Source organism: Triturus cristatus, chromosome 3_2 (assembly GCF_964204655.1).
Source record: "Triturus cristatus chromosome 3_2, aTriCri1.1, whole genome shotgun sequence".
In the NCBI taxonomy this organism is placed as follows: Eukaryota; Metazoa; Chordata; class Amphibia; order Caudata; family Salamandridae; genus Triturus; species Triturus cristatus.
The window spans coordinates 370,523,399-370,595,487 of record NC_140584.1 but is presented as its reverse complement, the minus strand read 5'-3'; the positions used below and the strand labels follow the sequence as shown (position 1 = coordinate 370,595,487).

The 72,089-nt window shown below is 42.9% G+C and overlaps 1 protein-coding gene across 1 annotated transcript; it reads left to right on the top strand.

The window, feature by feature from the left end:
- Window positions 1-31,561: 31,561 nt before the first annotated feature.
- On the top strand, window positions 31,562-60,011 carry LOC146857403 (gastricsin-like). Its single transcript, XM_085647894.1, has 9 exons — window positions 31,562-31,714; window positions 43,673-43,811; window positions 47,439-47,556; window positions 48,293-48,411; window positions 48,652-48,848; window positions 50,101-50,223; window positions 57,620-57,767; window positions 58,002-58,100; window positions 59,713-60,011. The coding sequence occupies exons 1-9, from the start codon at window positions 31,659-31,661 to the stop codon at window positions 59,869-59,871; spliced, it is 1,158 nt and encodes a 385-aa protein (XP_085504020.1). The 5' UTR covers window positions 31,562-31,658; the 3' UTR covers window positions 59,872-60,011.
- The last annotated feature ends 12,078 nt before the right edge of the window (window positions 60,012-72,089 follow it).

The window sequence follows — 72,089 nt, the reverse complement described above, 5'->3', positions numbered from 1 at the left end:
ATCCAGTCATCCCGGTTTTTTATCTAATTCCCAAAATCCACAAAGATGCAACCACACCCCCAGGCAGGCCAATTATTTCGGCCAGAGACAGCATTATGGAGAAAACTTCACTGCACATTGATTATTTTCTACAGGAACATGTGAAGCTGTTGCCTTCCTACCTACAGGATACGGGGGATTTTTTGAGGAAAATTGAGAATATAAAATGGCAGGAAGATTACTTATTGATTACTCTTGACGTTACAGCCCTGTACACAAGTATACATCATCTGGATGGGATGAAAGCAGTTGGACATTTTTTAAGAACAAAACCGCTTTGCATGATGAACCATAGTAAAATGATTCTGGAGATAATTTCTACCTGCCTAAACAATAACTATTTCTTGTTTCAGAAACAAATATTTCAACAGATGAGGGGTGTGGCTATGGGGGCTTGCTTTTCCCTAAGCTATGCTTGTTTGCATATGGGAATGTGGGAAGAGCAAGTCCTCAGCACCAAATTCAAGCAAGTCATGTCTGAGAATATTATTGTTTGGTATCGTTATATTGAAGATTTATTCCTCATTTGGAAGGGTTCAGAATCAGCAGCAGTGAATTTCATTCAGGAAATCAATGTCAATCAACTGAATTTGCAGTTCACAGCCCAGTCAAGTCAGAAATCAGTTAATTTCCTAGATGTAGAAGTCTTTGTTATGAATGGTAGACTTGAGACCAAACTGCATCGTAAAGTGACAGCCGGGAACACGGTGCTTCATGTCACCAGCCACCATCCCGAACATCTCATCCGCAGTATACCCTACGGAGAGATGCTGCGCATCAGGCGCATTTGCAGTGTGGATGACGATTACTGGTTAGCCCAAGGTGAAAGTAAGAGGAGGTTTTTAGCTAGGGGTTACACATCAGCAGTGATTGACAAGGCAATTTTGAAAACCAGGTCCATACCTAGACCCAAAGTCCTGTGTCAAAGTGCTGGTATTAATATAGACAACACTTTCCCCATCACCACAACAGATCCCCCGAGACTAATAATCACATTTAGTCGCCAATATGGAGTCTTGCGGAAAATCTTCAAGAAAAACTGGGCACTGGTACGCAACAACCCAGTGATAGGTGAGTCAATGACAGAGGCCCCCAAAATCACCTTTCGGAAAGCTCGCTCCATGAGTGACATGCTTGTGAACAGTAGTCCAGAAATTAGCACCAAAAGCAATTGGCTGCAAACCGCTAAAGGATTTATTAAGTGTTCCACCTGCAAAGCCTGTAAAATAGGAAAAAGTACTACGACATACAGGTCTCCGTTTTCTGAAGTACCCCAAACAATAACTGAGAAGTTAACCTGCAAAACTGATTTTGCAGTCTATGTGCTGAAGTGTACGTGTGGCCTGCAATACATTGGTAGCACCAAGTTGCAGGCACACAAACGTATAATCCAGCACATGAGGGCCATCAGCAATAAAGATGCTTCTTACCCAGTAGCCAGGCACTTTAAAGACATTCACGACAGTAGCTTGGAACACCTCAGCTACTTTGTCGTTGACACCATCCCACCACTTAGACGTGGTGGGGATCGGGAAGCACTTTTGAGGAAATTAGAGACACAATATATTCTTAAGCTTGATTCCAAGATGCCCAACGGGCTGAATTCAAGCGAAGATTTTTATATGTGTCTGTGAGTTACGTTCCAAGCACTATACAGTAATAGCTTCAGTGCATATACCATTAAAATAAGTCAAACCAGCTGTTCTGCCTCCTTTAGGCATGCACAGAACATTTTTTATCAAGTAATTTTACCAACACAGTGTTTTTATTACGCACAATACCAGTTTATTTGTTAGCACGAGCACTTTTGCAGGCAGTAGTCTTAGAATTAACACATTGAGAAGAAGGGTCATGATATAAGAATCAGTGATGATGCCATGGAAATTAACCCATCAAAGATGTGATTTGATTTTAAATATTTATGCTGTAATAAGTAGCTAAGGGATTTAGATTTCTAAATCACTAATTTTTAAAGGGATTTTTTATGATTTTTTTACATTTATGAGGTTATTAAATAAATGTTTCAGTACAATTTTAGGCAAATATCATACACATTAGGTTTAGTCAATGTCTGACCTTTCTGAGCATTGTCTCTAGTAGTTTAATGATTTAATGAACATGACATTTTTTGTCCAAACTTTGCCTAGGTCACCATCCATCAAATCATTCCCATTCTTTTGCGCTTTTGTTGTGATCCTGGTTGGCCAAGGCAATATAGAAATGCATTAAGGCAGCATATACACATAAAAATTCTCCCTAGATGTTAATATCAATTACGTAAACACCAAGGGACTATTGGAATAATCAACCTAGTGATGAATATCACGGGAAAATGTTTAAGGTGCAGAACATAGTGACACAGGTAGATTCTCACCTGGTCAAGTAGGGTTTGTTTCTTGTGATACCGGAGACACACTAGGGTTTTATCAGGCATTTCGGTACATAGGCACCACAAGTAAAAAGGACGCCCCCTATGAACAACATCTAAACACTAATTGTCTTTATAAGGTAACGACTTACTTTCACATGATACATGTGGGCAGATCTAATCAATATCAGTCAATGTTATGCAGTACATATTGATTGCATAGTTGCACATATTAATGCTGCTACCTGTTTAAAGTCCTACACAAAGCTCATTGGTGTTCATTTCCTCTTTTTCCCTTGTTGTAACCCACTGTATATGTAATTCATGATATTTCAGCTCAATGGTATTTATACAAGACTTGGTTTTTCAAGGCGGAGGCTCCAAATATAAACCTATGTATATATATTTATATTTATAGATTTTTGTGGTATTTTATGGGCATGCTCCTTTTAATCCTGATGTACTTCATACAGGCATTTTTTACAGCTATTTATGTAAATATGCTACTATTACTGGCCACCATATTTTGATAATGTTTAGTGTTTTAATTTTGCATTATGCCGTTAAAACAACTGTTTGGTAAACACTATGTTCCAATGTGTTTTCTATGTCTGCTCGCCTTCACAGGCATGTGATACTGCACTAGCACTTTAAATTTCAGGCTTCCCCGAACAGTGTCATGTGATCAAGGCCTCTAGTAGGCCGAAACGTGTCATGGCGGAGGTGCGTTACTGTTGGATTGAATAAAGTATTGCACTAATTTGATGGGTCCGTGTTCGTCTTTGCAAGAGGAACTAGCAAGTTGGAGACAAAGTCCTTATATATATATATATATATATATATATGCATCAAAAATTGTCCAAAAGGAACGAGGCTGCACACTACAGAAGGTATCTCAATCCAGAGTTTTATTGCGTGAAGCTGGCATGTCGTCCGGTATATTTCATAATGCCTGACGCGTTTCGGGCCGCATCAGCCCTTGTTCACAGGCTGCGAAAGGAACCTTGCATCCGCTTCCCAAGTCTCCTCCATGACTGCATGAGCTCTAATTTTCAAACCCCGCGGTGAGGCCTCCCAGGTGAGTCCGTTTCTATTGGCATGCTGGGACATGTAGTGTCTTGGAAACAAACGAAAACATTTCATTTAAACCCTCCAGTGGGTATGCAAGATTCATTCCGAAATTAAAGTAATTTATTTACATTATTTAAATGAAATGTTTTCGGTTGTTTCCAAGACACTAATATTATATAAGTCAGTTATATAATTTAGATATACATATATAAAAATTATTTATTTTTCAGAAAGACACACATTCACTGGATGACGTCATCAGTGATGTCATCAGTGATGTCATGAGTGATGTCACTGACCATTTCATGAGTGATGTAATATGTGACGTCATCAGCAGTGGATTGCGGGCGCGCGAGTTATAGTTAGCTGAACTAACTATAACAGGGGAATTTCAATGGTTTTGTACGAGTGAAATGTCCAGCTAACTATAACATGTGCGAAACCTATGGTTTTTTCAGTGAATTTGCAAGGTTTTTTAAATGCTAATTCCCAACTATAACATGTATGAAACCTATGGTTTTTTCAGTGAATATATATATATCTCCACTTCGAAATTCGCGCAGAAACCCCCAGCCACTTGCAGCGGCGGGCCCAGACAGGGTCGCGACTCCCAAAATCCAAACAAATCGTATCCAAGTTTCAAGAAACGATGTCCAGGCCACAAAATAGTTGTCAGCGCGTTTTATTAATCTCAAACGCCCAGTCACTCGACGCGTTTCGGAGGGAAACCTCCTTGTTCACGAGTACGAGTGTATGTGTTTACACAAAGTTTATACAAATCATGTAACACCTTCTTGTGATAGTAATAGAAAACAGACTCAGTGCTAGTGCATACCTTTCTGGGGCTAGAAAACAGACTACATTATACTGTGTCATTTACATTTTTAGACCCGCGAGCGTTGTCATATTGTTGCGGCATTGGTTTTAACATGCAACTAAATTATTTTTTAATTTTTCAAACAAATCAGCCAGTTAGCACAGTAACTCACATTTTTCAGTATGCAGTTCCAATGTATTTCATTTTGATATGCCTGTGCATATCGTAGTATTACAATTAAAATTAAACAGATATATACCAACTGCTCACATTTTTTAAACTGATATTGACAGTGACGGCTTCAAGATTTTGCTATTGCACCTCTCATTATATTTACAGCAATAAATCGCTTTAAATCCAATTTATAAGTCCAATGCCTATAGGCAAAAATATCAGTTCAACCCCAGTGGGTATACTTCCACGTTCCACATTGTGCAATCCACTCACTCATATCTCCGTCTTATGTATTTCAATTTTGTAGTCTTGTCTTAAATTCTCCTTAAAGTACTCAACACTGGCCTGTAAGAGTGAAATCAAAAATAAAAAAGGTTAAAAAATATATTTGTGACTATTTACATACACTATTGCAATAAAAAAGTAGAAAAGAGTTGTACATGCATACAATATATTACGTCTACTTAATTCAGAACGGGACAACACATCCCATAGCAATGGTCATGGACACACAACTTCAGGGAGACTATATTAACCCAAATGTACTGCAAGCGCCTCATCACAATTGTGTCCCTCTGGTTGCATAGTGTGATATTTAATGATTAATCTGGACTCCAGTCGTCTTAGTTCTTGGATTCTATCACCCCTTCGTACTCTTACTGGAACACTGTCCAGGACACAAAAAGAGATGAGGCTGTTATTGCTCTTATGGTGAGCGGCAAAATGTCTCGCCACCGGATATTGACTGTCAAGATTCTTTATAGCGGGGGAGGAGCCTAGCGCTTGACCAAGATGGCCGCGTGAGCTTTGAGCTCCCGAGACCCTCGTGCCCTCCGTCGTCTATCCTGTATATAATCCTGTTTGTATGCATGGCATCGTGTAGATGACTTGTCAGGGAGGCGATCGATGCCACCCGGGGTCGAATCGCCCACCGGGAACCGGAGTTATGCATGGCGGAAGATTGAGGCCCATCTCCGAGGGATGCCAGGGGCTCGAGTTGGCAGGATGCCCGACCTCTAATTGAACAACAGCGGCCAGGCGAGGTGTGAACTGCCGGACGGAGGTCCCTATCCTTTCACTTTCACATTCTCGCCCTTTTGTCTGCCCAGCCCAGGGAGTGCTCGCGTCTGCTTTATTATCATTTGGACGCTCTGCATGCCACACTGGCGACCCATCGTAGGACGGAGCACTCCTGATCTCTCTCGCTGAGAGAGGGCAGTCCAGTTTGAACCAACTTGCTTGGGCCCACCATGTCGGGCAAAGCAGAGGTGGACCGGCCGAAGCCCAAGGCCACCAGGCGGGGAGCCTACACTCAAGCCAATAACATGGACCGCTATGCCCAGCAGAAGGGGTCACCGGGTGCACCGAGCCAGTCCCCGGACACACAGAAGACTGCCTCACCCTTGGCCCCGGAGCTCTCACTGCAGGATGTCATGGGTGCACTCGACGGGCTGCAGACTTCGATTGGGAGACAGTTTGATGCCCTGGCGCACAAAGTGGATACCATCTTGGTGGATGTTAATCTGATCCGCGCAGATTTGGGCAAAACAAATGAACGGGTCAAATCCCTGGACATCAAGACCACGGGCCTCGCCGATGATGTCTCGGACCTGCAGACCGAGGTCCGTAAGTTGCGGACCGAGAGTGATCTCGCCGCCCGTCGGCTGGAGGACTTCGAGAGCCGGGCCAGGCGCAACAACGTGCGCGTTATCGGGGTCCCGGAGTCCTCGGACGAGACTTCAGTGGACCTGCTTGTGGAGGACTTGGTGCTCAATCATCTGCAGCCTAAGGGTCTAGGGAAGTTCTTCGCAGTTGAGCGGGCCCATAGAGTGCCGGGTGGGCGGCCCAAGGTGGGAGCCACACCGAGGCCGATCGTCGCCCGGCTCTTTCATTTTCGTGACCGGGACGCTATCCTGCAGGCCTCGAGGGTAACGGGCCCGGTCCCCTTCCAGAACGCGTCGGTGAATTTCTATCCTGACTTCACCCAGCAGGTGCAGAGGCAGCGGCAGGGCTTCCTGGGGGTGAAGAGGAGGCTTCGGGAGAGGGAACTGAAATACGCCATGCTCTTCCCTGCCAGACTACGTGTGGTGTTTGACGACCGAACATTCTTCTTTGAGTCACCTGCCATGGCGGATGAATGGCTGGACGCTCTGCCTCAACGACGCACGGAAGAGGACACTGCCGTAGACGGGGACAGTGGCCGGGATGAACAAGGTTGATGTCTTCGGAACCGGACTGACTCGGACTGACTTTAGATAATGACTTGCAGTAAATACGGAGGTTGTGGGAGGACGAGGGGAGCTCTTTCCTCCCTTAGGGTACTTTTTGTAGATTTTGGGTTTGGTAGGGCGACAGGCACACTGCAAGTTGGGGGGGCTTTGTAAGCTGCAGCAGGGGTGCAGGGTGGGGGGGGTTTCCAGGATTTTGGGTTTGTTGTTGGGGGGTTTGTTTCCGCAAGGCATAGTGATTATTTCCAGGACTGTTCCATGGTGGCTCTTCGGGTGTGGGGTGGGCCTCTTTACGTTTGGGGATGGGGGGTAGGGGTTTAAGTGTTATAAGCTGGAATGTTAATGGTTTGGGGGATCGCATTAAGCGTGGGATTGTTTTGCAATTCTTGAAACGGTCATTGCCGGATGTTGCCCTGCTGCAGGAGACGCATCTTATAGGTAATACGTGCTATGCCCTGAATAGGAAGGGTTATAAATTCATAGCTCATTCGGGATTCTCCTCTGGGTCCAGGGGTGTGGGCATCCTAGTCAGAGCCTCGCTACCATTTGAGGTGGACTCCACCATTGTTGATGATAGGGGGAGGTTTGTGGCGGTGGCGGGGCGGTGGGAAGGAAGAACTTTGGTTTTAGTTTCGGTTTATGTCCCGCCGGCCCTGCAGGCCTCCACGTTCACAGATCTGGGTAGGGCCCTGCTGGATCTCCTGGGGGGTATGCTTGTAGTGGGAGGTGATTTCAACGCTGTTGGCTCCGGCCTGCTGGATAGATACCCGCCCAGAGACACTGGGGGGGCTCAGAAGTGGCTTCCAGACTTTCTAGATACGCTTGGCCTGATAGACTGCTGGAGGCTCCGGCACCCCACACAGAGCCAATACACTTTCTACTCCGGGGCGCATGGTAGCCTTTCCAGGATTGACTACCTACTCACTCTGGCTGCGCATGCCTCATTGGTGTCTGAGGCCAGGCACATGTCGCGTGGTATATCTGACCATTCGCCGGTGTGGGTCAGGCTGGATCTGGGTCGAGAGGGAGGGGGACGGGTGGCCCCTATCAACCCTTGGTATTTCCGAGACCCCAAGATGCGCAGCGCGCTGGTAAAGACAGTAGATAATTTTTTCAAGGACAATCAGGGATCCGTGGACTCGGCAGTGTCACTGTGGGAAGCATTTAAGACCGTGCTGCGAGGGGAAGCCCTCTCCCTTGTAGTGGCTGCCAAGCGGCGGAGAGATGGCGAGGTTTTGCAGGTTGAGGAGGAGATCGCGGCTTTGGAGGGAGCGCTGGAGGAGGAGGTTACAGAGGCCTCACTGCATGAGCTGTGCTTGAAGCAATCCGAGTATAAGGACCTGGTGATGAATGCCGCTAAGACCCTCGGTAGAGAACAGCAGGGCCGTCTGTATGATGTTGGTGACAAGGCCGGGAAACTCCTGGCTTGGCTGGACAAAAAAGAACGGGTCAATAGAGTAGTGCCGGAGTTGACGGGAGAGGGGGGAGAGGTGATTGTGGAACCTGAGAGGATTGTGCAGTGTTTCTCGGACTATTTCCGTATGGTTTATGCCTCAGTGTCGGACAGGCCGCCCGAGGACTCGCGTGACCTCCTGCGTGATATCGCATTGCCCTGTCTCTCTGATATAGATAGGGACGATCTAGATGGTGACATAACGGTCGATGAGGTGGCGGGGGCTATCCGCGCGTTGAACTCGGGCAAGGCCTCGGGTCCGAACGGCTTGCCGGTCGACCTGTACAAGCTGTTTCCGGATAGGGTTGCCCCTCACCTGCGCGCCATGTTCGTGGAGGCGCGGGGGAGTGGGGCCCTCCCGTTGGATCAGCGACTGGCGACGATTGTGGTTATACACAAAGAGGGCAAACCCCGAGATAAGTGCGCCTCATATAGGCCTATCTCACTCCTTAACGCAGAGCCGAAAATTCTGGCTAAATTCCTGGCGGCCCAGTTGATTAGGGTACTCGGTGACTTGGTCCACCCGGATCAATCCGGATTCATCCCGCACCGTAACACAGTGTTAAATCTTCGGCGCCTTCATGGTGTAATCGCCAGGGCGGGCACGCTGCGTGAACCAGCTATTGTGGCGTCTCTCGATGCCACGATGGCCTTTGACACGGTGGAATGGGCATATTTGTGGGCCGTGTTGACCAAGTTCGGCTTTGGCCACGGTTTTGTGAGCTGGGTGAGGTTGCTGTATGAGGGCCCTCTTGCGAGTGTGGTGGTAAATGGCCGGGCGTCGACTCCGTTTCAGCTTGGGAGGGGTACTCGGCAAGGTTGTCCCCTGTCGCCAATGTTGTTTGCCCTCGCCCTTGAGCCGCTGGCTGCGTGGATACGCTGGCACCCGGATATACGGGGACTTAGATGGTCGCCTGAACACGAGGACCGTATATCGCTCTATGCTGATGACATCCTGTTGTATCTTGCCTCACCCAAGAAATCACTTATAGTGGTCTGTGACGTACTCACATCTTTCGGTAGGAACTCGGGTCTCGTTATCAACTGGAGTAAATCGTATTTATATGTTCTTAGTGGCGAGGTTCCACCGATCCCTCGAACTTGTTCGATCCAGGTTGCTCAGCAGAGCTTCGTGTATCTGGGGATCTTTATCTCCATGGACTCTGCCGTGCGATATGAGAGGAACCTGCTCCCCCCCCTAGCGCGCCTGAGGCGGGATGTGGAGGGCTGGCGGAGGCTGCCGCTCTCCCTCGTTGGGCGCGCGGCCTTGTTCAAAATGATGTCCCTTCCCCGGTTCCTCTACGCACTGCAGAATACTTTGGATTGGGTACCGGCCAACTACTTTCGGGAGGTCGAAGGCCTCCAACGAACGTTGCTGTGGGACGGGCGGCCGCGAATAGCTATTGCAAAGTTGACGCTTCCATGGTACGACGGGGGTATTGCGCTTCCAGACATCCGACGGTACTATTGGGCCACCCAGCTGAGTGCGATTAATCATGGGTTTTATGGCCCTGCCCTCAGCCCTGGGTATGCCATGGACAGGTGGTTGCTGCGTGGTGGTAACTATTACAGGGCGTTGTATTCACGGTCCCTGGACTCGTCCCTCACGGGGCCCACTGGTGTGGCGGTGCGTGTGTGGAAGATGGCAACTGACTCGCTGGGCTGGAAGGATAGGCTCACCCTCGCTACCCCGCTGTTTGAATCTGAGAGACTGGGTAGGCTTTGGCACACAAAAGGCTTTGACAAATGGGACTTGATCGGCATCTCCAGGGTCGGAGATGTCCTGATTAAGGGGAGGGTGAAGTCCTTTGAAGAGTTGCAGAAGGAGTATGAGCTGGGGCCATCAGAGTTTTTCCGCTACATTCAGGTGCGTCACGCCCTCCGATCAGTCCTCATAGAGGGTGAGAAGGTGCCTGAGTCCTCTCCTTTGGAGGACCGGGTCCTTGATGGCCATATGCCCGAGAGCACGATCTCGCTCATCTATAAGAAACTGATCAACGTCCGGGCGGATATGCTTCTGGGGTTGAGGGACCAGTGGTCTAGGGATGGCCTCGAGTTGGATGACGAGGATTGGCAGTCTGCTGTTTCCTCTCCTAAGGAGGTTGCGATCCCGTCGCGTCTGAGGCTGGTGCAGCTTAAAATACTGCATCGAGTGTATGTGACGGGGCCAAGGCTGGTTCACATGGGATTCTCGGAGGACGGCCTATGCAGGAGGGGATGTGGTATGGTGGGTACTTTCCTGCATATCATTTGGGAATGTGGTGTCATCACGGAATTCTGGAGGAGAGTCCATGCAGTGATGGGGGAGGTGACGGGCATTGCTATGCAGCCGGAAGCGCGGTGCTGTCTCCTGAATGTCTGGGGGCCCACTGATCATAATGCGGCACAGACCCAATGGGTGACTCTGGGTAACATGGTCGCTAAGAGAGATATAGCGCGATTGTGGGGATCCGTGGGGCCCCCCACATTGACCGCGTGGAAAGAAAATATGGACTGGAGTATGCTAAGGGAGAAGACGGTATATTGCTTTGGAGGCCGCCCTCGGAAGTGGCACGCCATCTGGGGGCGGTGGAATCAATACAGGGGGGGAATTTGTCTTGCCCCTGATTTGGATCCCCCCGAGGAACAGCTTTCCTCCTAACCTTCTTTCCAGCTCAGTATGGTTTATGGACTTCTTTGGCCTCTGCTGTCCCCCTTCTTCCTCTTTTCACAGTACTGTAAATGGTAGATGATTGGGGTCCTGCCTCCCCTGGGGGGCTATCACCATGGGCATTCAGTGTTCTTGCCTTGCTGGGGGTTGTTGTGTGTTTTGTGTTTATTTAAAAAATGGAATCTTTGCACTCCTCCTTCACTGTACTGTGGACGCGTCTCTGTTCCTCTTTATCGAAGCTGCCGAACCTCTGGGCTGTCGGCTGAATAGCTGTGTCCAGACTTTTGAAAATAAAGGTTTTTAAAAAAAAAAAAAAAAGATTCTTTATAGCTCTTAGATGCTCGTACTCGTGAACAAGGAGGTTTCCCTCCGAAACGCGTCGAGTGACTGGGCGTTTGAGATTAATAAAACACGCTGACAACTATTTTGTGGCCTGGACATCGTTTCTTGAAACTTGGATACGATTTGTTTGGATATATATATATATATATATATATATATATATATATATATATATATATATATATATATATATATATATATATATATATATATATATATAAATATATATATATATATATATATATATTACCTACTGGCGGTCGCCAGTAGGTAGTTATAGTTAGGACCGTGTTTCCATAGGAAATCTTAAAATTCTATTTTGAATAACTTTGGCGCCGGTTGACGAATCCTCGCGAAATCTTCAAAACGAATGGGGCGCTCCGCTCCGCTCCTACCCTGAAAGTCTCGGGGTGATTCGTAAAGCGGGGGCTGAGAAAAAGGGGGGGTCCCAAAACACGTTTTCCCCATGGATTTTTCCATAGGGACTTTAGTCGCAGCTACAGCCCGAACGGCTGAACAGAATTACTTGAAATTTGGCAGAGAGGTAGCCATAAGGTCCATGAAGTGCCTTTTGCAGGTTTGGTGTAAATCTGTTCAGTATTTCCAGAGAAAATAGCATTTAAATCAATATATATATCTATATGCGCGCAGCGTGCGCGCACTGAGCAAGTCCTGTGCGCGCACCCTGCCGTGCGCGAGCGCACTTCTGATTGGTTGTTAGATGTCAGTAAACATTCGAATCGGTGGAAATCAGGAAGCGGCGGCCGCCATTTTGTCTCTCGCATAAAGAGGGGGTGAGAAACAAAGGGGGAGAACGTGAAAAGGGGGCAGAGTGGGGAGATATTGACCCACTAGGCATTGTAAGGGGGTCACAGTAGGACCTTGTAGGGCAAAAAAAAAGATTTATATTTTGAAAAAAAATATCGCCGAGTGCGCGCACCCAGCGCGCACCCGAAAAAACACTTTTTTTAAAAAAAGAATAAAAAATCGCATTTAAGTGTTTAGATATAAGGTGGCTCTAAAAAGAGCCCTTGTGTTTATTGTGTGTTTTTTGGTACCTACAAGTAAGTACCGATGCAGAGTCTAAAGTTCAAGAGGAAGACTCTGTTGCCTTCATCATGTTGTAACGCAAGTTGTTGTGGTATATAGAACCCATACCATAGTCTCTGAGGAAAGCAGAAATAGATTTGTTGACGTGCTTCCTTGCTTTGTCAATCTGTGGACAAAATAGGTTGGACCAGTTCCACTTTTGCCTTTGGCATATATTAGAATATACAAAGGCAGTTTGTGGAAAAAGCGACATCAATTGCACAAAGGTGTCCTTAATAAGCATTTCCAGACCTACCCCAGTTAAAGTGCCTAGGTCATTACCACCACAGTGCACAATAAAAAGGTTAGGCTGTGGGAGATGTAGAAAGGTTTTCACCAAAGGCATTAATTGGTGCCACTTTAACCCTCTCTGACCAATCCATTTAATGTCTACATTTGGCAAAGCAAGGTCTCTCACCATACCTCTTTTTTCTGCAAACTTTTCACTCCAGAAGACATAGCTGTGACCTACAATCCACACTGTGAACATCTTCCAAGGAGATCTGGATGCACTCAGGAGGTGTCTTTCAGTAGAAAGGCAAAATGAAATGAAAGACAGTTGAAATATGGAGGCACACATACTTTTTTTATAAAAAGAACTCATTGGCAGATTCAAACCATTTGACAGTTAAAACTAGGCTGTATGTTTAAATTTTTAAAAGCATGTTTTGTATTGGTTAAGAAAAATGTGTTACCACAGAACATTACTATGGATTTGCTGTTAGGTTTGAAAAGTCAAGCACTCTTGCTCTTTGGATTAGAAACATTGTGTGCTGAACTTCTGACCTCTCTCCTCGCAGCAGTGTTCCATGAGCTGTTGCTATGGAAGCAGGCAGAAGTCAAGTTGGGGGAAGGGTACATTTGGAAAGGGGTTGAAGTTTTCAACCAATAGAAATGTGTGATTTCATTTGAAAAAAAGTGGGAAGCCCTGAGATTTGGAATTAACATGTATATGTGTGAAAAAAGAGAGGGAAACATTGCCATTTACTGGTTCTGGAGAGAGGAGAGAGGTGTAGAGCTCTGATATTCTGACTCTGATAGTCTGCTGTTTGAGTGCCACATGTCTTATACAACTAACTAATTTTAAAGGTGAGTTATGAGTTTGAGAGGGAAAGTATGTGGTGATTTTTGAGATAAATATTAGAATTGTGAATCTTCTTCAAAAGTTATGTTTTACATTTTGAGGTTGGGGAGATATTTAACTGTTTTGAACTTGTAAGATATTATGGAGTATGTTTTCACCATAAGTTAATGTGTACTGGTAAAAATGAGGAATACTGTTTTGTGCCTACCATCAAACCATGAGTCTGTGTGCAGAGAAGAATTGTTGACAGAGATTTAATTTGTGTTGCTGTTGAAAAGTAAGACTTGCAGTTGAAAGAAAAGGACAGCTTCTTTTTAATTGTGATGGTTAGGATTTAGCAGAAATCACTTTGAAAGAAAAGAGAGGAAAATGGCAACACATTTGAAATTAGCATTAGTTCTGTAAGAATTGCAGTCCCAGGAAAGGGGCAGCCTGAGTTTTGTGCCTACCAACACAGCATGAGTCTGTGTGCATATAGGAATTGTTGTCTGAGATTTAATTTGTGAAGTTGTTGTTCTGTAAGAATTGCAGACCCAGGAAAGGGGCAGCCTGTGTTTTGTGCCTACCAACACAGCATGAGTCTGTGTGCATATAGGAATTGTTGTCTGAGATGTAATTTGTGTTGCAGTTGTTCTGTAAAACATGCACTTGCAGGAAAGAGACAGCTTGTTTTCTTCAAATGTGGTGGTTAGCACTCAGCAGAAAACACTAAAACGCAAATGAGTGGTAAAAGCTAAAACATTTGAAACCAACAGGGTAGATTTCCCTTTCAAAATAGCAAAGGCACAGATAGTTGCCATATGTTCTGGTAACAATGAGGAATACTGTTTTGTGCCTACCATCAAACCATGAGTCTGTGTGCAGAGAAGAATTGTTGACAGAGATTTAATTTGTGTTGCTGTTGAGAAGTAAGACTTGCAGTTGAAAGAAAAGGACAGCTTCTTTTTAATTGTGATGGTTAGGATTTAGCCGAAATCACTTTCAAAGAAAAGAGAGGAAAATGGCAACACATTTGAAATTAGCATTAGTTCTGTAAGAATTGCAGTCCCAGATAAGGGGCAGTCTGTGTTTTGTGCCTACCAACACAGCATGAGTCTGTGTTCATATAGGAATTGTTGTCTGAGATGTAGTTTGTGTTGCAGTTGTTCTGTAAAACATGCACTTGCAGGAAAGGGACAGCTTGTTTTCTTCAAATGTGGTGGTTAGCACTCAGCAGAAAACACTAAAACGCAAATGAGAGGCAAAAGCGAAAACATTTGAAACCAACAGGGTAGATTTCCCTCTCAAAATAGCAAAGGCACAGGTAGTTGCCATATGTTCAAAAGTGAAAATAACCCTTAGCACACATGCACTGTTATATACATCCCAGCAGTCTTCATGCAGTTTTGGAAGTCTCTTTGCTCATCTGTCTTGCACCAGACAATACACAGTCTCCACAAACACACTCTTGGCACACACGCAGCAGCTTTTCCAACACTCCCATGCGTAGTACTCAGCTCTGTGTGCTGTTTCAGATAGCACTGTGTAACGCAAACACATTCAACGTCACCAAGGCTCATTTCCTTTGCTCTAGTGTAGTCACTCACCCAGGTTGCACATGCTCATGGTATGAAAAAGCAGTAAGGACATGTGCTCTTTTCTGCCTCTGTAATCTACAAGGAAAATGTGTCAGGCTGTAACAGTAATTATCACTTGCTCAACCACAGTAGTAAATGTGCTTTGAAATTGCCAATCAAATTCTGTTTTCTGCTTAGAATCACACCATAAGGCTGTGTGCGCACAGGAATTGTGGCCAGAGATGTAGTTTGTGTTGCAGTTGTTCTGTAAAACATGCACTTGCAGGAAAGGGACAGCTTGTTTTCTTCAAATGTGGTGGTTAGCACTCAGCAGAAAACACTAAAACGCAAATGAGAGGCAAAAGCTAAAACATTTGAAACCAACAGGGTAGATTTCCCTCTCAAAATAGCAAAGGCACAGGTAGTTGCCATATGTTCAAAAGTGAAAATAACCCTTAGCACACATGCACTGTTACATACATCCCAGCAGTCTTCATGCAGTTTTTGAAGTCTCTTTGCTCATCTGTCTTGCACCAGACAATACACAGTCTCCACAAACACACTCTTGGCACACACGCAGCAGCTTCTCCAACACTCCCATGCGTAGTACTCAGCTCTGTGTGCTGTTTCAGATAGCACTGTGTAATGCAAACACATTCAACGTCACCAAGGCTCATTTCCTTTGCTCTAGTGTAGTCACTCACCCAGGTTGCACATGCTCATGGTATGAAAAAGCAGTAAGGACATGTGCTCTTTTCTGCCTCTGTAATCTACAAGGAAAATGTGTCAGGCTGTAACAGTAATTATCACTTGCTCTACCACAGTAGTAAATGTGCTTTGAAATTGCCAATCAAATTCTGTTTTCTGCTTAGAATCACACCATGAGGCTGTGTGCGCACCGGAATTGTGGCCAGAGATGTAGTTTGTGTTGCAGTTGTTCTGTAAAACATGCACTTGCAGGAAAGGGACAGCTTGTTTTCTTCAAATGTGGTGGTTAGCACTCAGCAGAAAACACTAAAACGCAAATGAGAGGCAAAAGCTAAAACATTTGAAACCAACAGGGTAGATTTCCCTCTCAAAATAGCAAAGGCACAGGTAGTTGCCATATGTTCAAAAGTGAAATTAACCCTTAGCACACATGCACTGTTACATACATCCCAGCAGTCTTCATGCAGTTTTGGAAGTCTCTTTGCTCATCTGTCTTGCACCAGACAATACACAGTCTCCACAAACACACTCTTGGCACACACGCAGCAGCTTCTCCAACACTCCCATGCGTAGTACTCAGCTCTGTGTGCTGTTTCAGATAGCACTGTGTAACGCAAACACATTCAACGTCACCAAGGCTCATTTCCTTTGCTCTAGTGTAGTCACTCACCCAGGTTGCACATGCTCATGGTATGAAAAAGCAGTAAGGACATGTGCTCTTTTCTACCTCTGTAATCTACAAGGAAAATGTGTCATGCTGTAACAGTAATTATCACTTGCTCAACCACAGTATTAAATGTGCTTTGAAATTGCCAATCAAATTCTGTTTTCTGCTTAGAATCACACCATAAGGCTGTGTGCGCACAGGAATTGTGGCCAGAGATGTAGTTTGTGTTGCAGTTGTTCTGTAAAACATGCACTTGCAGGAAAGGGACAGCTTGTTTTCTTCAAATGTGGTGGTTAGCACTCAGCAGAAAACACTAAAACGCAAATGAGAGGCAAAAGCTAAAACATTTGAAACCAACAGGGTAGATTTCCCTCTCAAAATAGCAAAGGCACAGGTAGTTGCCATATGTTCAAAAGTGAAAATAACCCTTAGCACACATGCACTGTTACATACATCCCAGCAGTCTTCATGCAGTTTTGGAAGTCTCTTTGCTCATCTGTCTTGCACCAGACAATACACAGTCTCCACAAACACACTCTTGGCACACACGCAGCAGCTTCTCCAACACTCCCATGCGTAGTACTCAGCTCTGTGTGCTGTTTCAGATAGCACTGTGTAACGCAAACACATTCAACATCACCAAGGCTCATTTCCTTTGCTCTAGTGTAGTCACTCACCCAGGTTGCACATGCTCATGGTACGAAAAAGCAGTAAGGACATGTGCTCTTTTCTGCCTCTGTAATCTACAAGGAAAATGTGTCAGGCTGTAACAGTAATTATCACTTGCTCTACCACAGTAGTAAATGTGCTTTGAAGTTGCCAATCAAATTCTGTTTTCTGCTTAGAATCACACCATGAGGCTGTGTGCGCACAGGAATTGTGGCCAGAGATGTAGTTTGTGTTGCAGTTGTTCTGTAAAACATGCACTTGCAGGAAAGGGACAGCTTGTTTTCTTCAAATGTGGTGGTTAGCACTCAGCAGAAAACACTAAAACGCAAATGAGAGGCAAAAGCGAAAACATTTGAAACCAACAGGGTAGATTTCCCTCTCAAAATAGCAAAGGTACAGGTAGTTGCCATATGTTCAAAAATGAAATTAACCCTTAGCACACATGCACTGTTACATACATCCCAGCAGTCTTCATGCAGTTTTGGAAGTCTCTTTGCTCATCTGTCTTGCACCAGAGAATACACAGTCAACACAAACACACTCTTGGCACACACGCAGCAGCTTCTCCAACACTCCCATGTGTAGTACTCAGCTCTGTGTGCTGTTTCAGATAGCACTGTGTAATGCAAACACATTCAACGTCACCAAAGCTCATTTCCTTTGCTCTAGTGTAGTCACTCACCCAGGTTGCACATGCTCATGGTATGAAAAAGCAGTAAGGACATGTGCTCTTTTCTGCCTATGTAATCTACAAGGAAAATGTGTCAGGCTGTAACAGTAATTATCACTTGCTATACCACAGTAGTAAATGTGCTTTGAAATTGCCAATCAAATTCTGTTTTCTGCTTAGAATCACACCATGAGGCTGTGTGCGCACAGGAATTGTGGCCAGAGATGTAGTTTGTGTTGCAGTTGTTCTGTAAAACATGCACTTGCAGGAAAGGGACAGCTTGTTTTCTTCAAATGTAGTGGTTAGCATTCAGCAGAAATCACTAAAACGCAAATGAGAGGCAAAAGCTAAAACATTTGAAACCAACAGGGTAGATTTCCCTCTCAAAATAGCAAAGGCACAGGTAGTTGCCATATGTTCAAATGTGAAAATAACCCTTAGCACACATGCACTGTTACATACATCCCAGCAGTCTTCATGCAGTTTTGGAAGTCTCTTTGCTCATCTGTCTTGCACCAGACAATACACAGTCTCCACAAACACACTCTTGGCACACACTCAGCAGCTTCTCCAACACTCCCATGCGTAGTACTCAGCTCTGTGTGCTGTTTCAGATATCACCGTGTAACGCAAACACATTCAACGTCACCAAGGCTCATTTCCTTTGCTCTAGTGTAGTCACTCACCCAGGTTGCACATGCTCATGGTATGAAAAAGCAGTAAGGACATGTGCTCTTTTCTGCCTCTGTAATCTACAAGGAAAATGTGTCAGGCTGTAACAGTAATTATCACTTGCTCTACCACAGTAGTAAATGTGCTTTGAAATTGCCAATCAAATTCTGTTTTCTGCTTAGAATCACACCATGAGGCTGTGTGCGCACAGGAATTGTGGCCAGAGATGTAGTTTGTGTTGCAGTTGTTCTGTAAAACATGCACTTGCAGGAAAGGGACAGCTTGTTTTCTTCAAATGTGGTGGTTAGCACTCAGCAGAAATCACTAAATCGCAAATGAGACGCAAAAGCTAAAACATTTTAAATTATTGAAAAGCTAAAAAAAAATTTAAATGAATTATAATTACAAAAAGGTTTTTTTTTTACAGTTTCTTGCAGGTATTGCTGAGCAACAGTGAAAAAATAAAAAAATGCCTTTAAGGACAAAAAAGAGGAAAGAAAAGCAACAACAACTATATCTGGACAAAACTGGAAAAAAAATAGGAGGAAAAGCTGGTGATGGCAAAAAGAAAAAGTCTACTGGTAAGCAGAGTAGAGATTTCTTAAAAAAGATCTTCAAAAAACAAAAAAATGGAAAAAATAAATGTAAAACAAACAGTGTTTTAGGTACAAAGCAACAACAGAGTCAACAGCAAAAAACAAAAGCTAATGTACAATCAGAAGTAAGTAAAAGTGATTTAACACGAAAATTAGATTTTAAAAACATTCGTCGAAAAATGTTTCAGAGAAGAGTGATGTTAAATTTGCTAAAGGATGTGAAAAAATATAAGAAAAAAACAAAATTTATTAAGAAAAAAAAATTTATAGAAAATATTGTAAGTAAGGCTTTGGAAATAAAAAGAAAACTTTTTATTTTAATTTTGAACAGGATGTGAGGATTAGATAAATTAGTCAATGCAATGAAGTCACAAAGCAAAAGGAAAAGAGAAGTGAAAAAAAGTAACTTTTGTAAAGTGTTCTTGGGAGAATGGAAGCACAGATCAAGTACTGAACCATTTTTTAATGAAGAGAGTTATCTTTAAAGTAATAGCTTGTTGCATGCAGTTGACACCAATGGTAGAGCATATGAAGTTAGAGATGGTTGTGTGATGGAAAAGGAGAAAATGGTTCCAAGAAATGAGGAAGAAGTGATGGCTGCTGAGGCTATGGGGAGACGTCCAAAAGCCCCAGTGTACACTTGGAATTGTAGTAGTATTTGTACTGTGCGTCAGGAATCTATTGATAAATTACGTGAGTTTCTAAGAGAATTTAGTAAAAAGAGTGTAAAACAGAAGATTAAGGTGCTTCAAAGACTAGATCCATGCAGAGTGAGAGAGAATACTGGTTTGCAAGGACATTCTCTGGCTTGTCTATCTAGGAAAGTGTGTCAAAGTGTTTTTCACCATTTTAGGATGCTGGCTGTTCATCATACTGAAATGAGAAAGCTTGTGAGAACATTGTATTTTGCTAAAAGTCCAGCAGTAAAGTTAAATGAGTTAAATAATGCTCTGTTCCGTGGATGTGTATCAGATGTAGTGAAGGTTACTGATGAGATTCAGTTTTGTTACTTCGGTCCAGAACAAGAAAGTGCAGAAAAGGATACAGTTAATGAGGAAAATGTGGAAGAGAATGTAGAACTCACTGTTACTAAAAATTTTGAGGATGAAATGACAAAATTGACAATCATCTCCAATGAAAGACCAAATATTACTTGTATTTGTTGCCGGAGAAGCCATTACAAAATTCAAACAAGGAATGTTGATCTGTATAAAAAAAGTGAAAATGAAGATAATTATAAGTGGAAGGATTTTGCAACATATATATTTCTGGAAAATAGTTTTGATTTGGATCAGCGTATTTGTAAATACTGTTATAATAAGTTAGAAGAAAATAGAATGCCGACCAGAGCTGTACATAATAATTTAGAATTGGATGCTATTCCTGCCGAACTTTCTGATTTAAATACATATGAGTCTATACTCATTCAATGTGTTCATCCGTTCCAGACCATAGTACGTATGGAGCCCAAAACTGGTAAATTACCTCCTTCAGATTTACTGAGAGGTTTAAAAGGAAGAGTGGTGTATTTGCCATTGGATTTGAAGAAAAATATGGAAACTATTGATGCAGATACTTTGGAAACTGAACCATTAGTTATTCTGGTTAATGGTGTACCTACAAGGAATAAGAAGATTTGGCAGGAGCTGGTAGATGTACGGAAAGTACAAAGAGCAAATTTATATTTGAAAAGGAATAATAAATGGTATGAATCAATTTATATAGATGAAGAAGAAGAAGATTTACAAGAAGACACAGAAACACCAACTGGGCAAATTGAAAAAGTGGACAAGTCAAAAGAAGAAGAAATTTATGAACATTTTAGCATACATCCTCTTCACTCAAAAGAAGTTATGGGAAACGCTATTGATCTGTTTCAGATGAAGAAAGCAAAAGGAACTCCCGTGAGTGTATGGGAGGAGAGCTTGGAAGCTCGATGTTTTCCCCAGCTGTTTCCTACAGGAAAAGGAGGACGATACGATGATCGTCCAGAACAGATTCCAGCTTCTGAGTATCGGACTACAAGACTATATGCAGAAGATCCGAGATTTCGTCAAAGTATTCCTTATTTGTTCCATCTTTTATTTGAAAGCGACTTGTCTGCACTATCTTATGCAGTAAATCACATTTTAAAAAGTGGAGTACATCTACATAATGTGTCTGCTAAGGATTTTATGGACAAAGTGCAACAGCGAGATGATCCTTTGGAATCTCAATTGATCAATCTTATGGCTTGTCAGCGTGGGACGAATGAATATTGGTACCGACGCCATGGAGAATTGAAATGTATGTTATGGAATTTAGGAACTCCTACATGGTTTGTAACCCTAAGCTGTGCCGAGTACGCTTGGGATGATTTATTGGATTTTCTACGAGAGGCAAATTCAAACATTAAAAACATCGAATACAAGACAGCAGGAGAACTGTGCTCATTGGATCCGGTTAATGTTTGCAGATATTTCAATCATAGATTTGAGGCTATGATGTCCTTCATCTGCAATAAAAAAAAACACCTCTTGGAGAAGTTGTGGATTTATTTTGGAGAAAAGAGTACCAGGCAAGAGGTGCTCCTCATATTCATATGCTGTTGTGGATCAAGGATGCTCCAAAATTTGGAACAGATGCTGATGAAGCAGTGTTATCTTTCATTGAAGAATATGCAACATGTGCTATCCCTAAAAGCACAGAAGAGAAAAAGTTAAAAGAGCAAGTTTTACGTTTCCAAAGTCATCGGTGTGGAAAATACTGTCGACTGAAGTACAAGACAAAAGATAAATTCTACACAAAGTGTCGATTTGGATTTCCTAGACCTGTTCTTTCAAAAGGAAGAGTCAACAGTTTTATGTCAGCTGTGCGACATACTATAACAAGAAAATCTCCAAAAAATACATACAACCTAAGAAGAAAAGAAGAGTCAAAATTTATAAAAGACTACAGCCCAGTCATTTTAACCATGTGGAATGCTAACATGGATATTCAGTATGTGGCAGACAATTCTATTGCTGTTGCTCGGTATGTCACATCTTACATCACTAAATCTGAGAAAACAGAATTGAAGGAAATGTGGGAAGAGATTTCTCACGAGAAGACTGTCAGTAAGAAGCTGTACAGTTTCAGTTTAAAGATGTTATCGCATCATGAAATTGGATCCTACGAATGTTCAGATAGGTTATCATCTGCAAGTCTTTACTCGAAATCAAGAAGAATCATTTGGGTCAGTTTAGGCCTTGCAGGAATGCGAAATCGGGTACTGAAATCTGTTGGAGAAATTGAATATTTGGCCGAGAATGACCCAGAAAGTACAGATATTTTGAAAACAAACATGTTGGACACATATTACCCAAAAAGAAGTCATCATCTTGAGAACATGTGTCTCTATGAAGTGCTGCAGAACTACATTTTTTCACGGAAAGCCACAGAAGACATCAACAATGGAAAATATAAAGTCATTGGTGAGGAAGGATGTTTGGTGAAGCAAACAAAAGGAAGTTTGATAAATCACAGGAAGCTGAGTTGCGACACTACTGACAAAAAGGAATTTTACTACTTGGCACTTTTACAGCTGTTTAAACCATGGCGTTCAGAGGACGAACTACTGGGAGAATTTCAAAGCTATGAAGATTATTTTAATGCTACCAAAGACAGCATAGAATGCAGTACTTTCACAACTTATGTCCAAATGTTAAATGAAGAAAATGAACAGGAAGCAAAAATTGCAGCTGAAGTAGCTAGAGACAGTTCTCAAGATAGCCAAAGTTCTGGAACACTCAGTCAAGATCCCCTAGGACAACCAATCGTAGAAAATGAAGCTGCAGTAGCCATGACTCAAGTAGAAACGGCTATGAATCAAGCAAAGGAAGATTCAATAGACTTACTAAATCTGGAACAACAACTGAATGAAGAACAAAAACAAATTTATGAAGAAGTCACCAAAAAAATTGATCATGGATTACTACATGAAAAAAAACAGTGCTCATGCACATCATTTGAACCAATCAGGATGTATGTGAGTGGACAAGCTGGAACTGGTAAAAGTTTCTTAATAAAAGTCATCAGAAGCTACCTACAGCAAAAAACAGCTTCAAATTTGTCTTGTGTGGTAACTGCTCCAACAGGGTTAGCAGCCTATAACATAAAAGGAATTACCTTACATCGCTTGCTAATGTTACCAGTGGAGCAAGAGAACAAAATAGAATACCACAAGCTAACTGGAGAAGCATGCTTCGAAGTTTCAAGTGTGTTGAAGAAGATGCAAGTTCTCATTATTGATGAGGTGAGCATGGTATCAAACTTAATGCTTGCCTTTGTGCATTTAAGAATGCAACAAATTCTTAAGAGAGACTATGACGTGTTATTTGGAGGAAAACACGTCATAGTTTTTGGGGATCTTTTACAGCTCACTCCAGTTAAAGGACAACCCGTGTTTAATACTGTCACACATGAAGACATGAAGAAGTCATTAGGAAGCATTGGTAATGCGAATATTTGGTCGTTCTTTGAGTACAAAGAACTCACTACCAATATGAGGCAAGCAAACGATGAAGATTATGCAAGTATTCTGAAAGATATCAGAATTGGACTACTCACAGAAGTTGGCAAAAAAGCATTACAGAGTAGGATGCTACATAATTTATTTCCAAATGAAGAAATAGTTGCAGAGAAAATATACAAGAACATTGCTGAAAAAAATACTGTAATCTGCTTAATGCCAACACTACGTGAGTGCTCAATATTCAATGAGGAACTTTTGAAATTGGAAAAGGAAGAGATTAAGAAAATGGAAGCAGAGGACAAAATTCAGCATGAAAGAATTACTATTACATTAACAGGCAAACTGAAAAATAAATTGGATTCACTACAGAAGAACATTTCCAAAACAGCTGGATTAGAAAAAAATCTATATGTTTGCATGAATTGTCGAGTGATTTTAAGGAGAAATTTGGATGTAGAAAAAGGTTTAGTGAATGGAGCTATGGGAAGAGTTGTGGGTTTTATTCATTACCAGAAAAAAGATGGAATTGAATGTTTAAAAATAAAATTTGATCAGATAGAAGAAGTTAAAGACATTTGTCGTTGTTCAGTTCGTTTCATGCTTGTGAAAGACTTATATGTGCGTAGAAAGCAGTTTCCATTTTCTCTAGCATATGCTGTAACTATTCACAAGTCTCAAGGATTGACTGTAGATAGTGCTTTTGTAAACATTGGTTCTACTGTGTTCAAAGAAGGTATGGCATATGTTGCTCTGTCACGAGTAAAAACATTATCTGGTTTATTTATGATAGACTTTGATGACTCAAAAGTTAGTGCTGATACAAACTGTGTAAAGGAATATAATAGATTAAGAAGAACCTATGCTCCTCATTTAGGTCAGTATCCTGTGATTGAAAAACATGTTGTTTCTCGGAAAAGGAGAATTGAAAATATCTGTAATGTGGATGAACAGAACAAAAAAAAAAAGGACAGTGATGTGATAGCAAGGAAAAAGAAAAAGGACAGTGTTGAAGAGGTTGTTGGTTGCCATTTTGAAAATAGCTCTGGTGTCAACTGCTATGCAAATGTAGTGCTGAATGTTGTATTTTATCTTGAAAAGTTGCAAGAACAGATAATAGTAAATCATGGAAAAAGATTGTGTTCTCTGCTGAGTCTCCTTTATGAAGAGCTAAGTAATGATAAAAATAAAATAGAAAGTGCTTCTGATGTTAGAAATCTTTTAGATGTATGTTCTGGATCTACACAGTTTAAAGAAAATGTCCAGCAAGATGCACAGGAATTCTTAATATATATACTGAGCGTACTTGAAGATGAAGGAGTAGAAGTAGAAAACTTATTTGGTGTCTCTTACAAATGGGAACATTGCTGTGAAAACTGTATGAACACATGCAGTAGTAATGTTGATTCAGAAAGGTTCATATTTTTACCATTACCACAAAGTAAATCAGTGACTTTTAGTAAATTAGTTAAAGATGCCACTCACAACATGGAATGTTCTGAATGTAAATCTGACATGTTTTCCACGTTATTTTTGCAGAAATATGGTCAGTATGTAATTTTAATGATGCAACGTTGTAGAGCTGATGGTTCAAAATTGGATACTTTAATAAAGAAGTTTATAGGACAACAATTATCAATTTCTGGAAAAACTTTTGTTACAGTTGCAATAATTTTTCATGAAGGACCTACTGTAACTTCTGGACATTACACAGTTTATCTTAAATGTGAAAAAGGCTGGACACTGTGTAATGATTCCCAATTGATTTTCAAGCAACGTTTGCCTTATGATTTACCCAATTCTTACTTAATTTTTCTGAAACCTAAATTTTGAAAACTAAAAACTGCATCTGAAGAAAGCATTTTTTGTAATTTTAAAGGATTATAATTGAAGATATCACTTAAAAAGGATTTTGAAATTACTATTTGGCCTAAAGGAAAAGTAATAAAAACAATTGTGGACTCATTTGACAGAAATTATTTTGGCATGTGTGCTTTTGCAACAAGGTTTAAAGATGGTTTATCTAGAAAAATTTTATTCATCTAGAAAAGTATTTGTAATATATATGTAATATTTCTAACAAGGTATATTTTAGTGAGGATAGTTTTGGGGCTTTTTTTAAACAATCTTTCAGATTGGTTTTTTTTTGCCCGCTGTTAAATGATGAATACAATTGTTTTCACTATTTTAAGTGAAAATTAAAAAATTCTGAAAACAGCAAAAAAAGGGCAAAAAATTGCTTTGTAAAATATGTAAAAACATGTAATGCTTTTTAAAATGTATGATTGAATATTAATACTTTTTTTCTTTTTTTGCAGAACTAGAAAGAAAAATAAAAAAAAGAAAATCTGTTCCCTTGCAAATTACTAAAAATATTTTTTTTCAAAATAAGTTATTTTTTTTAAAAAATAAGTGAAAAATATTTGTATTTCTCAATCCTCCCTTTTCATGCTTCCATTTCTTCACCTCTCTTTGTACATTAAATTTAAAAAAAAAAAAAAATTTTTTTAAAAAACATCCTTAAACGCGCGCACCCAAAAAAAAAGTAAATAAATAAATCCCCCAAAAATTTTTGGGGGTTTAGTTTTTAAGTGGCTCTTAAAAGAGCCCTTGAGTTAATGTAGGGAAACAGGAAGAGGAAAACGAAAAAAAAGAAAAAACATCTATGGCCTACTGCACTCATGCGCATCAAATTTTCTCTGAATGAGATCAAGACTGGTCTCACCCACAGAAATAAGTCGACCGCAAAAAGTGCAGCGTGTGGACAACATCGCCAAACAAGGTGGTCCAACAAGAGGTGTGGAAGAAGGCGAAGGCACCATTGCAGAAGAAGTGCTCGCCTGAGCTGCCAAAGATGTGCTCGGCTGAGCTGCTGCAGATGTCGTCGGCTGAGCAGGTGGAGGGTTTGCTCCAGAAGCTCGACGAAAAGTCACTGGATGCATTGCCTCAACATGCCTCATCATAGTATGAATACTAAAAGAATACTTCTTGTTAGCATTCCCACGTGATAAGACTTTTTGACACAATGTACAAGTAACTTTCGGTGCATTCACCTTTTTTTGTCCCTCTGGGAAAGTAAAAAACTGCCATATAAAGCTGTCTTTCTGCTTCTTGTTCCTCTGCCTCTCAAGAGTGTCCTGGTCACTGTCTGAAGATGGTTGCTGTTCAGCCATTGTCTCTCAACAACAGAATAGCTCCTTCTCCAATGGAATCAGAACTAATAATGAGAGGAGTAGGTGTGGTTTGGGAAGAATCTGGAACTGAAAGTACTTCAAACCAATCAAAAGTGATGATTCATGATCACATGACTTGCCATGAGGGGATTGGGTGTGGTGTTGAAACAATCAGAAACTGAAAGTAATGAAAACCAATTAGAAGTGTTGTTTTATTAAGCACATAACCCGAGGTGCGCGCACTGTGCAAGCTCCGAGTGCGCACCTTGTGATTACGCATGCGCGAACGCGTAGGAGCGCATGCGCATACGTCATATGCGCGTACGTAACGCGCATACGGAGCACACGCGTATACACGAACGTAAACGCGCGTAATTTAAGCGTATGCGGAAGTGAACCGCGTGGAGCACGTACGACGCACGCATGCATGCGTACGTACGCATGCATGCGTACTGGGTGCGCGCTCCCAGCGCACACTAAAACGTATGTATGCGTACGTAAATAACGTACGACGGTATTCATAAAAAACTTACGAAAACGTACTAGGTGCGCGCTCTGAGCGCGCACCCCAAGAATTTATATTAAAAAAAAAAAGTGGAGAAAAATTAATAGAAAAAATTAAATATACTGTTCAACTTTATCCTAATTGAAAGTTAAAAAAAAAAATAAAATAAAAGGATACAGATAATATATAAATGAATACATAGGATTTAAAAAAAAAAAAATATATATATATATAATTTAATAATTAAAAAATTAGCATTTAAAAAACCTTGCAAATTCACTGAAAAAACCATAGGTTTCACACACGTTATAGTTAGGAATTAGCATTTAAAAAACCTTGCAAATTCACTTAAAAAACCATAGGTGTCACACACGTTATAGTTAGCTGGACATTTCTCTCGTAAAAAACCATTGAAATTCCCCCGTTATAGTTAGTACAGCTAACTATAACTTGCGCGACCGCAATCCACTGCTGATGACGTCACATATTACATCACTCATGACATGGTCAGTGACATCACTCATGACATCACTGATGACATCTCAAATGACATCACTGATGATGTCACTGTTGAAGACATCAATGTGATAAATTACCACATCTTCTCACACCCATATAAAACCTTTGATATACCAACTGAAAATTACACAGTTCCATTGTCAAATCCATAAATAATGCAATACTAATAACTGCATACCCAAAAAATAACTTTTAGGTCTTCATTCACCTCCACACACTCACCTGTACAGTCACTCATAGTTACATTCAGACCATAAAAAAGTGATCATATGAATTTATACATACAACTATATAGACACTCACACACTAAAAATCATCCATAGAGGTACTCTCACACCTAGTCATTCATACAAATAATCACACTGCCCTTTACTCACCTATGCAGTTATACACACTCAAGTTCACTCACTCACAAAAATAGTATCATATTCTTATGCTCTATTAGAATCATTGACACAAGCACATATTCATCCTTCAGTCACTGTCACAATCACACACTCTCACATCTAGCCACTTATATACTCTTACACACATATATAATGCCTTGTACATATTTAGTTAGTCATAAATGTACCACTGTGAAATACATTCAAACCATAACACAGCCATACATACACTCACTCAACCATACAGTCCTTCAGAGATGCACTTTTAATAACATCCAGTCATAGAATCACACACTCACTCATCTATGCACACTCACACACACTTTACCCACACAAACACGCATGAACTCATACAGATACTGAGACAAGCAATCAATAATCCATATAGACACTTATAAAGCTATTCACAAAACCATGCCACCACTTATACACCAACACACAGACACATACAAAACATTTATACAGTTTACGCACTAGTCTGAAGTAAGATGCAGTTAAAGGTCTCACTTGTCGAGTCAGTTACGCAACACAGAAAATCATCCCTTTACACACTTGTACACCCACTCATTCTTTAACAGGCCTTTCCCTATATTTATAAAAAATTTTGCAAATTAAATATTCACTGGATGACATCATCAGTGACGTCATGAGTGATGTCATTTGAGATGTCATCAGTGATGTCATGAGTGATGTCACTGACCATGTCATGAGTGATGTAATATGTGATGTCATCAGCAGTGGATTGCGGTCGCGCAAGTTATAGTTAGCTGTACTAACTATAACGGGGGAATTTCAATGGTTTTTTACGAGAGAAATGTCCAGCTAACTATAACGTGTGTGAAACCTATGGTTTTTTAAGTGAATTTGCAAGGTTTTTTAAATGCTAATTACTAACTATAACGTGTGTGAAACCTATGGTTTTTTCAGTGAATATATATATATATATATATATATATACATACCCATTTTATCATCCACTGGCATTTGGTTAACTAAACCACAATACTGCACATCTGAAATTCTTGAAAGTAACCACTATTTCAATTTTTGTGGGTCTCAGTCAAGATTTTCAAGATCAATGTAGTAAATGTTCTTGAGATGTGGGCTGTGTTGTCTGAATAAATATATCATCCAGGAATTGTACGTTCAGTACTTTGTTATCTTCTACAAATAAACCTAACTGCTGAGACGTTTTGCAGATGGGATATTGTAAAAAAGGTGCATGTGTAAAAAGCGTTGGGGATAAAATTGTAATTTAATACAAATGTTGGTGATTTGGAAGGTGTCTTTTTTGCAGTTTTATATAGCACAAACTCGACCCGAAGGTATTGGAGCGCTTTACATAAGCACCAGTTACATTACACAAGGACACATTCACTTTTGGTAGGTACAGGGTGATTAAGTGAAACACAGAGGGCCTGATTCCAATGTCGGGCAGAAAGCCTCCAACCAGTGGTCGCAGGCTTTCCGCCAGATATGGTAGGTTTAAAGTCTGACCACCATATGAGGAGGATGGCGGTCGGAGTTTAAACCTGCAGAGGTATTCCAACGTGATTCCGACTGGCTCATGGAGCCCGTCGGTCATTCAGAAACACTTCATAATCCCTTAAGGACTGCGTTTCCGCTGTTGGGATTATGATGGCACTTTCCGACAGAAACTTTCCGACATGGAACTACTGTCAGAAAGTGTCTTTGGGGGCCCCTGGCAGGTTCCCATCCCTCTGCAGCCTCCGCATACTGATAGGTTCCCCCCTCAACATCCCTGCACCTTGTGGCAGGCACTGTGAGGTGCCTGCCACACAGTGCAGGGACGTTTACAAACTTCCATTTTTCAATAGGAGCATGCGCTGTGGATGTTTTCAGCCTGTCGCACAAGCTCCCATTAAAAAATTGAAAATTCCGACCGCACAATGTGAGGTCGCATCCTAAGTGGGTTGTAGGAACCGCCGACCTATGGTCGGGTGGTTCCTTCACCGCAATGGTGGAGTCCGCCTGACACCTTAATCAGGGCCAGAATGTTGAGCTGATGCCAAGACTCGAACCTAGGTCCCCAGCTTCAAAGTCAGCAGCTCTGGCCATCACACCATATTTTCTCAACCTTTAACAAATTGAAGCATCAAAAACACTTGACTCTATTGCTAGATCTTGATCATTAGAAAAATATTCCAATAGATTATTGTTTTAGGGTTGGTAAACGCCTTGTTGACTATGCATATGGCTGGACAATACCATATGAATGAATGTGTATGCTTTATTTAACCTCGCCTGTTGTGTACTGCCTTTGTCTTCCAAACTCTGGTGGTTGTCGTGGTGCGTAACTGACATTTCAGCAGTGTTTCCTGTTTGTGTGCTACAATATATATTTAATGAAGCTTCAATAAAAAAGTAAAAAAGTTTATTCAACTTGGAAAAAAAAGTAGCAATATTTTATGGTACATGTAAATGTAAAATAATTTTCAAATATTTATTTTACATGCAGAACTATAGAAAAAAACACTAAAGCACTATTAAATACATTTTGAATTAAAAATTTAATTATTCAAAATGTATTAGACTACATAAAAAAAATCTCAAGGTTAAATTAATCAATACCTTCCCACCTAAAGTAAAAAAATAAGTATTTTTTTTATGCATTGATAATTATTTAAAGTAATTATAGAATTAAAAGTAATTCCATTATATTTAAACATATTTATTGTTACATTCAAAATGAGAAAAATTACAATATACTATACATAAACTTAAAAGATGTACTATTTATAGATAATTTTTAATATTAAGCTATATTGATTTACACATTTTACTATTTTAAATACATTAATTGTATTGAGCCTTTAAGTCCCTGCCTCGTTATTTTCTGTGGGAGGGTTTTGCAGTAACAGGGATTAGCCCTCTGTGATGCTAGATTTACTACTGTTTTTTTTTAATTGTTTTTAGTAACTTACACCTCCATCCCCTACTTCCATTACTTTCTATGAGAGGGTGTTGCAGTACTGTTGGTTACACTTAACAAACTTTACACACAGATTTTGTGGCTAGCCAAAAGTAGTAAAGTTACTCAAAAGTGTAGGAGTACATTTACACATGTAAGTTACCCACAAGTGGAAAATACCTTTGTGAATAGCCCATTAGTGAATATCACAGACAAAACATAGAGACCGGGTCCAGACTGAGCAACAGTGACTCACTTGGGTGCCTCGGACCCTTCTTTACCTTTGGAAGCACTGGACTTTCTGCAAAACTCTCATTTTGCATGGTTGAGCTAAAGGCCAACTGTGTGTCCGTGTGTTGTGTCGGAAAAAAACACTGTATGGAGGTACAGCGACCTGGAGATGACCTGGTCCAAGAAAAGCACTTGCCCTATCTGTCCGACACAAGTCTGAAAAGGCCCGTATCAGTGGCAAATAATAAAACAAACACACTAAGAGGTAAAAAGGCCAGAGTGATTAGTTATTTTTAAAGGCTGTGGAATAAGTGGTCTTTGTTCCCTTATCATCCGTTCCTCCTGGAGCGAAGTGGACAAACAGGTGAACAACCTGCCCTTGAAGAGCGCGAAACTTTGACGCCTTGACAAAACTGGTATCGGAGAACTTCAATTGGTGCACTTATATAAAGAGTTTTGTGATGAATATGTTGCGGGCGCCCAACGAGCTCTATAAAAGGACAGGTTGAATCGTCGCTTCTAAATCTAGCTCCTCGTCCTCTGCTGGAGTTCACCCATACCGTGAGCACCATGAAGTTCCTGATACTTCCTCTCCTGTGCCTCCAGCTCTGCCAGGGGTTGGTGAGGTGAGTTTCCCTTGGACAGTGTGCCCTGACAAAGAGCCCAGCTCCTCGGGAGTTGTCAGAGAGGAAATATGTGCATTTCTCTTTTAAGTGAATCTTTCTCTCTGGGGACCACAGGTCTGATGTCTAGTCTTTAATTCCAACAATTATGCAGCCCTGAGGACTGATTACATGAATGTTTCCAGGTGGAGAGCACTCAGACTTCGTTATTTACACAGATAGACCGAGCAAACACCTTTGCACCAACCAAATAGTTCAAAAACGGTAATTACACCAACTGCTGCAAAACTGCACGTGCTGCAACAGTCAGGTGGTGCAAATGAAGCATTGGTACGGGCCGGTCGCTACAAAGGTTCATAGAGAAAGCCTCTGTGCAGATTTAAGTATATCGGGTCGTGGGAGCTTCCACACCTTGAATTATCACTGTTTTTCTCGATTTTGTGTGCACGCAGAAAGTCCTTTAAATAGCAGTATATTAATGCACCTCTCATGTATCCATTCATTGCATGATTGCGTGTAATCTATCGAGTGGGAACCTAGTACTGATCAATGGGGAGCTGTAAGCAAGCATTTGCAATGCAATCGGTCTCGCTTTTGGGAACCTATATGTATTTAGCTATGCAGCACATTAGCCTGGGTGCTGAACATCTACTGTTCTTTAAAATGGAGGGAGAGTAAGCACCAAACTGTGTGACACGCCAGGTATGGGAACACATAAAGATAAATATTGCCTTTCAGCAGGAAATGGTATAGCCCAAAGCTTGTTTTTAATATAAAATCAGGGCCTTCGGTGGTCATATCAATGAAAATACAAGATTTTAAAAAAAAAAATTGTCTACGGGTGCTCGTGGAAGACAATTTCTATGGACTGGAATTTACAGCATTCTAAAGTGATTCTACTATTTTACTGACCTCTGCTGGTCGTTTTCTATCAAGACAAATAGAGGCAGTTGAACACAAAAAAAAAGGCCTTAAGCAGAGGCAGACAAGTCCTAGGGCTAATCTCCAGAGCCCACATAGTACATACACATATAAGTATATAATAAGTATATGCTAAAGTGTATACAAGAGGTCTTGAATGCTCGACCTAAACACACAAAGGGGAAAGAAGGAGGATGAGAAAGACTTAAGTACCGTCACAAAGGGAGACAGCAGGAACCAGCAAGAGGAATAAACAAACCAAGAGTGTCAGGTACTGGATTAAAGAGGCCTGTGGTGGTTTCAATTCTAAAGAGCCCTAGTATTCGGCCCACCGACATTTATTTAATAGGGCTTCCGAGCAGAGCTTTGGACACCGGTACTCATTATTTGACAAATTAAGCACTGACGCATCTGAAAAATACTTTTCCTTCGAAGATGCACACAGCACTCATCTCACTGTGGCGCAGTGCTTTCCTATTCACATTCCACTCGCAGGCTCCCGCACCCCGCGTATGGAAGTGCTTTGGGCTCGTGCTCTGACCAACTTGCTCCATTAATGGACTGTAATGGAAGTGAAGTTCCTTGTGCGCTGCAGGGCTCGGGGTTTACTGCTCCGGTGTCCCGGTGGGAGAAACACCGAGCGGCTGAAGCACGAGGCAGGAAACGCAGAAATTACCCGAGAGCATAGCTGCCAAGGTTTTAGATTGCTATGTGTGACATTTTCATAATTTCTGTGTAATTATGAGTGCCATGAGAACCACTACGAGTGACACTTTTCTCGCCAGCAAAATCAACCAATAAAAGATGAGGGAAACATAAATATCAGAAATCTGACCCATTTCAGCAACGAGAAACTCTAAGATCTTAAAACTGCTGCAAATTCATGAGGTAGCTGAGTCATAATTACAAAGAAATTATCAAAATATCATGCATAGCAATCTGAAACCTTGGCAGATATGAAAGAGGGCGAGCATCACTTCACATGACATAGCATTGAACACCATGCCCATACTTCTGTTCTTGACACCGAGTCTTGTTTACTTAAATATTTCATAAAAGTGATAGGAAGTATGTGTTTTATTCTATTGCTATTTTATTGCTCATCTTGTACAATGCTGATCATATAATAAACTTGTGAATTTTGGTTGGCATAATGTATTGAGTAATAAGAATAAAAAGGCAGAAGCAATACCAATTAGACAAAAAGAAAAGAAAAGGAGCATGGTAAAACAAGGAGAATAAAACAAATCACTTTTACCAGGTGGTGGTCATGACAGCATGGTGCTGGACAAGCCTCAGGAGAGGCTGGGAGATACACACAGCGGTCACAGCAGGCTGTATTATTTCAAAATGTAACACCAGTGAAGTGAGCAGTCCAGGGGTCTTGCGCACCACAGCTACACAATTCACTTACTTGAACGAGTCAATAAACTAAGAGAACTGCATGTACTCTGTAGCAAAGAGAAACCTTTGAAGTCTTTTATTTATTTATTTATGTGTTTTATAGAGCGCGAACTTGACCCGTTAGGGTATCAGAGCGCTTTACAGGAGAGCAAAGCAACATACAGACAGACTTAGGATCAAGCCGGTACCAGCTCGAGTAGTAAGGGGAGGGATGTCGGATACATTGGGGAAGAAGAGCACGTATTTACAGTTTACATAACCAGTTACTCAAGGCGAGATACCAAATTTACAGAATACGTTTGCAATTATTCGAGCCAGGCCCCAGGTTTCTGATGGGGTGACACGGTAGTCCGAGGGGAGGTAGTGGACGGCCCTAGGTCGGTCTATGGTGGTGGTTGAGGCAATATTTAGCTGAGGAATTTGCCCATAAGGAAGGTTTTGGCATCCTTTTTGAAGCGAGCCAGTGAGGGGATACTTCTGATGTTGGGTGGGAGAGAGTTCCATATTCTTGGAGCAGCCCCTGAGAAGGCCCGGTTGTAAGTTTTCTTTTTCCGAAAGCGTGTAGGTTGGAGTACGAGGTCTCTGGCAGATCGGGAGATTCTGGTTCCTCTGGAGATCACAGGTTTCTGTGTCAGATATGCAGGGGAGTTAGAGTATAAAGCTTTGTGCGTGATGCATGCTAGTTTGAGCTGTATTCTTGCCTCCAGGGGAAGCCAGTTGAGAGCTATCAGGTATGTGGAAATATGGTCGTATTTCCTAGAGCCGGTAAGTAGTCTGGCGACCGCATTGAGGCAGGCTTTAAGAGGTGCCAGGGAGATCTTCGGTAAACCAGAGAGGGTTGAGCAGCCGTATTCCAATCTAGAGATGACAAGCGTTTGGACTGCCATTTTTAGGTCAGGAGCTTCGAGGAAGGGTTTCAATTTCCTAAAGTAGTTAAGGTGGAATCTGACTGTTTTGGCTATTGAATTTATGTGGTCCCGCATGTTCAGGTTGGTGTCAAGGGTAATTCCCAGGGATTTTGATGAGTTCACAATGGTCAGTGGGCAATTTAAGGCTGTGATAGCCTTAATCCATGATTGGGACTCGAGGTTAGTATTGGGAGGGGAGATCAGGAGAAATTCTTTGCATTGAGTTTAAGTTGATTGGATGCGAGCCATTGAACAGTGAGTTTCAGAGCTTCGTTCAGAGAGAGAGTCTCTTCGAGAGACTAGGTTTCGATGTAGATCTGGGTGTCATCAGCGTACATATGATAGGAGATGTTAGCTGCACGTAATATTTCGGTAAGCGGTTCTAGGTAGAGGCTGAAAAGGGTGGGGGATAGGGTTGATCCTTGAGGGACTCCAACCGTGACCGGGGATGGTGATGAAAGGTTGCCATTGATTAGGAATCTCTGTGAGCGGTTGTGGAGGAAGGACCTAAACCAGTCTAGGACAGTACCATCCAATCCCATCCTTTGTTTGAGGCGATCGAGTAGTTTTTCATGGTTGATCGTGTCGAAAGCCGAGGATAGGTCCAGGAGGATTAAGAGACAGGATTTGTGTTGGTCAAGGGCTTGAAGGGCATCATCCACGATGTGGAGCATGGTGGTTTCGGTGCTGTGCCCTGGTCTAAATCCGGATTGGAAGTCATCAAGTAGGTGGAAGTTATTGATGTGGTGACTTAGCTGCTGTTGCACACATTTCTCCAGCACTTTGGCTAAGAGGGGGATGTTGGAGATAGGTCTGAAGTTGTCAGGGGAGGCTGGATCCAGCTATGGCTTTTTCAGAATGGGGAGGACTTGGCAGGCTTTTAGAGAGTCAGGGATCGTTCCCTGCTGGAGGGAGGCATTGAGTATTGTAGTCCAGCTGGGAATAATGGATTGGTCGACGGCAGCTAGGCAGATGGCTGGGAGCGGGTCATTGAAATGGTTGCTCGGGTGTAAGGCAGAAAGGATTTTAGAGATGGAGTCTTCGTTACAGTCTTTGAAGACAGTCCAGTGAGCATGATTTTTGGGTGGAGCCTGAGGGTGCATCACGTTGGGAGCAGGCGGGTCAGGAGGGGGTTGAGGGTGTGTGATGGCACGGAGTTCGTTTCCAAGGGCCAAGATTTTGTCAGCGAAGAAAGAGGGGAATACCTCTGAGGATATAAGAGACTTGGGGGTTTCTTTCGATGTTTTGGCCAGTTTATTAGATTGGTGTTTGACCAGTTCGAAGAGTTTGTGGGGTCTATTCTTGGCTTTCTATAGTTCAGTTCTGAAGAAGTCTTTTTTTTTAATTGAGTATGTTCCTGTTGTAGATATTTCTGGCCTGGCAGAGGAGTTTTAGATGTGCGGTAGAGGGGTGCTGCCTCCAGGATCTTTCGGCTTGCCGGAGGGCTCTCCTCTCGTTATTAAGGGATCCTGTGTACCAGGGGTTTCTGTCTTTGATTTGGGTTCTTTTCAGTTTTAGTGGGGCTGGATCGTCAAGGATGTTTGTGATGGTCGCAGAGTAGTGATCATTGAGGCCACTGACTGTTGTGATATGCGAAGGGGGGGGGGAGGTCGGATTTGCATCAGGCCTCAAGTTCACTTCGGTCCAAGTTCTTGGTGTCTCTGATCCAGCGTTTAGGAATCGTCGGTTGCGGTGCTTTTGACTTGTGGGTGCCAGGTAGATGGAAGGTGATGGCATGATGGTCAGACCAGTCGCAAGGGTCAATAGAGATAAGTTTGACAGTTGATTCTTTGGAGATGATCCAGTCAAGGGTGGCCCCTTTTGAGTGAGTTGGTAGTGAGCAGGCTTGGGTTAGGCCTTGATCTGCCAGGAGGTCTTTGATGGCGTTGACATGTGGGTCCTTGGGATCATTCCAGTGTAAGTTAAAATCACCAAGGAAAATATCTTTGGTATTAGTGGGAAACTTAGCTGTGATGATTTCCATGAGGTGGTCGGTGAAGGAGTCATTCTTGCTTGGGGGTGGTAAAAGAAGTGTAGGTTGCATAGTTGGGTGGAGTAGCTGCAAATAGCGAGGGCAAGGTATTCGCAGGATTCGGTGGTGTCTGCTAAAAGTTCAGTGACAAGAAGGTTAGAACGGTAGATGCAGGCGATGCCTCCTCCTTTCTTTTTAGATTGTCTATCCAGCCTTGCGATGTTGTAGTTGGGAGGGACTCGAAGGTCTAGGCGTGGAGACGAGGATTCATTGAGCCATGATTCTGTTAGGATTGCTAAGTCGAGGTTTTTGCAAAGGATGAGATCAGCAATATCTGTGGCGTGTTTAGCTGCCGATCAGCAATTGATTAACAGACCAGACAGAGAAGATTTGGACTGTGTTTCTGGAGTCTGGGCGGCCAGGTCAACAGGTGCTAGATTACTCTTAACCACAGTACTGTTACGGACGGGGGCTAGCCTGTTGGGGTTGCTAATGACCGGGCGGATAGCATTCCCGTCAAAAGGATAAGGGGTAGCTGGGGTAGAGTTGTAGTCTCAGAGGATGGCCAGGATTTCCTTTTCAGTGAGGTCTAGTGAACTTGGGGCGGCAAGGGAAGAGGTGTAGGAGAGGACCAGGGCGAGGGCTTCTTCCTCTGAGAGGTGACATGGTTGCTTACGGGGACGAAGATGCCTCAAGGCTAGCGGAAGAGGTTGTTTAGGGCACTCTGTCAACTTCAGGGGAGTGGAGCTAGGCAGGAGCAAGAGGTTGGCGAGGGAGAGTTCAGCGAGGTGAAGGAGGTTCATTAATTCCAAGATAGAAATATGGATGCTCTGGGTTAGATTGGTAGCTCTGGAGAGCGGGGAAACCATTTCCCTATTGGGTGGAGGCGTTAGAGGGTGGGGGGGAAGTGGTTTGAAAACTGTTCTGTCGGCATGTATTGGAGAAAGGAGGGGAAGGCTAGTATGGCCTGTGTTGTAGGTCCTTGGATCTATGCTGGGGCCCCATTGCGGTTTGGGTTGAGGGCTGGGAGGGCAAGCACGACCTGTATCATAGGTCTTTGGGGGCGTACAGGGGGCCAGTAGGGAGGGGACCAAAGGTCTAGGAGTGATACTAATGGCGAGGCCTTGCGCAATGCTGGAGTGGATAGGGGGGTTTGTAATGGAAGACCTTAGAGGGGTTTGTGAGTGGCAGTCTAGGCTGGGTATGCTGGATGAGGACTCACCGGGGCGGGAGTTGGTTTCCCTACCAGAGTCATGCACGTGGTTTCTGAGGAGGGTGAAAAGGTCTGCAAATTTATCCATGTTTTTGGTTGAGGCTTGGATCAAGATAATGCCATCAAGAGTGATGGTGAGGTCAGCTCGCAGGGTTGGAGAGGGAGTTGTTGTTAGCTTGGTGCCGTATGGAATGTTCTTTGTTGCACGTATATTGAGGAATTGGGCAAAGGTTTTGCGCCAGGCAGAGGTTCTTCTAGAGTAGAAAATTAGGTCATTAATGACTGTGCCGTTGTCCGCACTATAACGAAGGTCAGAGATCAGTGACTCAGGGCAGGTGCCTTTTCAGGGTGGCGTGTTTGAAGGATTTAGCGGCGGTTTTGGATAGGTTGGGGGGAGACCAGAGTGTAAGAATTTGACCCTGTGGCGGAAAGGCCAGGACTTGCCATGCTGGGTCAGGTAGGCTACTCGAGGACTAATAGGGACAGTTATGCAGCGGAGTGGGCTGCTCACCGTACGGGAACTGGAATTGAGAAGTGTCAATACCATGGGAGAGTGCACTATTGAGGTAAGAGCCTGGTTCGTAGCTCTCGGGAATATCAGGCGAAGATGAGAGTGATTGGTAGGCAGCTCTCGAGGAATAATTAGTGAGGGTGAGGATAGTCCGGATGTCTTTAGTATTTTCACCATTTTGACGTCAGCCAATGAGAGGTGGTTGTATTGTCTTCAAACTGTTGCCATTTTAGGGTCAGGCGAAGAGCAATCTGCCAGATATAAGACTACTGTGGAGATACCGACAGTAAATCACGGTTGGTGATAGGCAGTATATATTTCCATAATGGTAAATGCTCACCTTTGATGATGTTTGTGTGATCAGCTCATGGGAGAACCATGGTCCCCATCTTTTACCGCGGCGCTGCCATTTTAGGTCCAGGCAGCCGTCGGTTTCAAGATGGTTTCAGTTTCCTGCAATTGATCCTTAAGGGAGATCCGGGGAGAGCAATGATCCCATTAATTATCAAGGCGTCTCCATGGGACCAGGCGGTCATCGGTTCCTGCAGTTGAAGAAAATTAGGGTAGATCGGGGAGAACAATGATCAAGTCGTCGCCATTTTAGGTCCAGGCAGCCATTGATGCATTTGTTACTCATTAAACGGAAGATGTGGCGTACTTTCCTGGCGCCGTTGCGTTGTGTAGCAAAAATCACATTCCGGCTCACGGTAGTGACCGGAGCACACAGCAAAGGCCGATCTCGGGCCTAGTGTAGCTCACGGGCACGCACGGGGGATGCAGCGCAATATCCTGGCGCCGTCGCGTTGTGTAGCAACTCACGGTAGCGCCCGGAGCACCATCAGACGATGGCATCGGCGAGTCACAGCCCCAGAGCTGGAGAAGCAGGCACGCAGAGTCCGGACAGCACCGCAGGAGCCGATCTCGGGCTCGGTGTAATTAAATTAAGTCATTTTTAAAACATACTTACTGCATATTTGGGAACTTCGTCAGGGCTGTAACAATTATGAACAAAACGTAAATAATATATAACATACTTTAAACAGACATTGATATTTACAAATGACCCACAAACTCATATGACAACAACTCACATGAATATTACATACATGGAACCAACATCCGTAAAACATGAACAAAACTCACGATTTCAAAAAGAGAATTGGTGCATAACTATAACAACTGCACAGCTGCACATAAAATATATATGTGAGCTTCCCAATAGAAAATAACATTTTTATGTGTACAGAAAGAAAAACAGATTATAACAAAAGAAGCGAAAAAATTATGCCAAAACATACAACATAGCCATATCTAAAAGAGTGTGTAAATCAGCTGGGTCAATTAGGTGCAATGACCCTCCTGAGTGGAAAAAAGAGGGAAGAAAAAAACGTTCATATCAACAATGTTATATATCACAGACTGTGGAAAACGGTAAATCTATTAATATATCAGTTGGTTAACTGTAGGGAATCCTCACCTAATTTACAAAGAAGTGAAGCCTAAAACAGTAGCGGCACTAACCGAATTGCAATTTTAAAATAAGAATAGGCTACGAGTGGGTTTACGTAATGGTATGGGCTGTTTCTCACCTCTAGCTGGTCTGAAACACTGAAAAGTGTGCTTGGCGGATTTGGACCTCAGGGGGCACAATCAGCCTCAAACGTGATATAATGTAACAGAATCTAAGACAAGAGAGAACTCAGAGTAATAAGCTTGCGGAAAACGTATCCAAGGGAAGACAAAGGAGTCAAAAGTGAGAATAATAAGCTGGCAGTAAGACTAATATTGTAACCAAGACCACCAAGATTGGTTAACATTGATGACGTATACATACAGCGACCCAATTATAAATAAGAAACTTTTTGGCTGAAAAAGCAGGCGCACCTCCCAACCAAAAGCTGTAGAGTTTTTTCAAATATCTTGATTAATGTGTTAAGAGCAAAGGAAGATCCAAGTCACCAATTGTATACTAGAGGGTCCCGATGTATGTTCTGTCAGAGAAGAATGACGAGTGTCATAAAAACAGCACTAAATATTCCATTACGTCAAGATTCACATGATATTATCATGTAGCAACCCACACCATATTCAACGGAAAACCCCCATTGTGACTGTCAACCACCACTGTGACCTAAAATTAGAAAAGGGGTTAACCACATGCCTTGTAAAGACAGGCCAAGAGCAACCCAAATAAATAAGAAAGAAAAAGAAAATGAAATACTCTGCAGAAGGAAATGCTATAACAAGTGCAGCCAAATTGGGTCATTGTATTTCCAGGAGAGATGAGACACATTGTAAAGGAGAGAAAAAGACGTGCAAAATATATAAAACAGTGTATGAAAATTGGAAAAGGAAAAATCACATGACGACCAACCGCAAATGCTAATATCAAAATGTGGCTCCCCAAAGTTTGTAAAGAATATAATATGTTGAATTTTACATCCTATAAGTAAATGGTATATCCTCATAACGCGATGAGTAACCATATTCAATGGCGCCAAGACCCAATCATGATAACCATGCCCCATGAAGATAAGTCCTTCATTAGTAACAAAATAATAAGATAATGAATGCCATAACAAATAGTAAAGGCCAGAAAACCATAAAAATATCGCAGTGTGCCTAAGCTAAATAATATCGATGTGGGTAAGATGCCAAATAACTAAGTGCAGGGGAGCTCTGTAAGTTTATATGGCGCAACCATAACACCAGTAAGTGTATATAAATTAAGGGAAAATGTAAACGATGTCAACTCCTAAAAGGCTCAATAAGAAAGAGTAATCTTAAAATGTAATGTCGGCATGTCTACATAAAGGAGCCGTAAGAGCACATTGCGGCGAGCTCATTACCCCAATAAAAAAATATATACAACATTGTAACAGGTATCGACCCCATTTAAATGACGAGAGATCTAACGACCCGACTATCTCTACTACAATGACATAAATTAAACAGAGAGCTAAAGTTAACAGTATAACCGGCGCTCATCTTACCTTTAGAACAGCGTAATGTCGTATCACGGCATGCGAGCAAAGTGGCGCCATTATTTAAAGCCCAAAGAATATGATACGTCATGACGAGAACTGCGGTCACATGGGCATAGAAAGCGTCATAGAAGGAGACATAGGAGGACGACGGCGGCCATCTTAAAATAGCTAGAATGTGCCGATTGTCAAAAACCTGAATCGTGAGAAAGTCACCGCGTGGTGGGCTTGATGTAATCGTAAAAGCACAAAGACGCCTGAATAGTGCGTCTTCAAGCCAAATAGTGGAAACATCACAAAAGACCAGAAGTGGCCATTTCCACATGTTCTCCTGATGCCGTAGTTCAGAAAGGCATATAAAAATAGAAAATACGGTATTGAAAGAGACGTGAGAGGTAGCGCTGGAGGACGACGGCGGCCATCTTAAAGTGTCTAAATTGGGCTAAATGTAACAGAATATAGAGGGGAGAGTGGTTACCCTAAATAGTGAGGGATCCACAGTCCTGTGGGCCTCTGCTATGCTACGGGCCCAGGGAGTCACCTGTGGTGAGCCCCAAACATCCACATGGTGCCTGGCACACGGGGCAGGGATGTTTGAAAACATCAGTTTTTCCATTGTGGCTTATGCTTAGCCCCTTTTCGGGCTGAAGAACAAGCCGCAATGGAAAAAGTCATGATTCTGACTGCCCACACGGAGGTTGCATCATAATTTGGCAGGTGGGACCTCCGACTACATGTCGGTCAGTCCCAATACCACTATGATGTTGGTCGAACGCTCATCGTAATCAGCCCCTAAATGTGGGAGGGACTGAGGGAGTGATTAAAAAATGGTACATGCAACAAAATAGGTGGTGATTAGTTAGAAATAATGAGTGGTTAAGGGTAGTTATTAAGAGGTTAAGGAGGGACACATACCCACTCACAAAAGAGTAATCCCATTTGTATTCACAAACTGCACTTCTAAAGTTACTGCAGCCAAAAAGCACGCAAAACAGTAGTAAATGTATGCCAAGAAAAGCAAGCACAAACTATCGGATTCACCCTGGACTCCAAACTCACATTCTAAGTACACACAACAAAGACAAAAAGATGACTCATACAAACTGTGTTTACTGAAAAAGTGGAAACATTGTTCCCATAAAGTGACTACAGAAGGACTGTTCGAGCCATTGGATGATGGTGATACCCTGCACCACAGCCTCCTCCCCAAAATAACTCCCCTTAAGGGCATCATAAACACATCAGCATGCCTCCACATTGGCTGGAAAAAAGACTATAACAGCAACACCCTGATGGAACTTCACTGGCTTCTCTTGCCAAACCACACAATCTTCAGATCCAGCTGCAAAGTCATCTTGATCGACACTTCCAACTATCTGGCTGACAAGCTCACCAGCTTCGCACCTGTAACCAGGATGCCATCGAACAGGAGGTAAAATGCAAAAAAGACAAGGCAACAGCCATTCTCCTTTTCTGCACCCAGTATCGAGAACATCCCTTTATCTATCAGGACTGCCCCAATCCTGTAATTTTGTTTTGACCTTGTACTGCACTGTGCTGCCTTTTGGCTGGGTTTACACTAAACAAATAACACAAACATACAACCATATTTCCTCTGACTTTGTACACACATCTCAAGCATGTGAAGTGATAGTGAAGATTTCCTGTGTAGGCTCACCCTAAGTTTGTATGAGTTCCCCAGCTGTTAACTGCCAGTGTCTTTGATGCTACCGTCTTTTCGAACTGAAGCCAACCCCCAAGCCTGGTGATGCTTCAAGGAGCATCATGAACTCATATGAGAAACCCTCTTCTTGGGATACAATCCTGTAGTCACTGAAAATATAGCAATGGCTGACAGAGATAGAGGGTTGATGGACTAAGGAATTAATAGTGGGCAGTGGTGGAATGATGGTGTTGAGCACAAGGGGTGGATATTTTTCTGTAGTGCTGGTTGGTGCAGTGGGGTATGTTGTGAGCTATATTCTGTGCTTCAAGTGATAGAACATAAGTTGGCTATTTAACTTGTGCTTTTCTTTTGCCCAATGTAGGGTCCCGCTTCATAAATTCAAGTCTATGCGGCAAGTGATGATTGAACATGGACTGAACGTTCCCCTGGTGGATCCAGGGACCAAATACAGAATGAATAACTTTGCGGTGGCCTCAGAACCCCTCACTAACTATATGGATGTGAGTGAAAATATGATCCCCCTCCTTGCTCTTCCTCCATTTTCTCAGCTAGTAGGGCCAAACTCAGTCAATACTGGCTTTTTCCACAGGTGTTCACACTTTACATTTGTCCCAATTTTGTGTGTCTATTAGCTAATTTCTCAATCTTACTTTTTCAGTGACTCTATCAAGAGAGTTGAGCGTGCAACAGCTGAACTGATTTGTACATAACCTGACAGTCTAATGTTTGTACATTGACATGATCGACTCAGACTTTCATCTTTCAGGGATTTATAGAATAAGCCCTATTGTATAGAACCTATTGTTTGCACCTCTGGGCAATTCAGTGTGTGTTCTATCTATATTCATCAATGCTAGTAACACTGCTGTTTCTTGCTTCTATGGCTCTGCTTCATTCTGTCTCACACCATGTTACACGGTTTGACATTACTTTCTCTATCACTCTACCTGACTATTTAGCAGTGCCTTTATAGGCTTGATTATGTGGTCCTCGGGGTTGGAAGGGAAATCTTTCCAGCTGATAACATTTAAAATAACAGGTGTATATGAGCTGTGCCCTGAAAATGGGACATAAAATCAGATTCTGGTGTATATTGCACCAAATCCTCATTTCCTGAAATGTTCAACATTTTCACTCCTTAATTTCTGGCAAGTTTGGCCTGGTGAAATTTATCGAACACTGGGGACTTTTTCGGACCAAGCTATTATCCTTGTTTGCGCATGGACTCCAATTTACAGGGTCTTACAAAATCAGGCCCCAGTGTGCTGACCATGCTCGCTCTCACTTTTTATCAATTTCAGTTTCACCATCTTTCACTGTTTCTATGTCTATGTCTTCTGTCTTTATTGCTCTGTCCCACACTGTCTCTCACCGTTTCCATTGCTGCATCCCTTTTACTCTTCCCTCTGAGCCCTCCCTCCCTTTTACTCCCATATTATATGAATCTATTCCCCTTAATGTTTCTCCGTAAAGGCCCCATAAACTTCAATATGTGTTCCCTCATTTCCAATTATAGTAAATTTTTAAAGGTAGGCAATCCTATGTCTCTTAAGAAAATGTGTGTGGGGCAGAGAGGAAGTGGGTAGGAAGGGAAGAGTAGGATGAAAGGGTTCGAAGGCATGAATGCAGGGGTGGATTTGGCCATTGCCTAGAGCATAGTACTAAAAATGCAATGAACAGACATTTATGCACAGTGCTATACTTAAAACACATCGGGGCATATTTACAGGCCTCTGCCGTCACAGGAACCACACTTTTAATGTTAAGCCTCACTTACAAGGCAGTGTGGCTTAACACTGCCTTGTAAATAAGGCACCCTTTCATGCTATACCTAGAATGAAAGGAGTGGGCAATGGGTGTTGCGTTGGGTGTTCTGACACAACACCCATTGGTTTTGATGCTGCCCCCTATTTACGAGGGTGGTGTAAATAGGAGGCAGCACCTAAATTAAGACCACAAAAACTGGGTCTTAACTTGGCAAAACGAGGAGAAATGCTTTATTTCTCTTCCTTTTTTGATGTTTCTATGTGTGCTGAATTGTGCCGCACATACAGAAACAGCAAAACGCCATGCATGATTGTTTATGTGCAGAAAGGTGTCCCTTCCTGCACATAAACAATCATTTTAAAAATGACGATTTGCAACTTCTATGTATGCTGCACAAAGCAACACACATAAAAGTTGCATATCGCTATTTAAGATTGTTTATGGGCTGGAAGGCACACCTTGATGTCCTTTCCTGCACATAAATAATAATTCCCGCCAATGCAGTGTGCCTGCATTGGCGCTAGGCAGCTGACATTAGCACCAGCGCAGGGGGAAATGCAGGGCTGCACCGTATTGTTGTAAATACGATGCAGCCCTGTATTTCAGAAGTGGCGGAGTGCGTCATTAAGCCATCACTTCTTTGTAAATCTGCCCCATCGTGCACAAATGTAAATAAGGCTGCAGTCGTGTGTTACTAAACACCATATAGTACTGAACATGGCACGTTGCAAAAAGACTATCGAACAGTATTCTGTGTTACTTTTTTACTCAAGGCATTTCCTAGTGTAAATTGATCTGCATGCCAGAATGTAAACTGCGTAATATGCATACTTTTCATGATTGTTTTGTGCATTACATGTTGAAACACCATACAAAGGGGCATATTTGCAATATGTTGCCGTAGGGCAGTGCCACAAGCCTTCTAGCTGTGCTGCCCTAGCTCAATAGAAAAAGGCAGAAATGCGCCATATCTACAAGATATGGCGCATTCCTCTCCTTCCTGCTGGTACACAAACTCCAGCCGAATGCCTCTCACATGGAAAGAGGAATAAAACAAGGAGAAATGTAAACATTTCTCCTCATTATGCCTGCTTTGGGAAGACATTAGTTGTAGCGCTGCCCCAGATTTACGCTATTGTAAATTTGGGGAAGTGTAAAAAACCATGGGTGATGAGTGGGAACACACCCATGGAATGCCTCTTCCAAACAGAGTAAGGCATTGCCTTACTCCATATTTACAAGGCCATGAAAAGCCCTTGAGGGTGGCTTTGTGTGGCTTGTAAAAATGAGCAGGCACACTGCATCTCTGGAGCATCACAAAAGTGACACTACAGTGGCATAAATGTGCCACAAGGGTATTGTAAATATGCCTAAAAATCACTCACTTTAACTTTTGCCCACTCTTTTTACCTGTGTTTTTTGGCACTAGGTTGTTTATTTACATAAGGCCTGCACCACCTGAGTGTCACTTTTTGTTATGCTCCAGTGGCGCAGGCCTCTCAATCATATCTATGAGGCAATACAATGCCACCCTGCGTTGCTTTGCATGGCCCCATAGATATGGAGTAAGGCAAGGCAGCACAAAGTGCTGCGTTGCCAAACTCTGCATCAAGGAGGCGTTCCATGGGCATTGTAGACAGTGTTCCCACACAACACCCATGGATTTTGATGCTGACCCAGATTTACGAAATCAGGGGACAGCGCTAAAACCTTATGCCTCCCCAGAGCAGGCGTAACGAGGAGAAATGTTTTCATTTCTCCTAGTTTTTTCCTCTTTCCATGTGTGCTGCATTTTGCAGCACACATAGAATGAGGAAAAAGCCTCCATGAATTGTTTTATGCAGGAGGGTGTCCCTTCCTATACAAAAGCAAAGCTGCCAACAGCGCAGACATCTTTCCACCATGGTGCAAGGGTGCCTGCTTTGGTGCTAGGCACCAAATTGTGCACCGGCACTGGCTGAAAGGACAAAAATTTACCTTGTAAATACGGTTCATTCCTGCCCTTTCAAATTGGCGTACTGCAGTGCAGGAAAAAGATTTGTGGCGCTGCCCTACGCCAATTTTTTGTAAATGATGCCCTTATTTTCCATGCAGTGATAGATGGCACTAGTTTGCTTGACCTTAGAAAAAGGTTCATGTGGATCCCTGTGTGATTTTGCACTGCTGTGACCCGCTCCCATTCACTTTTCATGCATTATTGTTTTGCACTAAGCGACACAGTGGCATTTAGCACTGCCCTCAAGGAAATTTTCTATGCAAAAAATCTTTACTATCCAAACGCTTATCAACGTTGCTGTTTTAGGTCTCATATTCATGTTGGTAAATCTTTGGTTGTGCATGACCTCTCCTCTCCTCCATAGATGTCCTACTATGGTGAAATCAGCATTGGCACACCACCACAGAACTTCCTTGTCCTCTTTGACACGGGCTCCTCCAACCTCTGGGTGGCCTCCACCTACTGCTCGAGCTCCGCCTGCAGTAAGTAGCCAATATGTTGTCACTGACACATTTCAAACTTAAACACCAGGAGGCCTGGTCCCTGTGTGGTACAGGCAGTCCCCATCCCACATACCTTTACATTGTTGAGAGTGTTGAAAGTAGGACACAGGGCCAAACAGACCTTTATTCCACTGGGCATTTCCCCGGTGGGCTGGAGCACTTGGAGACCAGTTCTGAAAGCCCAGGTCCGCTGGCGCTGCCTCTTCCACTTTCCCTGGCTCCCCATTACCCCGTGCTTGAGGCACTGGGACACTTCAAGACAGAGAGGGAGGAGGAAGAAAGTAGAGAGAAAGCAATCAGAGAGAGAGAAGAGAGAGAGAGGATAGGTGTGAGAGAAAATGTAAGGATGGAAAGAAAGAGGAAACACATGGCGAAGGGAGTGAATCTGGTTTCAGCATGTTTGCCAGGGCTGCTTTTAGTTCCCCAATCTGGCCCTGGTAGGATGTCTACGTATAATTCAGAAGCAGATATATATTTGCGAAGTGAATCAAAGATGGTGTGACGGAAGAGTCTTCTGACAAGCCCATGACCTCGAAATGCCTGCCTATAGCATGCTGTGTATGTGATTTCATCTGCACCCCCTTCCTCCGCTGAGATTTTAGAGGCACAAGTCTGTGCTTGTATCTCTCTTTGTGTTCTCCCCCTACAATGGCAGAAGTAGGGTTCGAGGTTGCTCATGGTGAAAAATAAACCCTGTTCTATTGTCTTGATGCAGCCAACCACCCACTTTTCAATCCCAGCCAATCGTCCACCTACACCACCAAAAACCAGCAGTTCTCCATCCAGTACGGGACTGGCAGCCTCACCGGCATCCTGGGCTACGACACTGTGTCGGTGAGTACCGTATGAAACACTCATCATGATGCTCAACGATTTTTAATGGGCAGACATGCAGGTGTAGTATAAATAATGGTGCTCACTAGAATGTCTGAATGCTGCTATATTCTGTCAACTCTGTGGTTTGAATTGAGCTTCTTGCAGTGTGGATTTTGATGGGCTGCCATGCATTGTTATTCTTTCTGTGAGGTGAAAAAACTCACTTGTGATTATTTTTTTTCTGAAACCTTCTCTTAGATCCAGGGCATCTCGATCACACAACAAGAATTTGCCCTGAGTATTAACGAACCTGGCTCCAACTTTGTGTATGCCCAGTTTGATGGTATCTTGGGCTTGGCTTACCCATCTATCGCAGCTGATGGTGCCACCACCGTCATGGAGGGCATGATGAACCAAGGGCTGCTTTCCCAGAACATCTTCGGCTTCTACATGAGGTGAGTGCCAAGGATTTCCCAGTGTGAAGCTAGACTCTAGCAAAGGCTAACTGGCACATGCATCAACAATGCCATTTGCGATTCCTTATTAGCGAAAAATAAGGATTCGCTAATAAGGAATAGCAAAAGGCTATGCATGTAGAAATCGCTTAAAAAATAGCGATTTCTAAACATTCCTTAATTGCAACTCGCAAATTGCGACTCGCAATTAAGGAATACCTCCCCATTCATTCCTATGGGCCTAGAGGCCCATAGGAATGAATGGGAAGACCTTCTCAATTTGTGATTCTCAATTAGAGAATCGCAAATTGCTCATGCAATTTCAAGGGTGTCAGGGTGTCAAAAGGACACCCTGTTGCACCCCTGAAATCTGCATATGAGTACATCTTGCACACACACATGCCCCAAGGGCATGTATGTGTGTAAAATGGAACTTTGAAAAATGCACTTTAGTGCATTTTTCAACGCTTTTGCAAATTACCATGAAGTTCAACTTCATGGTAATTTTCTCCCCCTATTAGTGAAATCGCTAATTTTTTTACTTTAGTGCATTGCATTTAAGGAATCTCAATTTGAGATTCCTTAAATGCAATCGCAATTTAAGTAATTTCAATTTAGATATTACTTAAATTGCGATTTTTGCATTTGGGCTGATGCAACCCAAATGCAAAAATACCGGTCGCAAAGGGGCAGATTCTGAGAATCTGCCCGTTTGCGACCGGTTTTTGCTTTGATGCATGTGGGCCTTAGGCTCTGGTCGTAGAAAAAAATTATTTCAATGGCCATTTACATTTACTGACAGTCTCCTCTCAGTGCGGGAAAGGGTAACTTTTCAGTGAGAGTGTGGTATAACAGCAGCTTTTCAGTAGAAGTAGAAGCATAGCAAACTGGCTTACAACTATTCTGATAGCCTTTTTGAAAACGTTGTCAATTTCAGAAGGTTTTTTTTTCAAGCATTGTAGGATAAAAATCTACCAAAATGTTTATTTTCTGACACAAAATTTCCCCAGAAATCTTTTTGTAGGAGAATGCTCCACATTTTTACATGGGAAAATCTCCTTTTCTATCTTGAATCTGCTGGAAACGTAACATGCAAACAGAGTTTTTGCAATATTCACAAAACTGTGAGCATCACACATTCCTGCCAGCAAAAAATGGTGCACTCTCCTTCTCATGCGTCAGTGGGGATCAGGCTGTTCTAGAACACAACAAAATATGAGCCATGTCTCTTTTGTGCACTGTTTCTCACCAGTGAGCAGGGCACGCAGCCGGGCGGAGAGCTGATCTTTGGTGGGGTGGATTCCAACTACTACACTGGTGACATCACATGGACCCCAGTCACCCAGCAGATGTACTGGCAGATCGGCATTCAGGGGTAAGTTAGTCAGAGGTGAGATGTTCTGCTTTGATTCTCTCTCTTTAACAATGCTTGTTTCGAATCCCATCCTATAATATCCCCGGTTACCATGAGATCAGTTTTGTTTTCTATTCTTCCTCACTAAAGAAGTCACAAATACTCATTCGGCAAAAAGCAAGAAGTGATAGGGAATCCTATATTAAAGGATTTGGGAAAGGGCAGTTAGAAAAGTGAACGAACCTGCATGTTGAGGAACATAAGGGAGGAACCTAAGGGATGGGCGGGTCATGTAGTAACAGTACAAAACCGTTTCTATTCAAATAATATTTGAATCACCTATTTTCTAGGCTTGCAGCAATATTTATGCAGACGTTCACAATGGGGGATAAAGTGCAAAAACGGAATTTGAGCTCAATTTGTTGACTTAATATTTGCGTCTTTGTCAACTTATGTTCCAATTACCATCAGCTGAAAGTACAATGTTGGCAGTTGTGAACTGGCTGCAATAAAAAACATGAGTGGAAATAGCACCTGCACCTGTTTCAGCACTATGACACGTGTTCAAATGTTCGTTTCAGTGCATTAAAATGACAGATTTTAAATATGTCAGGCCTCAAAGCTGGGGCTGCCACTGGTTCTGCTACACGTCTGGATAAACCCTTGATGAAGAGTGATCCTTGGGAACATGTTTGGGTCTGGAGAGTGCTTAACATGGCCTGGCTAGGGTCTGGGGTAAAGAAAGTGAACAACCTTTGTAAGAGACCTGCTACTTTTTAGGAAGCCCTGTCACATACCTGGGGTGTGGGACCATGGCTGAGCAATGCCACTGCCCAACAGGACTTCTGAATTATGAGGGAGAGCGCTACCACCATTACTTTCATGATCAATTGAAGCTAAAAGGAATAAGCATTGGCAAACGCAATAGGTTTCGCCTCTGCGATTAATAAAACGTTTTTTTGGTGTGTCAGTTTTAGCTTGTTGAGCCGTTGTGCAATCAAAGTTAAAGATACTCCGTAAAAGTGTTTTGACCTGTTTGTTGAAAAAGGGAATATATTGTGCAGTAACGGGTTTAATATATAGCGCTCCTGTACCGTCGGATGACATTGGCGCTTTATAAAACTGACCCTAAAATAAAATTGTGAAAAGCAGGTTTAAAGGTGGAGGTGCTTAGTTACCTGTGTGCTTCAATGAAGTAACTGGTGGTGATATAAAACGCTTCTGTATCTTCGGGTGATGTTGGCGCAAAATAAAAGCGCCCAAAAAATAATAAATAAAAAGCGTGTTACAGCAGCACTGTGACGTCTTTTATTTAATGAGTTTTAATTTTGAAGTAATGTTTTCTCACTGACTAAGGAATCACAAAGAGTTCTGGTTTTATTGCAGGTTCCACTACAGTTTTACATACTTTATATGCATAGTACTGATTGCTTTTACTATTGTTTGCACTATTAACATCTTTTTTTGCCAGGAATGGTGGATGTTATGCTTGATTTAAAATACTGAATGTGATATAGTGTGTGTGAAGAATAAATGCAATTAATGTACCGGTTAATGTTTTCTTGATCTAAAAGAAAATATAATTAAAAGATTTAAACAAAAAAATGTGTTTGTCTCGTATGTAGCTGTTTCTCTGTGTACAAATTAGTATGTCTCTCTTTGTGTGTATGCACATCCCTCTACATTTGTCAATATCTTGTATGCATCCATCCAAATGTAAATGGGCGTGTTAATCTTTGTCTGTAGGTATGTGATGTTATGCAGATTTGTATAGCACAGGAGGGTATCGTGGTGCTGTTTGTGCTGTTCTGCGTGCCCCTTTCAAGGTGTCTACATGCCTATCTGCCTCTGCATATCTCTCTATGCAATGCACTTGTTTGTTTAGCTCTATGTATTTATTTCTGTGTGTGTCCATCTGTTTTATTTAACCTGATGTGGAAGTTCTTTGTTCACCGTCAGCGTCCTGTTCATAAGCAAGTTTTTTAAACATCGGCCCCAGTGCTGACCTGTGACTGGATTTCGTAAATTAATGGGTTCCCTCATGCAGGGACGGAGGCTCGTTTAAAAGGCGTGTGCAAAGGGGGGAAAACTTCTCCAGGGAGAAGCTGGAGCAGCCAGTGCTGTCTTCCTCCTCCCCCGCCCGGCGAGGTCCCAGGTCCCATGGCCCGGGGCCGGAGGCCCCTCTCGGGTAGCTCCGGTGCCGGTAGCGGGCAGACCTACTGGCTTCGTTCACTTGCTGCTCAGTGGCCTCTTTCAGTTGCCAATTGGGACAAACATGCAAAGAAGGCATCGTACATTCTACTCATGTTTACATATCGGATTATTCAATGAGAGAGAATCTTTATATTTTTATAGTGGAACAATATTAGTATTTACCTTCTTTATTGCTGAAACCCTCGACAAAACGCACGGTAAACTAACGCAAACACCCCGAACTACGCGGGACGAACCGTCTGCATAAGGCTCAGACCTAGCGGCTGACTCTGAGAGAGAGGAGAGTTGCGGCCCAACACCAGAGCACTCTGTCCACTGTGAAGAGGTAGGCTGCCGCGTCCCGAGACAACCGCTGCACCTGGGGGAGGGCATCGCACCCCTACATGCGCCACGTTGCTGCATTAACTCTGGAACATGCCTGGCCTTAAAATGGCGGCCGCACGCCCGCTTTGGATCTGCGCACTGGAAGTCTCCCCCTCCCAGAAGCAATTGGCGAGGATATTATCTAAAACAGCAGGGATCAGATGGGAGAGAGCATCGCCGCCCCCTTGTTCACCTTTGCGGACTCTGCTTACTTGGTGTGGCCCAGCACAACCTATATCCAGCATGCTGCTTCCCTCACCACCATCCGGCCTTCTACCCCTATGGACATCTCCAACTCAGTGAATCCCTCCAGACCCAAGAACACCACCCTTGAATGCAACACCACCTGAACACCTGGCTGAAGGATGGCAAGAATTTCCTGCTCTGTAAATATGTAATATATAATTGTCCTAGCCTAATCACTGTTAAATTGTAATCCTGAGTGAATGCGCAATTTTTATATAATTATATCTCTAACCACTAGTATATGTAGTAGACCTTTGTACTTACTACCATTCCTATGTGATTTTAGAGTTTATCTGTTTGTATCTCTTCCTTGAGTGACTTTACAACTTGTACATTTGCAATTTTTCCCTCCTTTCGCTCCACTTATACATTTGCAATTTTTTTTCCTGTTTATATCTCTTATGTAACTCATGTAATTCAAAGTCCTTATGTAACGCAACTGGTTCTTTTGTAAAGCGCTCTGACACCTTCGGGTAATGTTCACGCTATATAAAATCGCATTAAAGAAAATAAAATAAACTCATTGTCACACACAGTTCACCCCACCCAGAGCAGATTAACAAATTCTTCACAGCGCCGTTTATGCATACATGTCAATCAAGTTCTTGTTGTGCTTTGTTTAAAAAACATGTTACATAGCAGCACTGTAACATGTTTTTTACACAGGAACACTTTCATTTTTTAAAACATGTTACACAGCAGCGCAATCTGCTGTGGCTTAAAGTAAGAAAAAACCCTATGACGCTGTCAATGCTGGGTGTGTCATAGCTATTTTTTTAAAACGTTGAGCCATGTTGTACAGCAGCTGGCGCCGCTTTGCAACATGTTTTAATAAGCACATGAAAGAACATAGATTTGAGTAGCAGCAAACAGTGCTTCGGTAGAACGACCTTGTCGGGTAAATAGGTTTACATTCATGTACGAGTTTTTTCTTTAAAATAAAGTCAAACTATTGGAAAGAAGGTGACATTAGTGGCTAGTATGAGAGCTTCTCCAGTCTGAACACCAAACAGTGGCTTATAGAGTAAGAATGCTGCATGGAGTTCGGGAACAAAAAACTAAAACAACGATTTGAGCTATTTTACCAGCTTCTGCTGTCTATCTTGTATGAATGAAAGTAAGCTACAAACCCAGGACTCGATTTGACTTGAACCACACAGAACAAGATCTTCTTGCATCATCGAGATCTGAAGCAGCCCGGATCCCATGCCCTACCACCACGTGAATCCCCAGCTCAACCTCCAAAGGCAAGAAACTGCTTTGCAATTATTTTGCAGGCCTTAAAGAGAAAGACTGAGCATCACTCACTCACACTCGGATTGTAGATTTCTCTTATATTAGAACAAGTGCGAGGGTAAAGAAATCTTCACAAGAGCGAGTGCTTGTGATGCAGTCTTTCCAGAGCTTGCGCCGAAGGTAGCCGGTGCTGAAATATAATTCTGTTAGCTTTGCAGCGTGTGGTTAAGTACAGTTGTGACAGCTACTGTAGTTATGGAAGAGGAGGCAGACTTGAGTGAGGGGACAGGGCCCAGTTGGGAAAATTACGCATTTAAGCATGACTCTGTAGTGCATGCGTTACCAAGCCGATAAATGGGCTGACGTAATGCCCATACTGAATGGGAAGGCAATCTAGGAGCTGCCGAATTTATATTAGGAACAACTGTAAACTGTGGACCAAAAGCTGTGCTTGCATGGCGTGCACCTGTCGGTATAAGCTTTGGGGGCCAAGGCACAGGATGGGCTGCACATTGAGCGCTTGAGATGCGTGCTCATGCATGGAGATTAGGTCAAAGGCATAGGACAAAAGAATGCTGGAGGCAGAACAGGAATAGTGCAAGCGCTGGGCAGTCAAAACCTAAAAGAAGTTCCACAAAAGTAGATAAACACAAGTAGGCCAAAGTGGCCATTGGACACTGAGAAAGAGAAACACACGGGGAACAACAGGAAATAGTAGGCTACAACTAATAGAAATGGAGGAAAAGTAAGTGGCAAGCACATGAAAAAATTAAAAGTAATGGTGGGCTGTAAGCCCCTTATAAGATTTGTTTTAAATACAATAGATTTCACAAGCACAGCGCAATTGCTGGGCAGGCGAAAGCTAAAAATGAACATATGCAGATTAACTACGGCACAGGAATGGGAACAGCCTATGTCAAATGAAAACAGGTGTAATTCCATGAGTTAGACTTTCCATAGAGTCATTATTGTACTGTGTAATTGTACAACCCTGAGTGTAAATGTAGCTTTTGCTCTCACATTCGCAAGGAAGTACCAAGTGGATTATAGGTCTTTGGGCATGCCATTCCACCCAGAGCTTTGGCTTTTGGAAGCCTGTGGGTGTCACTTAGAACACAGGGACACATGAAGACTCTATTCCTAAGTACCCCTGGTATGTCAGTTGAATAGTGTTCTTTGTAAGCACAGAGAGCTCTTTTATTGGTGTGACTGCATATCTTACGGAAGCATGTCTTCAGAGTTAATGTGACTTTTACTGCTCTGACAATAAAGTGCTTGGCCCCATAACTGTGGTCACTACTGGATAGGAAACCATGAGTACCCACAGGGTAATGTGCCAGCTATGCTTGGTTTTGAAGAGAAGTGTCAGTGTCTCTATGTGAAGAGGAAAGTGAGCATGTTTAAGAAACCATGAAAGACCCAAAAAGGGATGGAGAAGTGTCCTGTATGATGATGGATTTCCCTACAGTGGTGCTCTGTAGGGGGCTTTCAATCTTAACGCCTATGAGCATCAACTGGGTCATGTCTTGTCTCTGAAGGGCGGAAGGCTCTGTGGCTGTCCACCAAACCCATTTCAGCATGAGCATTAGATACTGGTAGCCAGAGGCTGCAGAAGCTTCCAATAGCCTTCTCTCTGGTCCACCCTGCACTGTCACTGCTTCTCCTTGACTAGGATCATTAAGACAGCAACTGCAAGAGAAAGTAAACAGGGTTCTAATAACCCTGTTTACTTTGAGTATTTTCCATCCGTGTGCTTCAACTAGCCCCCTCCCCACCGGAAGCAAATAATGTGTTTTTGAAGTAAGTGCATTAACCCTATGGTGTCCAAGATGGTTCATAGGATGCATGATGTCACTTTGTCTACCAATCACAATTTGTTGAATAATGTCCATGTATGTGAGCTATGACACTAGTTGTTCTTTGGAGCTTTGACTGATTGTTGCATGTTGAAGGGTCATCTGCTCTTGAGAGTGTGTATAAGGGTCCTCATCCGGTGATATTCTCGACTTCTTGTTCTTGATTGCTGTTTGTTGCTCAGCTTGGTTGTGTTGGAGCTGGTGCCTCAGTAACCCCTTGCGCACCTTTTCTTGTAATTGGGATATACCCACCCTCTTCTAGCCTTGCTTCCCTTGTTTTTTAGCCTTTGGCAGTTGTGTCCTCTCTCTGGAATTTGCAGACATGGTTTTGTTATTTGTCTTTATGTCCCACTATTCCCGTGCAATCTTTGTCCCAGTGGTATCCTCTCATTTTGTTGTAGAGGAAGTGTCATGTGATAATACCATCTACGAAAATATTGCTAAAAACAGAGTTTGATTTTTCCCCAGTGAGGTATAACATCTCTATTCTGAATTCTGTAGAACAGAATGTTGGATAACGTAGCAATCCTGCATGTGTTCCCTATTCCAGACTACAAAACTCTGAATATTGAGCAGCAGCGGTCCATGCAGGTAAGCGTGGTGTGGCGGTGGCGCAGGGCGGGGAGATGACGACAGACGACGGAATAGGAATGTTTTATTTATTTTATTTTCCCCCATTCTGTCGTCAGTTGACACCTGTGCCCATTCCCGCCCCACCACGCTTACCTGCAAGGAACGCCGCTGATATTATGTTTTTCTGTGGAACGTATTTCCCAGGCTTGAGCTGGTGAAATGTGTGCAGGGAACACTTAATTTCAGTTTCAAATGTGCACACAAACTTGTAATTCCAATTCGAGGAGCAAACACCCATTTGGTTTGAGGTGGGATTACCAACCCGATTAGAATGAGTGCCTCAATGTGTTTTCAATAATGTTCCTGTGAAAGCTCTAGGTACCAGCTTCTTCTGACCTCTATCCCTTACAAATTCATTTACTTGGTGAGAGAGCTCACAATAGCACAGTGTGAAATCTTAGTGAGTTAGATGTCAGTGGGTGTCATTTGTGGGATCTTGGCAAGTGAGGTCTTACAGGCATTGTATGTCTTGTTGAATGATCTCAGACATGCAGCACCTGAGCTTCTAGCCAGTGCACTAATACATGACTTGCATATGATTCTATTGAGTGAGCTTACACAGACAATGTGTGATCCTACTGTGAGCTTCAATTTACAGTTCTTTGGATTACGGTGAGTGAGCTATCCCTGGGGGTAGAAGGGATGATGGGGTGCAATAGAGTGAGACTCTAGTAGGGTTGTCTTAGATCCTGGTGTGTGTCATTCACTGACATTTTCTGAGTTCCTGCGAGTGATCTTTGACAGGCTATGAATTAGCGTATACTAGAATCATGCTAATATGGTGATTCACTTTATTCTGATATTGTTGGGGTTCTAATCAGCATGTTCTGTTCTCAAAATAACTCTTGTTTCTCCATATTTCTTTTCAGATTTGCAGTCAATGGGCAGGAGACTGGCTGGTGTAGCCAGGGATGCCAGGGTATTGTTGACACCGGCACGTCCCTTCTAACTGCACCCGGCCAGTATATGGCAGCACTGATGCAGGACATTGGAGCTACTCTGGATTCCAGTGGCCAGGTAGCAACCACAAACAAATCCTTTTGGCCATTCCCTCATCTTGCTCCCCCCTTAGTGGGTTATGGAAGCCTGTGAGAAAGGAGCAGTGCCTTCTTAGATTTTTTGTTCTCTTTGGTCTTACTGTAATCGAACGTGCAGTGCTGTTGCGACTGGTCTTCCTCAGAAGGATGTCACTTTTCAGGGTGCAAGGAGGTAATGTTGTTTTTGTGACTGATTTCTTCTTCTGATTTGCAGTATGTGGTGGCCTGCAGTAGTGTTACAAGCCTGCCTACCCTGAGCTTCACCATCGGAGGCACTTCCTTACCTCTGCCGCCCTCTGCTTACATCGTTCAGGTATTGATAATGCCGCCTGTCATTCTTGCCCTGTACACCCTTTAGTGCACCCAGACACACACTATTCAGTTACAGATAGTGTGCATCCTACAGTCGCTGTACACCTAGCCACAAAAAGTAACCCTTATTCCACCCATATCACAGAGGCAAACACTGTATATTCTGTATCACCAGGAGCTGCCGGTGCAGGTAAGCGCGGTGAGGCAAGGGGCGGTGTGGGGGGGAGTCAACAGACAACGACAAGGGAAAATACAATAAGAAAAAAGAAAAACACTTTCCTTGCGTTTTCCGCATCGCTGACTCGGCGATGCGGCTAGCGCAAGGTAAGTGGTTTTCTTTTTTTTATATTATTTTCCCTAATCGTCATCTGTTGACTCTCCCCCACCCCGCCCCACTGTGCTTACCTGCACCGGCCACTCCTGTGTATCACTTGTTTTTCCCTACCACACTGTGTATACCCTGCTACTCCTTTTATACATTGCAGAACGATGTACAGTTTTATTATATACACACAAACACTTACCGTTTACCCTGCCATATTTGGTATACTCTACCACCATATGTACACCCTGGCAAACCAGGTTCAACATCATTAGTACACCCACCATACGCATCACACACTAACACACCTAGAACATCCAAACACATCTGGTACACTCTGCCTTACTTCGGGTAAACCTACTTATCCATGATACTATGTGCACTCTGCCTTATATTCTACACCTAGCTGCTTCTGGTAAACCGTAAGGCACTGCCACATCTGCAACACCCTTGAATACTTGGCCAACTCTGTTGTACCACGTTCATACCTTAATAATGGTTACACCCAGATAATCCAGTTAAGCCCTTGAGCACTTAGTACATTCATCCACATATCAGACAATCTACCACCCTCGAAGCACTCTGTCCCACCTCAGATAATATATGCCAGACCAAGCGATTATATCACGTTGGGTAATGTTCAAGTCGTATACACCACAGCACACCTATTAACCTCTGAAACAGTACAGCATTCCATACTTATTATACTCTAGCACACGAGGTGCACTTTTCCATCCATACTCATAACCTTATGTCCTCCTCTTGAGCAAAATGTCAGACCCTCATTTTTTGATCCGAACTCTCTCTGCCAAGGCATTTTCTTATCTTGTTTGCAATCCCAGGAGCCCACCCCCCCCCCGGTAATACCTTAGCCATCCAAATCATTGTAAAAATTGTGCATTCATCAAATTGGAGAATACTGTGTTGCATCAACTATGTGTGCAACATGTCATGAATGGTACACAGCAGCTATGATGTAAGGGATACACGTCCATCTGTTTCCTATCTCAACAGTGGTGGGTTCCGCTATGCAGCATCTCTCTATCAAGTCCCATTGTCCTATCTTCTATAAATGATAGTATACAAGGTAGACATGCAGATGCAGTGGTTGTGGGCATCCGTCAACTTCTAGGGAGACATTTCCAGTTGATTCCAGTTACATGCTGTAACTAGAGCTAGCAGTAACCATGTGGCATTGATCAATTATCGATTCTACCAGAGTAGTCGTCGACTTCCTGGTAAGAAAAGTATTTGCAAAATTGGTAATGGAAACTCTTTTTTATTTCAACAGGGCAGCGCCGCCTGCACAGTTGGCATCATGGCTACCTACCTTCCCTCGCAGGACGGGCAGCCCCTGTGGATCCTGGGTGACGTCTTCCTGCGGCAGTACTACTCCATCTACGACGTCACCAACAACCGAGTGGGCTTCGCCACTTCCTTATATGCGTAGCAGAACATTTAGACTCATAACTTTGTATGCTTATTTTCTGGGCGGGTTTCACATTTTTGACTCCATCAATTCTTGCTTTCTGCAAGAAATGTAATGCTGTAATATTCAACATTCTAGAAATAAAGAAGGTTAATCCCCTATTTAACAACCTTTGAGTTTTCAAATGTGTAGATGGAGAGCATATAATTAATAACCAGTGAAGTGTTTTATGATGTTTTTAAAGTTTTCTTTAGGTTTAATATGCAAGTGATTAAAGCAATACTCATGTTAAGCACAGACGTCCAATGATTCTCCATTTAGAATGTACCAGCAAGTCTTTGAGAAGAGTTTGGCAATTCTCGTATCTCAAAACATTAGAGCAGTGCTAAACATTCAGTCGGTATTATGACCATCTACCTTTCTGAAACTACTACTCCAGCTATGATGTGACCAGAACCAAGTGGGCTACAACACAACATTCCCCTACCCTCAAACCTGCGGTCACATAGGCAATCTAGCAAGGCATTCACTTATTCTCACTGGCTCTCCCTTCCAATTTAATTACACAACCTCAATTAGTGATAATTCACCTTTGCCTCAAATACGGGCTGTAGTAACGTCTAATATACAAATTTGATTAATTTATCTACGGTTCAAGGTATATGCACTCATTTGTGGAATATTCACAACTGCTAAGGTCTATCATTTTGGCTGGCTTTGCTCTGTTTAAGAGATGTTATTAGACATTGAATAAGGCAAATTCCCAAGCTTGGTCCTAACCCAAATATAAATGCAAATTTGACTGTTATTTTAAAATCAGATGGCTGTCGGACACATCATGAAGAATGTTAGGATATACTCTTGTTGACGATGAGCCATAGAGTGATTAAGTAAAAAGAAAATCAGTCTTGAAATGATATGAAGTGACTTTATTGCAAGTTTCTCAAATCAAAATCCCCAAATAAACTAAAGATAGCCCAGAAAGCTAATGGACTAGAGTTTAACAGGAAAATTTGATCCCGACATGTTTTTTGTCTATCACATACTGCTTGGGATAAAGTTTAAACTCAGAGATTTCACACCTCCCCATTCACAAGATCTTCAATAGGCTACCTTTTTATTTGAAGGAATAATAAAATCAAACCATAATTGTGTTTTTCCAAGATGACTTTCATTGCTCTTCCATATAGTACACATCAGCAATCTGACCATGGGCCACACGTAAGACCATTTCACTTGCAATTAGCGAGTCACAAAATGAAATGGACAACAGTGTCTCAGATACTGTTTGTAATTCCCAATTGGGTCGCCAAGGAACTGTCTCATTAATATTCATGAGGCAGGATTCAATTTGAAACCCACTTGGAATGGCCGGCACTCAGAGGGATGGTGGCCTACTGGAATCAGCAGACCACCATGTCTGTGACTACTTTTTCAATAAAGCATTTTTTTTTAAAAAAGGAAGCCCGTTTTCCTGAAAGGAAAACAAGATGCATTTAAAAAAGAAAAATGAAATTTTTCTGTATAATTTTTTAAGATTTTCGCTGCCAATCACAAAGGGGAAGGGGTCCCCTATGGACCCCTTCCTGTTAGCAACTGACTTACCACCTACTTGAAGGCGGTAAACTGTGATTGTTTTGCGACCACATTCCGGTCGCAAAACAATCGTACATCCCCCTGCAACCTGCTGTTAGGAAAGGAAGGGATGCCCTTGGCATGCCCCTTCCGAATATCGACTCGCAAACCCTATTTTGCGAATCAGTAACAGGTTACTGTCTCGCAAAATAGGGTTGATACATGCTACAGTACATGTTAGAGGTTGCAAACAGCCCAAGTTGCTATTTGCGACCACTAAAAACCATTGTATATTTGGCCCCCTGTTACAAAGATGTACAAAATGTATCTCTCATTAGATTTAACAACTAATATATTTAAAAATGCTACTCTTAGGATGACAGTATCTCAATAATCGGATCTCATTCTTTCTGTCTAATGTGCCCTTTCTATGGAATTTTTTTGTTGCCAGTGCTTTAGAGAAAAAGTGATAGCCATGGTTGTATATCACAATAATAACCTCTTCTGTGCCCATGACGAGATAGTCTCGTCATGGAGCACGGTTGCGCTGTGCCCATGACGAGACTATCTCGTCATGAACCCCACCCACTAATGCAACGCCCGGCACAGGAGGGGGAAAGGGCGTGGCACAGAAGGGGTTAAGCAAAATAATATTGCTCAACACCAATATCTTGGACAGATTATCGACTGCTAAAATATTGTACAGGTAACTACATGTAGATAAGTACCTTTAAGATATATATAGTCATGGTGCATACATGTGTGGTTAAGTATAGCAAAGCTGTACTTACCTGTATATAAACATTAGACATACCTTCACAATAATCTTTGTTGTCCATATTCTGGGTGCAATATTTTTGTACCATGATATTTCAGACTTGATGTAGTATACCAATAGCTTATTTGATTACATTGGATAAACGATGTCCTTTCTGATAAGCTATGTTTGGTTTGGTTTATTTGAAGAAACTCACGTTTGTTTGAAGAAACTCTTAAGGCAAGAGATTCAGGGCGCAGTATTTTGGTGCTGAAATCCAGGGGAGGGGGTTCACAGCATCCAAGCCTCACACCAGAATGAGGAATAACTATCCAGACCTGGCAATTTCAGACCATTTTCTCTGGATTTCAGACACTCACTGCCTGCAGACTTGTAGAAGTGCAGGTATACATTGCTTCAGAGTCACTTTGAAATTTAGGTCCTCCTTGCCTCATTGTCTCTGCAAGTTTATAAGCTCTTTTTGTCAGAGTCCCACAGAAGTGCAGACATTCATAGTCCTGCATAAGCGACACCTTAGGTAGCAGCAGGGCTGTTTTATAATTCGAACGTTTTCTGTTCGAGGAGATGAGCATAGAGTTAAAGGGCAGTGTGTCTGGTGAGCAGTGAGAGAAATGAAAGTTAATGTTCAGTATCTACTGAAGTGGGTGGGAGAGCTGCTACTCCCTGAAAATATGAAAACTGTTTCTTGAAAGGCTCACAAATAAAAACATTCAGAAAACCATCAGAGCTAAGAGTGAATCTATGCCATGTGGATGTCCTAACCAAATCATTGTGAGCTAGGTTGCTATTCTTTGCTACAGATATACTATAGCCTTATAACCTGCCATAGCGGTCTCTACTGGCCATTAAAGGCTCATAGGAGTAGGACTTTAATGCTGGTATAGTCCAGCTACAGAGGCTATTAGAACATTCCGCCACTAAAGGGCAGAATGCTCTAAATATAAAATAAAGGCCTCATTGAGCCCTCGGGTTCTGTGAGGACTTTGTTCACAGCAACAGCTCTGAAGGACAAAGTTGGAATGTTGGAGTTCCGGGCTTTTACCAGCCATTAGAAGCCCGGAGCACTCAATTGTTTTGAATGGAGCTCTCACCATTCCAATTTTTGAATTCTCTTTTTTGCCTCTTCTACCCTGAGATCTTATTCTCCACTTAAAGCAAAAGTGGCCAGATTGGAGCTAAACACCCATAATCTGACTCCTGGTGGTTGGGGGGACAGAAAGACTGTTGCGGTTTGAGGGGTTGAGGTTAAGCCCAGTGAGTGGGCAGGCTGCCTTTCCCCAGATTTATTTTCCTAAAACAACGCAGCGGCCTGTGCAGGTAAGAGAGGTGGGGTGGTGGGGGGGAGGGGGATTCGACAGACGACCACGAGGGAAAATTAAATAAATAATTAATCTCCCCTTGTTGTCATTTGTCGAATCCCTCCCAACCCGGCCCAACCGCCGCACCGCTCTTACCTGCACGGACAGCTACTGCTAAAAAATTCCTAGAGTTTGGTAGGCTTTCTGATCCCTCTCTTAGGGAGCAGACTGTGTAATCCACCACCAATCTGCCCTCTGAGGGAGAGAGAAGGAGTGAGGTGTCATTTAGGTGTGGGTTAAAGTCTGATGCCTGGGCATGCAGCCCCACCTCATTCTTTTTTTGCATTTAAAGGTTTTGTTTTTAAAAGGTGTCTAGTGGGCCTCCAATATACCCATAGAGAGGCAGAAAGAGTGCAGGGTCTGTTATATGGTGGGCGAGCACAGCCTGATGCCTAGGCGGGCTGTCCTCACCTATTTTTTTTAACATATAAATCCTGCAGTCTAATGATTGAGAGACTGGGGAGTGTGCAGAAACATGGCTCGTCCTATCATGAGGTGGAGTACAGTCTGATGCCTGGGCGAGCCTTCCACACCACTTCTTTTATATTTTCTATGATATAAAAATATTTCCCATTGTGCCTAGTTGGTTTTCTGACCTCCTGAGGGACCAGATTGGGGTAAAAACCCCCATTGTACCCCGGGGGAACTAAAAGACTGCACTTTTTCATATATATGTTCTCTTTTATGTATTGAGCTTTCTGCTTCTTGGAGAGGCAACTAAAGGTAAAATACCACAGAAAGACTGTTTTTTGATTTGGTGCACTAGCTTCTCCCATCTCCCTGCTGTCTAGAGCATGAATCCTTACTTGTTGATCGGAGTCCTGTGGAAGTCACCAAGCAGGGTTCCACTAGGGCATTGTTCCCTTCCAGCTGTACTTCTCCCACTTGGTTAGGTACTCAGGAGGCTGAGATATGCCCCCTGAGAACCAATCAAAAGAAAGCCAGTCAGCCCAAATGGCGCTGTCAAGTTTCACTTTAAATCAGCATGACGTAAGCTCACATCATGCACAGGCCGTCACACTGATTAAAAAATAAAACCTTGGGATGTGAGCAAAGCTCTTTCCTTGTGTCCTGGCTCTGAAAAGGTCCGCCCTGGGCAGCGTTACTTAAGGGGCTGTGTTCGGGCATGCAGCGCTCTGGAAAGGTCCGTTTTTTTCATAGCTGTACTTTTTAAATGTGAAGATTTTATCTCTGTTTTGATGTTTTAAGATTGGGAATGCTGTGGGGGGCTCGTTCATATTGTATGCTCACAGTGCCTCCACCAAAAACGTGATTGGGAATTTATTGGGGGGTGTGGAAAAATTGTTTGTGGGATTGGTTCTAGCTTTCTGGAGCTCGGAGTGTGTTAAACTCTGTTCTTCCTTTTACTTTCACCTTTTTGAGGCCAGTTCGCATCTCAGCAGCCATTTTGTGGTGCCGTTTGACTTCGGCGGTTAGCGCTCTAGTCTCGGCACGCTACACGCCACCCTGCGCAGCGGTATTAATTGGCCTCTGCTCGGACGCGCAGAGGGCGTTCCTGGCGGCGCGCCAAAGGCACGCCAAAGGCAAGCCCGTCTGCACCCGTCCGCACCGAGTCAGCGGCCAGGGCCAGTTATGCTATCCGATTAGAGCCCTCAATAGCAAATCGCCTGCAATTACAGGGGGATTTTTTGAAGTCTCTTCGACCTCCTTTGTGTCGGTCACTGGGAGGCCTTTCCTTGATCCATCAGTCGGACGCGGCGTGTCCAGAGTGTGGGTTCTCAGTGATGCAGATCAGGTCTCCTAACCAGCAGCCCAAGGGAGCTGCAAGGGCCTTACACATTAGTGCGGCCCTTATTAACGTTAGATCTTTAAGGAAGCACTATATGGATGTGTTTGATCTGGTCATTGACAATGCCTTGGATTTGCTGTTTGTGACTGAGACCTGGCTGGACTCTGCCGCCAGTCCTACGGTGGCGTTGGTTACACCAGCAGGCTACAAATTTTATCGCGTGGACCGCCCAGCTGGAAGAGGGGGCGGTCTGGCCGTTTTATATAGGGACTGCTGGGCGCTACATGGGGAGGCCTCAGTCGTTTGGGGTGAGTGTGAGGCATTGGACCTTAGTATACAGTTCTCACCGCACTTCACTCTAGGGGGCTCCCTTATTTACCGTCCACCTGGGCCCGCTGAGGCTTTTCTTAAATCTTGTGGGGATGTGCTGGCACAGCGAGTACTTCGCTTCTCTCGCTACTTGGTTCTGGGCGATGTTAATCTCCATCTTGACCAATCCGACATAGGCGACTCGGCTGATTTCCTTAGTTCCCTCCAGTTGGCTCATCTCTCTCAATGGGTCTCCCATCCTACTCATCTGGGGGGGCATATTTTAGACCCTGTGTGCTCTAATTTCCCTATTTTGGTGACTAAGGGCCATATGTAGGAAGCCAAATACCGGTCGGTAACGGCCGATTTTCGGTAAATATCCCGTTACCGACCGGTATTTAGGCTTTTGGTATGTAGGAGGCATATTTCAGGATTCGGTAATTTACCGAATCGGTAAAATTACTGAATCGGTAATTTTACCGATTCGGTAAATACCGAATCCTGAAATGATATGTAGGGAGAGTGTGTCGTTGATGTGGGGATTCGTTATTTACCACCAACTAAAAGTTGATGGTAAATGACGAATACCTGTAAAAAAGCATTTTTTTTCCATTTGAAGTGTGCAATGTGGCAGACATACATGCCCTTAGGGCATGTATGTGCGCCACATGTGCACACATGGACGAATCAGGGGTGCAACAGGGTGTCAATGTGACACCCTGCCACCCATGATGATGCCTCCCCCATTACCGATTCGGTATTTACCGAATCGGTAATGGCAACTGGCTTCCCATTCATTCCTATGGGCCTGGAGGCCCATAGGAATGAATGGGAAGCCAGTTGCCATTACCGAATCGGTAAATACCGATTCTGAAATACCGACATATACCGAATCGGTAATTATTTACCTACATTACATTTACCGATTCATAAATACCGAATCGGTAAAATTCGGTATTTAAGAATCGGTAAATGTAATTTACCTACATATGGCCCTAAGACTTTACCGGTATCCTGGTCTGACCATTTTCTTGTCTGTTTTTCTTGGGATATTACCCAGCAGACTAGACAGGCTGTGCGCAATCATCCTTCAACTTTTAGAAAAATTGACCCTACTCAGTTCACTATTGCTCTGGCTGTGTCTCGGCCTACTCCCCAGGAAGATCTTGAGGGTAATCTGTCCAATTTCACGGATTGGATTGCTGCCTCTGTGTCGGCTCTCTCTGTACTGTGCTGGCCTAAGTTGGCCAGAGATTCTCCTTCGAAATCATGGTTTACCCCCGAATTGAAAGCTCTGAAACATGAGTGTAAAGTACTGGAACAGGCATGGCGCGCTAGCAACTATGGCCTCTCGGAAAAAATATCTCTTAGAGCCAAACAAAAAAGCTACTACACCGCTATAGCAGCTGCTAAAAGTTGCTATTTTTCTCTACGGATTGACCAGGCCAACAACAACTTTAAAGACATTTTTTCTATCGTGCAAAGCTTTATGTCCCCGAGTGCCCAAGCTCGAGCTGCACCAATTTCAGAAACTTGGTGCAACACTCTTGCTAGGTTTTTTTTGGATAAGATCTGTTCTATACAAGCTAGTTTTCCTCCTGGCACTCCGGCTCTTTCGGGCTGTCTGTTGGGTGGGCTGGCCACCACTCCTACTAACACTCTTTCTATTTTTGAACCTATTGAGCCAGCTTGTTCGCTTAAAATTCTCAAAGCCTTGAAGACGGTTTCTCCAACCGATCCCTGTGCCGCTAGACTTTTGGCTGCGGTGGCGGACATAATTAATCCCGAAGTTAACACAATTGTCAATCTGTCATTGTTGGAGGGTCGGATTCTGTCATCTTGGAAGCAGGCTCAAATCCTTCCCCTTCTTAAGAAGCCGTCCTCTGACCCAATGACACCGGGTAATTATCGTCCCATATCACTGCTTCCAAGCTTGGCTAAGGTGTGTGAGACGGTTGTCTCCAAGCAATTGACTAACTTTGTTGAGGAGTCAGGCCTGTTGCATCCAGCTCAATCAGGATTCCGTGCGCTGTTTAACACGGAGTCTGCTTTGCTGGAGGTGACAGAGGCAATTTGCGGGTGTCTGGACGCCGGCGGGAGAGCGGCTTTGGTTATGCTCGATCTGTCAGCGGCCTTCGACACTGTGCCGCACTCTTTGCTTCTGGCCCGCCTTTCAGAGATTGGGATTTCTGGCTTGGCTTGGCATTGGGTTAAATCCTTCTTGGAAGACCGCTCACAGCAGATCTGGCTTCCACCTTGTGCTTCTGAGATTCAGCAGGTAGCTACAGGTGTCCCCCAGGAGTCATCCCTTAGTCCCCTTCTATTTAACATCAATGTGACTCCGCTGATTTATTTGGCGGAGTCACTAGGGGCTAAGGTGATGGCCTATGCGGATGATACCCAGCTCCAGTTTTCATGGGATAAGGCTGAAGACTCTGTCCTGGTAGCACAACACTGTCTTCTCTTAGTCTTTGGCTGGCTTGCTCAGGCACAGTTAAAATGTAATGAGGAGAAATCAGAGGTTCTCTTGTACGGGGGTTTTCCAGATAACTTCCGAGAGATGCTCTGGCCCCTGGCTTTCCCATGCCTAAGGGTATGGGTACGGCTGCTAAAAATCTGGGGGTCTGGTTCAATGAGAATCTGTCCTTCTCCGCTCAGGTTAAAAAGCTGGCAGGGTCTTGTTTTGGCATATTAAAAGCCTTGAGGAAGTTTTTGCCTTTTCTACCTAGACATGCCAAAGAAACGGTGGTCCATGCTCTGATTTTGTCTCGCTTTGATTATGCCAATGCACTTGATGTTGGCATCCCTAGCTTCCTCCTGAACAAATGACAGATTGTTCAGAATGCGGCTGCCAGACTTCTGCTGGGTTTATCTAGCAGGTGTAGTATGCGCGCTCATTTGCGCTCCTTGCATTAGCTTCCAGTGGAGGCACAAATTAAATTCAAAACCCTGGTGATTGCCCACAGGGCCATATACGGTCAGGGTCCTGTTTACCTCCAGAAGAGGTTTGTTTTTTGATAAACCAGGGAGAGAGTTGCGGTCATCCTTTCTGTTCCTGATGCTGACCCCTAGATTCAAACGCCAGAGGCTGGGTGGGAGCTCCTTTGTGCGCAAAGCTGCTTTGGCATGGAATGCCTTACCCCTGACTCTACGCAGTATTCCTGATCCTTTGAGCTTTAGAAAGAAGCTTAAAACCTTTCTATTTTGAATAGTTCTTTAGCTAGTGATTCCTCTCCTTGTAGTTTGCGCCGGGACACTCTGCTGAGTATCTGTGCGCGGTACAAATGGATTTAACATAACATAACATAACATTATGTTTTTAAAAAGAAAATCCTTCCGCTGCTTGCACCAAAATGATTTGTATCTATTTGGTGTGGTGGAGCACCATTGACATCCATTGCACTACAGAGGCAATGTGGCCAGAATGGCAGAGTGGACGTGAGTGGCTCACCAAACACATTAAAGAACTTAATAAATACAATATGGTTAGACCAAAACACAGTTCAGTGTGAGTTAAGTTTGAACAGTACCACTTGAAAAAAATAGCACAATCACATTCCAAAACCAATTTAGAAAAAGTGAGAATTATTTTATTGACAAAATGAAACCAAAATCGTTAAAATCAGATAAAGCAAACTGATGAGATGTATTTTAATGTTTCATGGCAAAAAATAGCTAGAAAAGGTAAAGCTCAAAACAGGCTGCATGTGACTGGGATCAAGACACAATTTTAGGTAGTCTACCATGGAGCAGAAGTCAGATACACAGGGCAGATTACTCTCCTTGAAATTTTTCCATAGACCCTTTTCTCTGAAATAGAAGACATAGTCCATGAGTGGAACTAGGTCTATGGCTGAGGTTGGCGAGATTCCCATCATTAAGTTCCAGCTGAACTTGTTTGTTATTTGGAATCACCAAGTCAAAGAGATAGTGCCAAGTCTGTTCTTTGTTCTTTTATCTATTCTGGGCTCCTACTAAATAGCTGAACCACGCAAAGTCGTCATTTGTTGCCAACTCTCCTGCCTTCATGGATCAAGAGCTCAGTCTATTGTCCTCTTGTAGGCAGGGCTGCTAACTCCAGCCAGGAAATATAGTGACCTCTGGAGGTGTGATGAGTGGCAGAAATGGTTTTAAGCCAGTTACGGCTCTGGCAGCACAAAATAAATTGTTATAAATGTTCTTTCCCACTAAAAGTATCAGAAATCCAATGTCAACATGAAATCAAGTTTTAAAAACTATGAGGGAAATAATGTTGAATTGTTTTGCCAGCATTTTCCCAGGTGAAGATGTGAAATACAAATGTTGAACATACCTTGGCCTGTTCCTGGATAATGCAGCCTAATTCTACATAGCTTTTTTATCCTTCAGTCACTGTTAGGTCACCTAATTCAACTATGTAGAGTGCTACTTTTTTAAATATATTAAGCATCCTGTATTGTGGGCCTACAAAGAACACTTCAGTGGTCATAAATACATATATTCATATTTTTTCATACATGGCAAAGATAATATTTGTCTTTCCAAGTGTCACTGAAGTACACTTAAACTGCAGCTCAGTCAGATGACAGTGGTGCTCCTAGTAGCCATATAGGTTTGTCATGTATGTGGGTGGTGTAAACACACAATGCAGTTCACATATGACATTTAACTTCCACACCACTGGTACATTTTCTGTGCCATTTATAGTGGTCATATGGGACAGTTAGGTGAACAAATTGGCTGAAAACAATTTTACAGATACCATTTTAGGGCCAAAGCACATGCACTGTGATACTGACTAGCAGTGGGACCGTGCACAGAGCCCTCACACCAATCAATATAGGGTCCAGAAAGAGACAAAAAAGCAAGGCTAAATTTTACAGAAAATGCACATTTCCTTTACATTGATGCACATAGCTTCTGTGCTGAGATTTCTGTTGAAGCAGATTCAGAGGTTCCCAGCTTGGGTTCAGAGGGAGAGGAAGTGTGTCAAGTGCTTAACATCAGTGTGCTGTCAGGCGCCATGCTCAGTCTATGGCTTGGCATCCTCATTGCCTAAATCATTGACGTGCATCCACACCCATCGTAATCCTAACCCGAAGGGGTGTTCCCGAAGTACTATTAAGTAGAGAGCATGAGGAAGGTGTCAGGACCTCACAATCCCATGGGGCATGCAGGATGTCAAACTAGGGATTTTTCTTCATTATCAAATGAATGCCATGAACCGGGCAAAAGCAAATCTTATAAACATTCTTTTCCAAGGTAGTGGTCTGTCCGTTGGAGGATATCTCAGGTTCCCTATCTAAGACACAGTAGAGCCCTTCCATCTGATGTCAGTTTCTGTTTGAAGCCCGTTCAAAGGGGGCATTATGAGAGGAAGATTGGCTACATCAAATTATGTTCCGTGAGTTTCTATTGTGACCTTCAGATTTTTGCCGCTAGCAGTTTGGATTGTTTTCTGGGTTCCACTCCTGGTATTGCCTGGCTCTTCTCTTCTTCCTGATGTAAGGAGGAGTTTGGTGCATTGCTGACACAAAGTTTCATCTTCACCTTCAATCAAGCAAAACAAGGTTAGCAATTTGTTTTTAACCTTTGTGTTTTTTTCTCCCTTTTAGCAAGACACTTGACAATTTTTCACCTATATTTTTCTGTGCAAGGAGGTATCATGCTACTGGAAAGTTCTGTACTTTTCTCAGGCAATCAAAAAAGTTTTTCAATGGGCCTTTTCAGTGGCCATTTTTGACACTCCTTAAGTACATACAGATTTGTTAAATAGTACCAAATTAACAGCAAAAAGGCCCTTCCTTTAACTCAGATCTTCATGAAACGTGAGATTCTTGAACTGGCCTTTACCTGCTAACAACCCAGAATTAATTATCACATGGCATGTTTTTTGCTTCCCTCTTTACCTTTGTCCCCTCTGATGGATTTGCAAACTTGTGCCTCCTCTATTATGAGCGCAGACTGAAGGGAGAGAGAAAGAAGATCCACAAGGGTTATTCATTCATAAGCAAAAAAAGTGAGGACTTTGGGAGTATTCCTCTATTGGTTGAAAATGATAAGAAAAAGGAGAAAACAGTAAAACTAAAATGCAGGAAACACTAAAGGGAAAATAGATTGTGAGGATAAGAAGGAAAAACGTTACGGGAAAGGAAAAAGGGGAAGGGTGGCTGGAGCTAGAAAAATGAATAAAATATAACAATTTATCGGAAAATATCCATATGGAGAAATAGGAAAATATTGGAAAAAAAGGTTATTTCCCATTTTTCAATGTTTTTAAATATTTTAAACTAGGCTTACTACACTTACAACACACCTGATAATCCAATCCATTTTATATGTAAGGATTCATTTCACTCTAAGAAAATATTGCTAGATGCCTGGAATAGCTTGGGGGGAAAATCCCACCCCAACAGCACATTTAGGGGCCGATTTAGATTCCGGCCGCAAAACGAACCGACCGTCACGGACCCAGACCGAAAATCGACCG

What these genes read in the sequence shown, in the direction of transcription:
- LOC146857403 (XM_085647894.1), top strand. Translation starts at nt 31,659, where the DNA reads ATGAAGTTCCTGATACTTCCTCTCCTGTGCCTCCAGCTCTGCCAGGGG. An exon ending in TGGGCTACGACACTGTGTCG is followed by an intron (nt 48,412 to 48,651) that starts GTGAGTACCGTA and finishes ACCTTCTCTTAG; the next exon opens with ATCCAGGGCATCTCGATCAC. An exon ending in CTCTGGATTCCAGTGGCCAG is followed by an intron (nt 57,768 to 58,001) that starts GTAGCAACCACA and finishes TCTGATTTGCAG; the next exon opens with TATGTGGTGGCCTGCAGTAG.